Genomic DNA, 72089 nt, shown 5'->3' on the forward strand with positions numbered 1-72089 from the left:
GGTGCTACGTGATTACATGCAGGGCTACTTCCAGAGCTACTGTGGCTAGCAAGCTACATGCTACGTTGCTGGTTACATGCTAGCACTAGCCAGTCACAACAGCAAGCATATCTAGCTTGCTTGCTAACTGTCTCGGCCGGTTAGTTTATTTTAGAGATGTCTTTTTGTACCAGCACATCCTGTCTCTTTACTGACGTTGAACCATGATCACGCTGCAACAGAACAGGGTGGTTCAACACCGCTAACATGAACGCTTTCTATGTGAAAGGTGAAAGGTGAATCCACAGATGTTGCCACTACTGACTCCTGAAATAAATGAGGCTCAATGGAATCAAACTCTTAGTGTAAAACAGGGCAATAATTACAGTAACAGTTGCATGAAAAGTTGTATGAACTTGGATTTGTAGATAAAAATAGTGTCTCGAGGAGCTTTAATAATCCCAGCAAAGCTTCTGGTGGTACGGGCTGCAGACGAGGGATCTGGGAGGCATCTTATGGCCTCGATTCAGAAAGTGACTCAGAAGGAGAAGGGGGCCGTATCTCCACCATCCCAGCATGTGCATGGGACTGCCACCTGTTGCTGTATGACACTGATATGTCTGTGAACCATTTCCCTGGTTTCAGAAGTTGATTCGGCAAGATTGGATTTTAGTTGCAGCTGAGGGGCCGATGTAAATGGGCTTCCCTCATGTCTTCACGGGGAGGGTTTGTATCTGCAGCTGTTGGTGTTAATGACAGTCTATCCCTGCTCTGGACACATGTCCCGATCAAAGGAGGCCGACGGAGCGCCGAGCATGACCTCATATGACAGCACCTCCTTGTCGCCCACCTCGTAAACGCTCTCCGGTGTTGTTTCGGCAGCCACAGCCGACAGTAACAAAAACAGCCCGTTCCCACACTGTCCCCGACCAACACCATTCTGCACCTACATATTTATAAGGTGGCAATCCGCTACATGGTAAAAGGAGTGCAGGGGGGGGAGGGGATGTTTGAGGGTTGCCACTTTTCCCTGAGTATTCATTGACTCCTCCACCACAGGGTGAGCTCATTCTTCACACCTCACCATGTCCTTGTCTCCACAGGGAAAGTGTTTCCCATGTGCAGGAGACACGTGTCCTCTGATGGGCCACTTTGCCGACAGGTTCACTGGGACTGACGGCATTTCAAAGACAAAGTACTTCCTGAACACGGGCAGTTCATCACCCTTTGGCCGTAAGCACCCTGCCCTTCCTTGTCAGCGTGACTTACACACAGGTTGTAAGAACTCGCTGTTCAGATTTTACTGTGAAGAATCACTGTAGCATTTTCATATAATTACCGTAATATTTCCATTTTTTAACCGAAAAACACGTTTTTTGACTGAATATGCTTCCTAACATGCCAATGCTTTCCAGGATTGTGTTTTTGTTGCACATGTCGATGCTTTAGATCTTAATCTTTCTAAAAAGGTGCACTATTAGTCTGTGGGTTGTTGTTAAGGCACCGAACGCTCAAGGACTCCTTTTGATCCACCTTGATCATTCTCATGCTGGATGTTCATAGTTATGATCAAAATATCTTTCAAAAGTAATTTTTTTGCAGATATTATTTTTCCCCCCAAGACTGCTGAAAAAATACATATGAATAAACACAATATTGGAATTAATGTGGTGTTCCTACGACGACTCAAACACAGGTAAAAGGAGTTCTAGACCTCAGTTCTAGGGTCTCAGTTGAAGGATAAATGGTCCAATGGGACACGTCCCTCTCAATATATAGAGCAAGAACATCCGTCCCGTCCAATAAAAGTTAATAAAATTAAACTAGCAGAGGACTTTTATTTACATTTACTTTAATTCCATACACATCGTTCACACCAAGTCATTTGTCTGTTGAAAGATTTCTTTGTTCACCTTTCTGCCATCCCTAAGCCGATCTTCAAGGTTTTCTCTTCAACCACTGTGTGAAGGGAGCAGGCAGACTGCTGAGCCTTCTGCCTGTGCTCCTTAACTTCTCACATCATTTCTTAAATTCACTTAAAGGCACTTGCATATGAAAAATACCAATGTGTTACATCAAAAATTGCAGAACAATCTCAGCTCTCTATATAACGAGGCACCATTGTCCTAAGGCAAAAGTGTTGTTGCGCCTTAGGACACACTGTGACTCAGTGGTTAGCATGCCCGTCTTTCAATAAGAGGAACGGTGGTTCGAGCCCCAGCTCCGCTAGTCCACGTCAATGTGTCCTTGATGCGAGACACTTCATCCCTAATTGCTCGCTGTTGCTGTGTTTAGACCAAAAATGTAAGTCGCTTTGGATAAAAGCGTCAGCTAATTGTAATGTAAAAGAGAAAATATACCCCTAAAATTGAAGCTTGATTTTGGAAATTCTTCATATCTCTTGTGAAAACATAACTTTACTCATGTGGATGAACTGTTTTGGTGCTTGAAATTGGTTTACCAAAGGTCTTAGGTTCACAAAAGCAGTGGAATATATGAATAAGATGGTAGATAATATAAATAATTGTCTCTATATATATATATATATATATATATATATATATATATATATATATATATATATATATGAAACGCGGATCTGCGTTGCAAGCCCTGGAAGTGTTAATACTGGAAGTGTAAACACTGAGGTGAAATAATGTGACTGATGGTACTTCTATTTCTTTCCTCTCTAGGTTACAGCTACAAAGTGAGGGTGACCGTGGAGGGCCCCATGTGGCCTAACCCAGCCTTCATGTATGTGGCACTGGCTGGAAAAACTGAGAGCACCCAGGAGTTCACGCTCAATGTGTAAGAACATCATAACTGTGCTCTGAGCTCCAGTCTTTAGTCCATGTGTCACTGCTGCGTGTCGTCTGGAGGTTGTTGACCAGGCCTGGGAGCTTGAACAGCTGCAGCGTCTCTTATCAGATCCTGGCTCCCGGTTGGCCTCGCTGACCGCTTCGTTCCAGCTCAGCAGCTCACTGTGTCTCTCCTTGGCCTGGCAGCAGCATATCACTTTTTACATTTGATTATTTTACACTTGGTGACACATTTCCTCGATAGTGAGATCACTTCTTCAGAACAGTTTTTCTTCACCAACAAGTTACCTCACACCCAAAAGGCACAACCAGAACTCTTGATGCACGTCTCTTGGACCAGAACACTGACAACATCTAATGTGCATATATATACATATATATATATATATATATATATATATATATATATATATATATATATATATATATATATATATATATATATATATGTCACAGAAAGTGATTAGAAATGCTTTGATTGGCTTTTTTGCAATGAGAAAGTTGCACAAAGGGAAACTAAAGTATTCCAGTAATGCAATACAACACTATACATATTGATCATTGCATAGTTCAGCTATGGATGGAGAAATACAACAGTGCTAGTCACCACACCATACGTCTTCTCTTTTAAACACACCTGCTGTCCGATCCTTCGCTGCATGTCTACTCATCCCTACTTGAGCAGAAGCTGCAGGTCTGAGCGTGTTGTGAAACTGTCCTGGCTAAGTTCAGGCAACAAAACTACTTGATTAGTGTTAAAACACTGACTGTGGCTTAGTGGTAGAGCAGGGTCGTCCCTCAAGCAGAGGATAGACGGTTCCATCCCCGGCTCCACCAGCAGGCTGTGTGTGAATGATGAATGTTAGATAGTCCTGATGGTAGTATGAATGGGTGAAGCAGGATATGTAGTGTTACAGAGCTTTGGGTTGTTGTACAGTCCATTTACTGTTTAAAAGAGTGTTGTCCGACCTGCTCTGTGGCAGCGGCGCCATCATCCCTGGGAAGACCTACGAGAAGCTGCTGGACGCCGAGGTGGACGTGGGCGACGTGGCCGAGGTGCAGTTCCGCTGGAACAACCACATCGTGAACCTCTTGAACCCCAAATACGGGGCCGCCAAGGTGGAGCTGCAGCGGGGGAAGGACAAGGAGATGTAAGTGACCTCTCACACTTTAATGTAGGAAGAGGAAATCCAGAACGTCTCCACGGTGATATCGTGTCAATCATATAATCATTTGAATGAAACCTTTATTGGTTCTATCGAGTACATGTTGAGCTGTGACATCTAAACACAGTGTTGCACTTTAGCTGCTGTGCTACTCTGATGAAGTAATTCCCAGGATGCACTGCAGGTTTTCAAAATAAATGCTCTTATCTTCTGCTTATTTTCAAAGCAGCTCTCCATGTCAGCGGAGGTGTTATGTATATTTATTAATGACACTTTTTAATCAAAATGTAATATTTACATAATACATTGTTTCCTGATTAGCGATTAGCTTTAATATGATACATGGAACATTATTCCATTCAATATTTATCGAAATGATTATATCTGTTTAATGTTTGGGACATTTGTTAGATTTTTTTCTATTAAGAATACAGTCAGCATGATTATGCTAAATGATCTCAAGTGTCACGCATTGAGCGTGACTGTCACGCATTTCGGTCTTAAGTCACGCCCTCCCGCCACACATCGTATTTCTCACGCTGAAAAAAAACTCTAGGCTAGTTAATGTGCCGCAGCGCGCAAACATGACCTGGTCGCGTTGCCCTCACCATGGAGGAATCAAGCACGTCTCCCCCGAATCCCCTGGAGTTCTGCCGCGAGGTGCCACTCATCAGCCAATCAAAAAAAAGAAATGGGCTACACGAATAGCCAATCAGAAAAATGTATCTGTTGTATCTGGGTGAAATGTAATCCAGCAACCAATGAAAATAAAACTAATAATAATATGGGGGGGAGGAGGGCTGGTCTGTGGGAGGCGCAGCCAGGGAGGAGGAGGAGGAGGATGATATGTCACTCTTACCTGTCTTAAAAACTTGAGAGCCCTGTAACCCTGACATTAGCATTAACACTAACCCTGACATTAGCATTAACACTAACCCTGACATTAGCATTAGTATTTACACTAACCCTGACATTAGTATTTACACTAACCCTGACATTAGCATTAACACTAACCCTGACATTAGTATTAACACTAACCCTGACATTAGCATTAGTATTTACACTAACCCTGACATTAGTATTTACACTAACCCTGACATTAGCATTAACACTAACCCTGACATTAGCATTAACACTAACCCTGACATTAGCATTCGTATTTACACTAACCCTGACATAAGCATTAACACTAACCCTGACATTAGCATTAACACTAACCCTGACATTAGCATTAGCATTAACACTAACCCTGACATTAGCATTAGTATTTACACTAACCCTGACATAAGCATTAACACTAACCCTGACATAAGCATTAGCATTAACACTAACCCTGACATTAGCATTAGCATTAACACTAACCCTGACATTAGCATTAACACTAACCCTGACATAAGCATTAACACTAACCCTGACATTAGTATTTACACTAACCCTGACATTAGTATTTACACTAACCCTGACATTAGCATTAACACTAACCCTGACATTAGCATTAACACTAACCCTGACATTAGCATTCGTATTTACACTAACCCTGACATAAGCATTAACACTAACCCTGACATTAGCATTAACACTAACCCTGACATTAGCATTAGCATTAACACTAACCCTGACATTAGCATTAGTATTTACACTAACCCTGACATAAGCATTAACACTAACCCTGACATAAGCATTAGCATTAACACTAACCCTGACATTAGCATTAGCATTAACACTAACCCTGACATTAGCATTAACACTAACCCTGACATAAGCATTAACACTAACCCTGACATTAGCATTAACACTAACCCTGACATTAGCATTAGCATTAACACTAACCCTGACATTAGCATTAACACTAACCCTGACATTAGCATTAGTATTTACACTAACCCTGACATAAGCATTAACACTAACCCTGACATAAGCATTAGCATTAACACTAACCCTGACATTAGCATTAACACTAACCCTTCCATTAGCATTAAAACTAACCCTGACATAAGCATTAACACTAACCCTGACATAAGCATTAGCATTAACACTAACCCTGACATTAGCATTAACACTAACCCTTCCATTAGCATTAACACTAACCCTGACATTAGCATTAACACTAACCCTGACATTAGCATTAGTATTTACACTAACCCTGACATAAGCATTAACACTAACCCTGACATTAGCATTAACACTAACCCTTCCATTAGCATTAACACTAACCCTGACATAAGCATTAACACTAACCCTGACATAAGCATTAGCATTAACACTAACCCTGACATTAGCATTAACACTAACCCTTCCATTAGCATTAACACTAACCCTGACATTAGCATTAACACTAACCCTGACATTAGCATTAGCATTAACACTAACCCTGACATTAGCATTAACACTAACCCTGACATTAGCATTAGCATTAACACTAACCCTGACATTAGCATTAGCATTAACACTAACCCTGTGAATAAGTAAATTATTTCTGCCAACTTTTACGATTCAAGTTTTAAAGGAATTCTCCCAAAAAGTCTCACACAACACAACTGCTGGTAAACAAAAGACTGAAGTGGAAGACAATAGATTACATTATTATTTATGATGATAAAAGCATTTTGATTGTGGATAATTCCTCACTTAACTTTTCAGCCTTTCACAGTGTTTCTGTCTCTGGGATCCCTCAGCCCTCCCCTCTCTATCTGGAACTAAAATAATGATAATCATTTCAAAATGAACCATTTTTCCCCTTAAAATATTTGTTTCTTTACTTCTGACCTCATTAAATATGTGAAACGTATACGTGAGAACGTGTTAACTCTTCCCTTAAACCCAAACCGGATTTTATACAGAAATGATCATACATCATTGTAATTACACCACGACAGGTCATGTTTTAATATATTTGACATGCATGAACAAATAGGATGTCACTTTACTAGGTACACCTGCCTAACACAACAGTTCTGTATGAATCTACTTCACTGTGCCTCTAATGACGCTACTGCCTTTCTGTTGATTCACCTCTACTGCTTTAGCATCGAGGTCATCGTGTTGCTCTGGACTCCATTAGTCCTCTTCACACAGTATAAATAGAACAGAAACATTAGGAACACCTCTACATGTTAAGGAGTCCAGTGCGACCGCTATGATTACAGTAATAAACAAATCAGAATCAGAACCAGAACCATTTATTCATCAGGTATGTTTACACAAACGAGGATTTGTTCTTGGCGGAAGATGCATAACATTAGACATTAGATGAGACAATCAACAACAACAGTGCAATAGATATTAAATGATGTATAAAATAAAGTGCTCAGACAAACCGATAACAGTCATGTAAACAAGTGTTCTGTAAGTGTAATGTTAAAGTGACATGTGTATTTAAATATGATACGTCATTGAAATTGCACATTTCCGACAATGTCAACAATAAGTTTATCCAAGAGTTTATAGCAGAGCTGTTGTACTGGCCCACTTCACACTGTGAGGGCGTTCCTCATGAAGGCCACTGCTTGACAAGTCACTCACCAACAGAGACACTGAGAATGTCTGGGGTCCGTTGGGCCGGAGAGAGGATGAACTCTGGGAACTCAGAGGAGAAATTTAAATAAGAACAAAGCAGTCAGCTCCAATCACACATGAACATCCATTATTATCAGCTTGTTTACAGCTGGAGACCACAGGCAGAAGTCCTTTCTGTTTCTGTCATCAGTCTCAAATCAATATATATATATATATTATATATATATATATATATATATATATATATATATATATATATATATATATATATATATATTGTCAATATATACTTTCTTAATTTATATGTTGTCTAAATTGTCTTTTTTAGCTGTTTTGCACTTTATTGTTACAATTCCCTTTATGTTGGACAGGAGAGAAACATGCTCTGTATGTTTGCACAAATAGAAGATTTGACATTAAAGCTGACTTTGACTTTGAAGAATGTGAATTCTCGATCGATCTCACATGGGTCCGTATGTTCTAGAGGAGAGGAAGAGGGCCGCTGACAGTGTGAGGCAGAACGACTCGTTTTCAAGAGCGCTGTGTTCCTGTTGTCAGACACGTCATGTCAGACTGTGGCCACTAGAGGGCAGCACCAGACTGCCACAGTGGGCATTACCTCTACCAATAGAGATGTTTTTTAAACATTCCAATGGAGTAAAATATTCTGCCCATGCTGATCACCACCAAAACAAATGTAATTCCAGTTTGAATTATTTGTGCTAATATATTTGAGCTTGTCAACCCACACAGATTTCAAACAATCAGAGCAAATGTATTCCTCAGTATTAATGTGAGCGAGGGAGTTAGAAGAGTCTCTGCTGTTTAGATGTCCATTCATATTGATACTAAAACTAACACATGGATTCATATTGTCTCCTCTGTTGTCTCTTTTCTTTCCCAGCTCCTTCTTCTGCGGAACAGAGCAAGTGGTGGAGAACGGGATCCAGCATGTGCTTCCATGCAAAGCTTAAGCCACGCTCACATGTTACTCGCTCAATAAAAATCTTGCATTCAGATCTTTGATTTGATCCTTCGTGCTGTGCAGATGTGATTATGAATGTCAGACTAAAGGACAGAGGAGTGAAGCAGCTCACATGAACGTTCACATGAAAACTCAATAAGAAAGGGAAAGCAGGTGGTGAGGAACGGTAAAACAGCTCCACAGCATCTTTGTGTTGACCTGAGAGATGAACTATGGAAGGAGGGACCATTTGAAGACACAAGATCTGGCCTACATGCAGAAATGATCCTCTATAGGAAGTATAGCAGGTGTTACCCTGCTTCACCTCCATCAACACCAGGTGGGTGGACGAAATAACTGACAAACAGCAATTACATTTGCACCTAACTCATACTGTAACAAAATAAAAGGTCATCTTGATCATTTAAATCTAACACAATTTACTGTAAAGACGCAAACCACCACAAAGAACCACAACACTACCACCAGGTGATGCAAAACTACCACAAAGAGATGAAAAAACACCACAACGTGACACAATACTGAACAACCACAAGATGATGCACTCCTTAATCAACAACCACAACGTGATGCAATACTTAACCACCACCACCTGATGCAATCCGACCTCACAGAGATGAGACAGCACCATGAAGTCCATACAGAGACCCACATCCACCACACAGCACCGGAAGCAGCACATCGACGGGACAACAGAAAGCCTGGCATGTTGTGTCTGCGTGTCTTCCCCTGACCTTTCACATGTCTTGCCCATTGTCTCATGATCCGTTCACACAAACACACAGCAGTCCCTGCAAAGGAGGAACTAGACGTGAACACAATGCTGGTAATGCATAATGTGCGCTACTCATTTACTTAACTTTGCTTATCAATGTGCAGACACAGTTGATTCTCAAAAGGGACTAAATCAGGGAGTGCATCTTTAAACGTGAGCTCACAATTTCCATCATTATTTATCCGTCTTTGGAGCGGACTGAGAATTCACATAAATTCGCATTAAAACCGCCGCTGACAACTTCATTGCTATTTATATGACCCATTACTGCGGTGTTATTACTGTCACTTCAGCCGGCTCCACAAGAGCCGCAGGACGGCGGGTACTTCACGAGTCCGACTCGTCTTCCTCTCTCGCCACAAAGCTAACTGCTCCTCGCTGCCACGGCCTGTCAGGACCAGCAGAGGGTAAATGTTCCCCCCACGGGTGTTGAGAGACATCAGGCTCCATCTGTGCAAACACAAATCAACAGTAAATTACACAGAGAGACGCTGCTTTCTGCTGCTCATTTGGGTACAGAATGGCCCCGCACACAATCTTGTCAAATGTGACACATATATCTGTAATTCCAAAAAGGCCTCTGCATGGTCGTGTGTGTGGGTCTGTGTGTGTGTGTGTGTGTGTGTGTGTGTCTGTGTGTGTGCAAAAGCACTTATTAATCTGTCCATGGCCTTTTGCTGGCTTATGAAGTCCTGATTGTGTTTCATTGTTTTGGCTTCATTTATTCGAACACACACCCCGTAATCACGCTCGCAAATATACGGCTTGAAAAAGGCGAGCTGCCATTTTCATCACGCCGCTAACAAAGTGCATTTGAAATGTCTCTGACTTCCCCATCAGTGCTCACACAATACCAATCAGACGGGGAAAAAACTCTCGGCTCCAAAGCTTCAAGCTTGACTACATTAATAATATTAATAAAACAGCAAATTGAATGTGTGGGCTAAGAGGTGGGGGAGAAAGTGTCTTCAAATCCTCCGAAGACGTCCGTCTTTGTCTCTGACTCTTGTTTCTCTTTTCATTATTGGCTCATTGGAAGTGAAGGCTAATGACAAAATAGCGCGCCAATTCCAGTAATTATGTGTGTTTGTCAAAGGAAATTTGTGAATGACAGCGCTTCTCCTCCTGATCTTTAAGCCAGTAGCTTCGGGGGTGGCATTGTTGCAAACATATGTAGACTGTAGGTGGCAAGAGACAAATAGCTTCCAGAGAAAAAGCCCAACAAACTTTACCTCTGATTTTTTTTTCTGCTTGGTGTTTTTGCCAAAAACAATTCTGCATGAGGAGAGAGATGAAGAATTCACACATGTTCACAGATAAAGTTGAGGGGAAAAAGGAAGTGAATGTCCAATAACAAGGGCGTAACAGGAATGTGATATTATTAATTAAATATGAATTGAGAGAAACAGTAAACTGCCAAAGGGCTTTGAGTGTTTCAGTTCTTCCAGAAGCTGTCACATAAACAAAGGTCACGTCTAGTCATAGTCAAACTATTTGGAATACCACAATATTGTTTGACCTTCATAATCCAGTGATTCAGCAGAAATGTGAGAGTACAAAGGAGTGCATTATGGGAACAGGAGGAGGTTGAATAGCGTCTGACGGTTCAGTACAGTCTTTCTAAAGCGGATCCTGCCTTGTTTTTGCCTGATATTCAACTATTTGAGTGGAAAACTCAAAAGAATTTTACAAAGCAGACCTCCAAATATAAAGGAAGACAACAGAGAAGAAAGGAGCTGCTCTGACTGAAGGGGAAGAGGCGAGCCGGAGGTCTGCTGAGGCCAAACTGGTCACGGCAGCCAGTCGACAAAGGATAGTGTCACTATATCTGAATAAATAACATGAAACAAGAAAAAACACGATGGACAGAAAACAAAAACTAGTTGAATACCACAATATTGTTTGACCTTCATAACACAGTGATTCAGCAGAAATGTGAGAGTGTACAAAGGAATGTATTATGGGAACAGGAGGAGGTTAAATAGAGTCTGACGGTTCATGTTAGTGCACTATCCATCCATCCATCTCTCTCTCTCTCTCTCTCTCTCTCTCTCTCTCTCTCTCTCTCTACATAAGTTTACCCCCCTCCTCCAGTTCCCCCTCATGTAAACACTGGTCGCTCTGTCAACACTTTCGCCGTCTTTTGCCGTCGTTAGCGCTGTTAGCACCGTTAGCTATGAGCCGCAGGCTTGTCGTCGCCATGTTGAGAGCTGTAAAGAGGCCATTTAAATGCTCCCAACCCTGTATCTTGCACCTTTAAAGGACATTTGTCCTCATCTTGATTTTGGAAATGTTTCATATCTGTTGTGAAAACATAACTTTACTCATGTGGTATATCGGTTTTGGTGATGGAAATTGGTTTACCAAAAGTCTTAGGTTCACAAAAGCAGTGGAATATATGAATAAAATGGTAGACACATGTAGATAAATGTCAAAAACCAAATGTATTATCATATGGTGGGGATGATGAGCTGTGGCTGGCTTTGAGGCCTGCTATGGTGATGTGTTGGCAGCTGCATGTTGCATGTTGTCCTCTGGACCCTCGCAGCTCTGAATCCACATTAATACATTAATACAAGTCAGTATGAGTTCACTGAAAGAAAGTTAACGGTGATAGAGACAAAAGCTCCGGCTAGCTCCTTGTTAGCGAATCCTTCAGGCACTGAAGCTGCGCCGTCAGTCCCCTCCAATATAGCTTTGCTCAGGACTCTTTGCTTGGCATCTTCTGACTCACCTGAAGCTTTGCACACGTCGTAAGACACGTCCATGTTTAGATGCTCAGACGCAGAAGTGGAAACCATATCCGCCAGATTTGAAACCATATCTTTGTGACGTATTATTGCGAATATATCATTTTATTAAAAACATCTGCCGCTGCTTCGAAGCGGGCCCCGCCCCCAAAGGGTTAACCAGAGCTGCCAACTTTTCAAAAAACCTTGGAGTGAGATTTTGTTGGGGGTGACCAAAATTTTGCCGCGCACGCAGCCACACACATTGGTGGCTCAAATATCAGGAAATTTGAATTAATTTGGCGTTGTACCCACGTTGTACCCACGTTGTATCCTGCATCCTGGTGGTTTGTGGGGCCCAAAGCCGTTGATAGGGGCGGCCTACTGGAGATGGACAACATTGGTTACATTCTGTGAAGCAAAGACATAGCTGATGGTCCACCCCCAGGACATTTTGGTTTAAGTAGATGTTATTTCATGCATTCTAGTGGATTTTTGGGTGGTATGCTAAAGATGTTGCCTGGTACCAGCCGAACTTAGCCCCGCCCACAACATTTGAGGTCTGGAAGTTTGGTCTGGCACTGCTCCGTTGGGGAGAAATTATCCAAAATCAAAAATTGTTCGGACCAATCAAATTGTCAGGGCGGGCTTTATACGATGATGGACAGATGACAGTAACGTAATCAACCACGTCACAAAGTTCTCCTCTTTGAGAGAAGAATCAAAATCCAGAAGTGATCCTGACTTAAAGTGCTCTGCCATAGTGGATCAGACCGCAGGTCAGATCCGCGGCGGCTAAGCGTGATTCATTTTCAATCTGGAGGCGGAGACTGCAGCGCGAGGCTCCTAGGGAGGCGGGGGTCTCGCTGCAGCATCCACTGCTCGCTGAGGACAGAAACTGCAGAACAATACGCTTTCCAACGTCGCTTTCAAGTCGGCAACACTGCCCGTCGTGAGGCTGCATAAGCGTGCGCGCACACATAAATAAATCGCCTTCAAAGTAAAAGCAGTGCCGTTTGTATTGCATACATGGCGTGCACCTTATTTATGTGTGTTTCATTTTTGATTGACCTCACGCGGGCCAGACTGGGCCATCTATCGTCGGGGAGTCTGAAAAGGAACGAACGCCCAAAATCTTTTTTTTTTTTTTTTGGCGTGCGAAAACCGTGAGAGTTGGTAGCTCTGGGGTTAAGCCAGTATATACAGGTCATGAATTCATGAGAAAGGAGTGTAGGTGGCAAGAGGAGTGTAGGTGGCAAGAGACAAATAGCTTCCATGGAAAAAGGAAATTAAATAATAATTAAATATCACAATGACAGAAACAGTAAACAGTACATCAGCTGGAGGTGGACAGGTTCAAGGCTGAGTCACCTTTCCCTGCACATACAAGAAGTTCCTTGGAGACAAACAACTCTTGGATGGAGCCAGGAAAAATCTGAAGTATTGCAAATAGAGAACTATTTGGTGAGTACACTAGTCTTATGTTTTATTTCCCAAACATACATACACTATGTCAGTGGCATCCACTTGATATGCAGTTTGTTTGCTGTGTATTTAATTGAGCAAATATAGGCTACTAATTTCTTGTAGGACGCTCTTAAGCCAAATTGATTTCTAATGCAGCATTTTGATTATATGTCATCAACGTAGCAGCGAACAGCTACATAATTGTAGCAGCGACCAGCTGTTCGCTACTACATTATTGTACTAGCGAACAGCTACATTATTGTAGTAGTGAACAGCTACATTATTGTAGTAGCGAACAGCTACATTATTGTAGCAGCGAACAGCTATATTATTGTAGCAGCGAACAGCTACATTATTGTAGTAGCGACCAGCTATATTATTGTAGCAGCGAACAGCTACATTATTGTAGTAGCGACCAGCTACATTATTGTAGTAGCGAACAGCTACATTATTGTAGTAGTGAACAGCTACATTATTGTAGCAGCGAACAGCTACATTATTGTAGAACCGAACAGCTACATTATTGTAGTTGTGAACAGCTACATTATTGTAGCAGCGAACAGCTACATTATTGTAGCAGCAAACAGCTACATTATTGTAGAACCGAACAGCTACATTATTGTAGCAGCGACCAGCTACATTATTGTAGTAGCAAACAGCTACATTATTGTAGTAGCAACCAGCTACATTATTGTAGCAGCGAACAGCTACATTATTGTAGAACCGAACAGCTACATTATTGTAGTAGCGACCAGCTACATTATTGTAGTAGCGACCAGCTACATTATTGTAGTAGTGAACAGCTATATTATTGTAGTAGTGAACAGCTATATTATTGTAGAACCGAACAGCTACATTATTGTAGTAGCGACCAGCTACATTATTGTAGTAGCAAACAGCTACATTATTGTAGTAGCAACCAGCTACATTATTGTAGTAGTGAACAGCTACATTATTGTAGCAGCGAACAGCTACATTATTGTAGAACCGAACAGCTACATTATTGTAGCAGCGACCAGCTAGGCGAGTATTAACAATGTAAAGATATAGCGGAGGGATGCCTTCCTGAATCTAGCTATGTTCACTTATTGTTTTGGTGCACCTGGAGGTCCATGTGGGCATCCGGCACCAGCGTCTCTGACATGGTGAACACGGTAAATAGAGCTGCAGTGCGTTCAGCACGCTCACGGTCTGAGAACACACCAACGTTTGTTTGGAGTCTTCTGCTGCCTTCAATCTGCCTCATTCAGTCAACACCAGCCTCAACGTGTGTGTGTGTGGGTGGGCGAGGGTGTGAGTGTGTGTGCATGTTAAGTGTTCAGGCGTACCTTTACACCTGGACACTTAAGAAGGTTACACAAATATTCAATTCAAACAAACAAATTCTAATGAACTTACATTCTGTCTGTTTTCCACCAAGTGAAGCTTCAACAAGCACAAAGTGTGTCAAGCCCCCTGTTATCGTCCCATGATTTCATTGGCTCGTCATGGAGCTCTGAACCCTGCCATTAACTGGAAGAGAGCGTGCATGTGGGAGGGCAGCCGAGCCGGCGACTAAAGGGCCACTTGGAGAGTTTGGGTCCCTCCAGATTGCCGTAGCAACGACTCTACTTCATAGCTATTTGAGGGAAATCGGCCACACCTATTCAACCCCCTCTCTCTCTCTCACACACACACACACACACACACACACACACACACACACACACACACACACACACACACACACACACACACACACACACACACACACCCAAGCTAAAAACAACCTTGCCCTGTTAAAGGGTTGAGTGGCTCTCTACCACCACTTCTGTAAGAATAATACACTCACTGCGTAAATGTATTCTGGTTGCTGAATAAGTGCCTGTGTTTAGTTTCATATTCCACCGGCTGAATCACTGGTGGGGTGTTTGAGGGGAACACAAAGAAGAGGAAAAAACTGTGTTTGATGGAAAAGTTGTTCCTGTATGGGAGTTTTTCCAGAAACAACAAAAGGAGTTAATTTTATTATTATTATTTATTTAATATTATTTCTAGGTTGTGCATGGAGTCAGCTCTGTCTGGCTTCCTCCTTAGTAACTGATCCAATAGAGATCTGGTAATAAAGGAGGAAAACCGAGGACTAGAGTAGCCGTAATCCTTCATGGTCAATGATCTTCTCGTTCCAACACGTCAGATTTAGCTTGAGCGTTAATCTGAACCAGCAGCAGGTTTCAGTTTCATTCAGCCGGTAACATGATGGACTGATTGGTTCCACTAGGCTATCTCTGTAAGGAGTGTATGTGGGAAGTCTTCTTTGCTGAGGAACAAATGATGCTGTATTCAGCGCTGTAGAGATGTTGGACAGATTAGTTCATTCATGCAGCTGTTGTCCAAAAGGGTCCACGAGTTTCCAATATGGCTGCCAATGGGACATCAAAGAAGATCTCCTGAAATGTGGTGACTTGAAATTCATTACAATTTATTCACAGGCATTGTCGACTGTGTTATGGATAAATGTGCAGTATGTAAACATTTAAAATCTGTATCTGTATTCTATTTAAAAAAGGAACAATAACATGACTTCTGATGAATACATAATGGATCAATTATTTTGACACTTTGGTAGATGTAGGTGTGTCCAATTTCTCATAAAAGTCAAAAAAGATGGGTCGGACTATCACTTCCACCCTTAGACTGATATATTACAAAGTCTTGTAATTCATCTCAGAATTTCATTCCTCACTGAGTCCACTAGGTGTCAGTGTTGCCTCATAAGACTTTATTTGGAAGACTTGTTGTGCAATCCAGGATTAAAGGACACATGATGTCAACATATTACCTGCATGGCTTTCTCTTAGATTTCCGACCTGATCGAAGATGGAGAACACACATTGCTCCACTATTTTCTTTCTTTTTTTGTTCCTAATGACCAACCATTTCATTTCTAGACAGAGGAAACGGACGCCATGTCTTTTCTGAGGTTTCAGGTTGTAGGTACTTCTTTGTTCCAACTAAAATGTATACATTATAACTGAGAAATTAACTGAATGAAAGTAAAATAATAAAAATAATTAATACATTTTAAAACGTCATTATTTCTAGTCAAATCTTTCTGTTGAGGGAGGATCTCAGTAAGGTGCATTAGGACGTTTGTAGGTAAAAATCAACAACAACAAATATATTATATAATAATTATAAATAATATGTAATATTTATAGAAAAAGTAACTTTGAATTTCTAAATGTACAAGAAGAAAAAAACAGGATATAATAAATTTAAATGGTACATTTTTGAGAAAAAAACACAAATTTACAGGACAAAATGTAATACTGTCTGAGGATATAAAAAAAAACATAATTATTTTGAAATTAAAGTCCCAAATTTAGCAGCTGTCTGAATTGCGTTGCTCCTGAAGTAGTGTATATGGTCAGGATGGTATGAAATATACATATACACATTTTCTTTCATGTTCTTTCTGTGTTCTTTTATGAAAATAATACTGACATAAATTACATTGTAGTTGTTAAACATGTTCTGTTGTACGTTACATTTTGCCAATGGGCTGTCAGATAAATCCTAAAGTCGTTTTCAATGTCCTCTTCAGGCGGCAACCTCCAGGTCTGAAGAGTGAAGAAAAGCTTCATGTGTTAAAGCTGCATTCTCTCTCCTGACCACCAGGGGGCGACTCCTCTGGTTGTATAGAAGTATATATAAATGACTCTACTTCTCTTGATTTATTCCCTCAGAAAACATTGTAAACATGAGTTTATGTCTCAATCTCTAGTTTCAAGTCTTGGGAGTCAAATAGACCATAATGCAGAGTATGCTTTAGGGCGGGGCTACAGGGTGATTGACAGGTCACTTGACAGGTCCAGTTCTTCCTTGTCTAACTTTGTGAGGCCTTGGGTTGGGGCCCGCTTCGGCATTGCTGCTAAAAACCCAGATTAAATGAGCAGACGCTACACAAAAGAATGTTCTTTGAAATACACGTAGATTTTATTGGTGACAGTGAATACCTGGCATTGATTGAAATACACCCATAACTGTGTGAAGAAAAACGACATTTAAGTAACTCAAGATAAAAAAAAACAAACATCATCAATAGAGAAGTAAAATAACAATGTGTACATTGTGGCGGAGATGGTCCTAACTATAAGCTCAATCATTCTAGCAGTAACATATTCTGAGCGATTGTATATTTTAGATAGTGTTAAGCAGATACTGGTACATGATGCAAGCTGGCTAGACTGCTACCTCCATCACACCCACTGAACCGCTCCCATCTCAGCCCAAATGTCTGAGAATAGACCGAGGGTCAGCTCAACAAGTCTTCATTCGTATTAAGCTGCTACATAACAGTGTCCTGTGCACCACATGACACTCAAGGTTGCATTACATTGTCGTTATCTGACCAAAGAAACAATAGAAACATGGTGTTAATAAACCCTTCCACTCGATATCATCCTGTGAGCACAGGGATGTGGAGAAGAATACAAGCTTAGTAGGTTAGTTATCAGTAAAGTGTGTGAAGTGCTGCTCTGCGATGGAAGTTATGAGCATTAACATCAACATCAGCAAGCAGCAGGGAGTTATACACAGCACCACCACCACCTCCATCATCATCATCATCAGTGGTAAACTTTGATTGTGTGCATTAGTAATAGCAATCAACTAATTGTCTGTTGTTTAGTCATTCCTATGTGACGCATGCAGAGCATGCATTACAGAGAGAGAGCTGACGACAGCATCTCGTGTGACTTTGTACACTGACACTGAAAAGAGAGTCGAGCCTCGATCTACAGTTCAAATAAAGAATCCAAGAAAATATCTTGAACGGCGGCTGTCGGATCGTATCGTTACGACATCACGACCACGGAGACACGTCGCTAGAGCATGAATGTAAACGGGGCCACCAGCAGGCGGCGCTCTGCACCGAATTAATGAAACTCTGCTTGCTGAGGCGCTGCAGCCGCTGGACAACATCTAGAGAGGTCAGGGGTTCACATCTAGACAACATCTGGAGAGGTCAGGGGTTCACTCGACCCCCTGACCTCTCTAGATGTTGTCTAGGGAGGTCAGGGGTTCACATCTAGACAACATCTAGAGAGGTCAGGGGTTCACTCGACCCCCTGACCTCTCTAGATGTTGTCTAGGGAGGTCAGGGGTTCACATCTAGACAACATCTAGAGAGGTCAGGGGTTCACTCGAGTGCAACCTGAACTCTGATGTCTGAGTATGCTTCAAACGAAAGGCCTGGCATGTAGTCAGAATGACATTTTTGAAACATTCCAAAACAGACAATCCTTAACGCCACCTTAATGGAGCAATTAGTTGCGTTGCTACTACTTCAGTTACACCATGAAGGACTTGAGGGAGAGAGTCAGCCGATTGGCTCCTGCATTGAGACGACGAAGGCCGGTTCGAGGACGATGTTCTGGACTTACGTTGAAGCCCTCACACATGAATGCATACGGTTTTGATTGTGTTGATCAACATGGAGGAAGCCATCGCATTAGCTTACCTTCCAACTGTATACGACCTGCTGTGGACCGAGCACCAAGGCCGGGTATCGGGACTGGATGCCTTTAAGATATCGACCGAAATGAGTCAGTACCAAGACTTCATAACCACTGTGATCATCAGTGATTATGTCACCTATAAAAAGCTCTGATAGGGTCCATGGTTCATGACATCACATGTTATTCAAACCAGGCACTCAGACTTTAAAACCTCATAAACATAATCATGTAGCTATGTGGCTTTCAAGTTGTATTGCTGACTATGTCTCTGTCTTTAACAAAGCAACAACGATATCAGAATAAAATGCCTCTGGAGACGTCTCATCTTAATATTTATCCACTGATTATGTAATAAACCATTATGAATCTCCTCCAGTCATGCGGGTGGGATGGAAAAGGGAACTGGACACATTTAGATGCTTTTATCATATCCAAATGTAAATGCTTTTTTAAGGACGGAGGTATTCAAGTTTCTTTTTGTGACTGCGGAAAAAAAAGACGAACAGGTGACACAGAAGCTACGAAGCCTCTCATGCTGCGGCTGGTGAGAAAACAATGTCTGCAGATGTCCATGTGAAAGCACACACACACACACACACACACACACACACACACACACACACATACACTCTCTCTCTCTCTCTCTATTGGTTCTAAAGCTGCAGAAACAATGCTAAAAAATCTGTACAATATTTAAATACTGTATTTACAGAAATAAACATACTTCATTGTTTGTCTCTCGACTGTGGCCAGTGGCTTTTGTCCCACATCTAATAGTCAGAAGCATAAACAAATAAAGGCAACAATAAGCGCATTTTAGCTCGCAGCACGTTTCACATTCCTGGATGCAGCTTTAGCTGTGGAGAACCTCCGAGGAACATCCCGGTGGTTTTGCATGATGTGGCCTATTTATTACAAAATCACAGGTACTTGACATTCTTCATCAGACTGACTCTGACGGCTTCACAGAGTAAAAATGGACTGTCATTTGGAAACGCATCAATTCTGACAGCAAGAAGGTCAAGCAACCAAAGAAAACCGCTGTGTACGTGTTGAGCCTCATGGAGCATGTACTGCATCTGAACCCCAGTCCACCTGGAGGCTGAGACTAACTAACCTCACCCTCTCACCACGGACCCATGTCCAGTTTACCACATGCACCAACATGCAATAACAACACAACGAATAAAGAAGCCGACCTGGAGTTCACTGCAGTGGATCCCTATGCCTGAAGGCCGTCTGGAATGAGGCCAGTCTATGTAAATCACATTTTGGAAAAGGGCTGGCATCAGTGTGACGCATTAACAGTTTACACTTATTCTAAAGGGTTGGATCATGCAAAACCACAGGTACGGCCTTCAGCACTGAATGAGGGGAGCGCATGAAGAGCGGAAAGACCTTCCATCCGACCGGATGACCCGTTAGCACGGCCTCTTTGCGCACACAAGGTTTTGCAGCGCACAGATATGCAGTGATCTGATTTGCAAGGTGAGGCGTGCAAAGACGCATTCTGAATGCGGAGGGATACTTTATGTCTTTTTATGATTTGTTTCTGGCTTTGAGAATGCTCAGAGGGAAGCTCTGAAACGCTGTCCTACGTTATGGCCGTTATGCTTCCACCTCAGCACGGGGCCTATGGGTTTGGGATGAGTGTGAACACGATGGAGCTCCTCAGTAGCTGAACCCAGAACACAACGAACTTATCCAGACTCTTTTCTCTCCCTCGTCCTCACATGGATTCCACATTCAAGCCGTTTCCCTTCAACACTTTATACTGAGAGTGACTGAGCCTTGAGATTCATCACCATTAACCACTTTCCAGTCAATATCCCACCTGTGTGTGTGTGTGTGTGTGTGTGTATGTGTGTGTGTTGCAAGCCTTATGTTTCATTTCCGTTGGTTCCAACAATTACAGCATTGGCTCTCTCGTTCCCTTCTTAGTGGCCTAGGAAGTCAATGCCAGCGTTCACGGTGCGCCCGGTGGACACGTCCACCGCCATGGCCCGGATCTCCGTGTCCCCGAACTGCATGAGCGTCTGGATCTCGCGGCGCGGCGCCGTGCTTTCCGTTCCGCTCACGTCCAGGCGCAGCGTCCCGCACTTCCGGACGCCGGGATCGCTGATGAACCCCGCCTTCTCCTTCTCGGAGCAGTAGACGTGGATGACGATGACCTGCTGCGAGGGCTTGGCCGGGGTGTAGCTGCGCTTCACCAGCTCGCCCAGAGCCACCGACTGGTCGGCGGCGATGAAGGTGTCGAAGACGTCGGTGCACCAGCGCGTGCCGTCCTTCACCAGCAGCTTCTCCGCCGGGTGCTTTCCCTCCACGAAGCGGTTCAGGACGCCCACCCCGTATGTGAGAGGCGAGCGGCGGACTTTAATGATGCTGGGGTCCAGGCCGAACAGCACCGCGCCTTTCAGAATGGTGAGGCCGACGTCGTGCGGGATGATGATGCGGCTGCGGCCCTGCAGCATGTCCTGGACCGCCTGCTGCAGCAGGGGGGACTCGGCAAAACCTCCCACCAAGAACAGGAACTTAATGTCGCTCACCTCCGGCTTCTCAAACAGCTCAGCTGCAGGAGAAAAACAGGAAACAACCGGCTGTTACAGGAAGGAGTACAGGCACTACCAGGGTCTATTAGACGTGTATTTAAGTTGGTGCTTTCATGTGGAACTGTCCCTGTGGGATGCCTGGGTTTGAATTAGCCGCTTCTTGTGATGTATAGATGTCCACACCAGCCTTAAGAAGATAGATATGAGAGTAGGTAGGTAGGTCGGTATGTAGGTATGTAGGTAGGTAGATAGGTAGGTATGTAGGTATGTAGGTAGGTAGATAGGTAGGTTAGGTAGGTTGGTATGTAGGTAGGTAGGTAGGTAGATAGGTAGGTAGGTAGGTAGGTAGATAGGTAGGTAGGTAGGTAGGTAGATAGGTAGGTTGGTATGTAGGTAGGTAGATAGGTAGGTAGTTAGATAGGTAGGTAGGTAGATCGGTATGTAGGTAGGTAGATAGGTAGGTTAGGTAGGTTGGTATGTAGGTAGGTAGATAGGTAGGTTAGGTAGGTTGGTATGTAGGTAGGTAGGTATGTAGGTAGGTAGGTAGGTAGGTAGGTAGTTAGATAGGTAGGTAGGTAGATCGGTATGTAGGTAGGTAGATAGGTAGGTAGATAGGTAGGTTAGGTAGGTTGGTATGTAGGTAGGTAGGTAGGTAGGTAGGTAGGTAGATAGGTAGGTAGGTAGATCGGTATGTAGGTAGGTAGATAGATAGGTTAGGTAGGTAGGTATGTAGGTTAGGTAGGTAGATAGGCAGCTAGGTAGGTAGGTAGGTAGGTAGGTCGGTAGAGAGATAGGTAGGTAGGTAGGTCGGTATGTAGGTAGGTAGGTAGGCAGCTAGGTACGTAGATAGGTAGATGATAGATAGATAGATAGATAAATAGATAGATAGATAGATAGATAGATAGATAGATAGATAGATTTTTGTAGAACATTTGTAGAAGGAGTCCAAACATAGCTGCACTAGCCTCCAGGTCGGTTGACTCTGAATAGGCAACCTCTCAGCGTGTGCGTCAGGTGTAGGAAAGCTACTGTGAAGCTACATGTTCGTAAACAATTTAGAAAATGTCTCCAGATTATTTAAACCATTAATTGGTTGGTGACTGTCTCTTGTTGTTAAAGACAACTAATGCTTGAGACGTTGCTTCATCTGCTTTTTCTCAACATGAAGCAATAATTGGATGTACGGTAGATCCGGACTGCAGGGTGAAGCTGGAAATGAATCTCTCTGAACTATCTGCAGTGCCCTGTGACGTCGTGGAATCAAGTCCATCACATGGTACAGTGGCGTAACATAACACAAAAGACGAGTGCGTAGTTCTACTGCAGCTTACTCAGATGCTGGATGATGTGGTCGATGGTGGGCTTGAAGAGGGAATTCATAGCTTCTGGACTCATCCTCAGCATCCCCTGCGACGACCATTTCACGAAATCCACACTAGGAGAGGATGGGAGAGAGTATATGAATACATGAATATGAGTATGAATGAGCTCATGCCGTTGATCAAAAGCAATACTACACTACTTTATAGAAAACAACAAAGCATATAGAGTTATTCTAAAAACGGATGTCCCTGATGGTTGTGTGTGAGGGTGTGTGTGAGGGTGTGTGTAGAGTGTGTGTGTCGGTGCGGTGCTTTCATGGGCCGTTCCCCTCTGGAGGCCGACGAGCACATCTCTCCATGCCCGATGCAGTCTGACTGTGGAACCATTCATCCTGAAATAATCCATAGGGTCCATCTGCTGTGATCCCATGTGTGTGATTCATGACTACATGAACGCACATGCGTGTAAGTGTGCGGCCGTGTTAACGACTTTCCAGCACACTGAGACAGACTGAGTACTTCCAGTCCGGCGTCAGAGGCTCCAGTTTCAGACATCTAATGTGTAATGTGTGTCACTGGGGGATCATGAAAACACACAGACATGAGACACAGCCATTAGAATCTAGACTCCATGCTGGCACCAGGAGTGATGACACGCTAATGGCTGGAAGGGAAACTTTGATCTTCTCTGTCTAACAAGTTGCATTTATCTCTCCACCAACCCGGCACCAGGAGCCATTTTACCACATCCTGATATTAAACTAAACAGCAGGTGTAGGTACCAAATCCACGGCCTGCCACTGGCGCCTAAGGATAATATTATGAACCCAGACATGAGGGCGTTTGATGTCCCGACGTTTTTGGGATTTTCACAACAAGTATAAAGCATAAATGGCGGTTATTTTCATGGTGGATGGCGGAAATGATGCAACATTTATGAAAGTGTTGGTCAGTTTGTCTGCTTCACAATCACATTTTGCTGCAATAAAAATGATTGAAGTGAGATGAGCAGACTGAAAACTTTATCTTATTAGATCAAGTATGTTGACAAAGTTCTCCTTTGGGGACAATTTGCGGTGGAAAAAAGGTAATAAATTGCAATATATCGCAATACTCAATATATCGCAGTATCGTGATAATATCGCATCGGGACTTAAGTATCCTGATAATATCGTATCATGGGACCTCTGGTGGTTCCCACCCCACCCCAACGGGTTTGTGTGCCCCAGTGCCACTGGGAGCTGTTTTGCCAGGGGCAATAGCTCCTTGTTGGGTCTCCCAAAGCAAAGTGGTCCGAGGGGAGGAGCCAGACTAAGAGTGGTTCAAAGATGGGGATCGGCCAGACACAGCCCAAAAACTCCACAAGGAGCAGGGATTGGTATTTGGGGTCTGGTGCATTGTGAGGCAGGGGCCTACGTGTGTCGAGCTATGACATCACAGACAAAACCACTGCAATGTTGTCAAGAAACATAGAGCAGCAGAAAGATAATTCAGCCTTCATTTTATTTTATACATATATTCCTGTTCAGGGTGACACAGACATCATTCCAATATGCATACCTGCAAACTCATAAGGGGTGAAAAAGGTGCATGGGGGGGTTGATTGTATTAAGTGAAGAGAGAGCATGTGAGCCCTTTTTACTGTAATTGATCTCCTTGGAGCAGAGGCTACATTTATCAATATGTATGAAACACTGGGACAGTGGGAAGCTGTACTGCTCCTCTCAAGTCTGTTTTGACCTCCACCTTCAGGCCCAGCTCCACCTGCATCTCACAGCATGTTTCATCACGTTACGTTTTAACTGTAACGGAACATAACGGAACTTTAACGCCAATACACAACCCAAAAACGTTAGCTAACGTGATAGCAAGCCGACTAGCTTTCCATTAAAAAAAAAGTTTGAGGGAAATAAAGCCGTTGGACACATCTTAACGCTGATTGGCTAAGACTCGACACATCACATCAAAGATGTTTTATTGCAAAGGTCACGACCTCAGCTTTTCTCCGTGTCTCACTCCAATCTCAGAAACGCTGACCAGCCGGTTGACCCCCAAACAAAAACAAAAAGGCATGAATACGTGGTTTCTGGGTTTCTGTAAACACTCACTTGCTCTTGCGCAGCGCGTGTTCCACGCTGTGGCCCCTGAACTTCTTGTAGTAGTCGATAAAGGAGAAGGGCAGGTTAATGTTGAGGGGGTTGGTTCTGTCCGGGGCCGCTGCCCTCTTCCGGGACTCAAACGCGATCATCAGGTCCACCCAGGCCGCCGGCCTCTTGATCTTAAACTGGTCGATGAAATCCTGGCCAAAGATCTTACACAGCAGCTTCTCAAATTCATAGTCAATGCCGAGGGAGCCGTAGGGTCCACCTGGGAAAAACAAGCCATTTTGAATTAAACAAAACAAGATGGAAGCACAGCCGCACTCAGCAGAGACGTCATGGTATGTATGGCCTTTTACCTGAGGCCTTGTAGAGCTCTTTCAGATGTCCCTCTGGAAGACGGATCTGGTGGACAGTCAGGTCCACTGTTCCTCCGCCACAGTCCACCACCACGTAGCGGTCACCTGCACAGAGGACCAGTGAGCATCTACATGCTGGCTATCTAGCAGCATCCTGCCTGACAGGATGTTAGCAGCATGCTCATGGGAGGTGGGACCTGACTCTGTGTGACACTTCAGCCTCACTTGTGTGTCTGTAGTCACAACCCAGTGATGAGGAGGTGAGAGAAGAGAAACTGGGAGTGGCTTTGGCTACGACAAGCTAGTGGACAGCAGCTGACAGTTTGGACATTAGGTCATGCACACACACACTCAGCATTATGGGATTGTTTGACTGACAGCAGAGACAACATGGGGAGACAACGTGAGACAGAACAGTAGCCGTGGCTTTAAGTGCATTTAGTAGACTAACGCTAACGCTGGTGTCCAGGTAAGAATGTAGGATGTTCACTGAGCTACAGCTGGGAATTTACTCCAAAAACCCCAAAATATGAATTCTTCCCTTCTGGGAAACTATTTTTCTTTCCTCTGATTTGCCAAACAGATATGATTGATGTATGTAATTTACTTCCATTTGGACTTAAAGTTTGTTTTCTTAACAACACAACTTAATGGATTAATCTGGGTAAACGTCAAGCGTTTACAAAACCACATCAAAGTCATTGATTCACACTCATAGTCATACTATTTGATTGGTACGAGTTAGAAGTATTATTTAACCACAAATTTGTAAATTCTTGAAGAAAACCTAGTTTTTCTCTCGTGCCTCCATGGTGAACCAGAACATGGAGAAAAGTATTGATGAGCTGAAGCTGCTGTGTGTTCCACGTCTTATTTATGCACTCATGTGCTGACATGAGAGAAACACACCTTTTCTTCATGAACATAACAGGGTGAGTAATGGATATACAGCTGGCCATCATTTATTATAGTTATGACAACATAGTACGTTGCACAACTTCATTGCTGAGATCGCCACAGTGAAGTCCCACAATGCAACAGACAAGCAGTCAGGTGATCAGACAGGTTTTGGTACACACAGGAAGTCTGTAACAGACAGACATCATAACTTTACTATTTATCTTCTTTTATTAAATTTGACCAACCCGGGAGTTTCTTTTCAACCCGTCTGATCATCTGCCAAATATTATTAACAAGCGCAGAGGAAATAAAACCCACGTTGTAGTAAAGTTAAGCAATACGATGCGATGCTAATACGATGCGATGCTAATAGGGCAGCAGAGGAAACAGCAAGAGCATTCATCCTGAAGGAGGAGGGAAGGGGAAAGGGAAAGTAAAAGAGAAAGACTCTACCTTCTTCCAGCTCCGACCAAAGCTCCCCTATGACATTCTCCACCAAAAAGGTGCGGCTCTGCCGGTTGCGCCGAACATTCTCCTTCGCTGGTTGTTAACAGAGAGAGAAGGTTGTGGTGAGGGAGGAAGCCGTGAGCTCGCTGTGAGGAGCCGAGGCTCAATGCAGAGTGAGGGAGGCAAGCAGCAAGCTGAGAGCAACACGAGTCCACTCTGTAACACTATAGTTATAACACAATGTCATGTGTTTACTCTGTAACACTATAGTTATAACACAAGGTCATGTATCTACTCTGTAACACTATAGTTATAACACAAGGTCATGTATCCACTCTGTAACACGATAGTTATAACACAAGGTCATGTGTTTACTCTGTAACACTTTAGTTATAACACAAGGTCATGTATCCACTCTGTAACACTATAGTTATAACACAATGTCATGTGTTTACTCTGTAACACTATAGTTATAACACAAGGTCATGTATCCACTCTGTAACACTATATTTATAACACAAGGTCATGTGTTTACTCTGTAACACTATAGTTATAACACAAGGTCATGTATCCACTCTGTAACACTATAGTTATAACACAAGGTCATGTATCTACTCTGTAACACTATAGTTATAACACAAGGTCATGTATCTACACTGTAACACTATAGTTATAACACAAGGTCATGTATCCACTCTGTAACACTAGAGTTATAACACAAGGTCATGTATCCACTCTGTAACACGATAGTTATAACACAAGGTCATGTGTTTACTCTGTAACACTTTAGTTATAACACAAGGTCATGGATCCACTCTGTAACACTATAGTTATAACACAATGTCATGTGTTTACTCTGTAACACTATAGTTATAACACAAGGTCATGTATCCACTCTGTAACACTATATTTATAACACAAGGTCATGTGTTTACTCTGTAACACTTTAGTTATAACACAAGGTCATGTATCCACTCTGTAACACTATATTTATAACACAAGGTCATGTGTTTACTCTGTAACACTATAGTTATAACACAAGGTCATGTATCCACTCTGTAACACTATAGTTATAACACAATGTCATGTGTTTACTCTGTAACACTTTAGTTATAACACAAGGTCATGTATCCACTCTGTAACACTATAGTTATAACACAAGGTCATGTATCCACTCTGTAACACGATAGTTATAACACAAGGTCATGTGTTTACTCTGTAACACTATAGTTATAACACAAGGTCATGTATCCACTCTGTAACACTATAGTTATAACACAAGGTCATGTGTTTACTCTGTAACACTATAGTTATAACACAAGGTCATGTGTTTACTCTGTAACACTATAGTTATAACACAAGGTCATGTATCCACACTGTAACACTATAGTTATAACACAAGGTCATGTATCTACACTGTAACACTATAGTTATAACACAAGGTCATGTATCCACTCTGTAACACTATAGTTATAACACAAGGTCATGTATCCACACTGTAACACTATAGTTATAACACAAGGTCATGTATCTACACTGTAACACTATAGTTATAACACAAGGTCATGTATCTACACTGTAACACTATAGTTATAACACAAGGTCATGTATCCACACTGTAACACTATAGTTATAACACAAGGTCATGTATCTACACTGTAACACTATAGTTATAACACAAGGTCATGTATCCACTCTGTAACACTATAGTTATAACACAAGGTCATGTATCCACTCTGTAACACGATAGTTATAACACAAGGTCATGTATCCACTCTGTAACACTATAGTTATAACACAAGGTCATGTATCTACTCTGTAACACGATAGTTATAACACAAGGTCATGTATCCACTCTGTAACACTATAGTTATAACACAAGGTCATGTATCCACACTGTAACACTATAGTTATAACACAAGGTCATGTGTTTACTCTGTAACACTATAGTTATAACACAAGGTCATGTGTTTACTCTGTAACACTAGAGTTATAACACAAGGTCATGTGTTTACTCTGTAACACTATAGCTATAACACAAGGTCATGTATCCACTCTGTAACACTATAGTTATAACACAAGGTCATGTATCCACTCTGTAACACTTTAGTTATAACACAAGGTCATGTATCTACTCTGTAACACGATAGTTATAACACAAGGTCATGCATCCACACTGCAACACTATAGTTATAACACAAGGTCATGTATCTACTCTGTAACACTATAGTTATAACACAAGGTCATGTATCTACTCTGTAACACGATAGTTATAACACAAGGTCATGTATCCACACTGTAACACTATAGTTATAACACAAGGTCATGTATCTACACTGTAACACTATAGTTATAACACAAGGTCATGTATCTACACTGTAACACTATAGTTATAACACAAGGTCATGTATCCACACTGTAACACTATAGTTATAACACAAGGTCATGTATCCACACTGTAACACTATAGTTATAACACAAGGTCATGTATCTACACTGTAACACTATAGTTATAACACAAGGTCATGTATCTACACTGTAACACTATAGTTATAACACAAGGTCATGTATCCACACTGTAACACTATAGTTATAACACAAGGTCATGTATCTACACTGTAACACTATAGTTATAACACAAGGTCATGTATCTACACTGTAACACTATAGTTATAACACAAGGTCATGTATCTACACTGTAACACTATAGTTATAACACAAGGTCATGTATCCACACTGTAACACTATAGTTATAACACAAGGTCATGTATCTACACTGTAACACTATAGTTATAACACAAGGTCATGTATCTACACTGTAACACTATAGTTATAACACAAGGTCATGTATCTACACTGTAACACTATAGTTATAACACAAGGTCATGTATCCACTCTGTAACACTATAGTTATAACACAAGGTCATGTATCCACACTGTAACACTATAGTTATAACACAAGGTCATGTATCCACTCTGTAACACGATAGTTATAACACAAGGTCATGTATCCACTCTGTAACACTATAGTTATAACACAAGGTCATGTATCCACACTGTAACACTATAGTTATAACACAAGGTCATGTATCTACACTGTAACACTATAGTTATAACACAAGGTCATGTATCCACTCTGTAACACTATAGTTATAACACAAGGTCATGTATCTACACTGTAACACTATAGTTATAACACAAGGTCATGTATCCACACTGTAACACTATAGTTATAACACAAGGTCATGTATCTACACTGTAACACTATAGTTATAACACAAGGTCATGTATTCTATGATGATGTTCAGGAGCATGAGATATAGATCATGTGTCTGTAATGTGCCACATACATGTGCTGAGTATATACCGGTATAGTGGTGGACTATATGACACACAGGTCATGGAGCTCAGTGTTAACATGCAGTGACAGTGACAGGTGACTCCAGCTGGAACAGAAGAAACCTATGAACCAGTTCAATAAAAGTAAAAGGTTGTGCTCTGCAGGTGATAAATGTACACAGGGAAATGCAGTGAATCAGTTTTTAGTTGAACAAGCCAACGTGTTTCTGCAAAAAGCTTCTCCAAGGACTTTTTTACATATCTAACAACCCCAACAGACGAGCACAGGAAGGTCATGTGACCTGAGTGGGCGGAGCCGGAAGACCTGGCAGGAGTGATGTCAGAGGGACATTTCCTCCTGCACACAGGAAACAATAGAGCCTGGAGGACAAGAGTCCAAGAGTCATCAGCTGTGCAGAGGCCATGAGAGAGGTGTGGAGGTCACTACAACACAGAGCGGACAGCATGAACATGTATTCACTCTGTATTGTAATTTGGTACTTTTTCAACACACTGCACACGTTTCTCTCCATAAGACAGGAATGTGACATAAAGCCACTTGTCTTTCATTCCAGATGCCACACCATGGACCCACCGGCCAATCACGGGCCAGCTGGACCGACACATGACTGCTCATGGACTCATCACCAGCATGGTTCACTATGAAGACCACAGCTGTTTACGTCAACAAAGGAAGCCAATGAGAGATTAGCAGTTGAATTTCTTTTCTTGGGCTCCATAACAGTGTTTATGTACTATATTCTATCAGAATATGCTCTGCTCTCAATTACATTGAGAAATAGAACCTTTGGAAACACTTTGATGTATTGATGTATTTTACAATGTGGACAGAAATAAATATTTCATCAGTGTGCACTAAGTACTGGTCTTGTTTATGTGTTTGGTCGATATATATATATATATATATATATATATATATATATATATATATATATATATATATATACAGACCAATGTGTGTGTGTGTGTGTGTGTCATATGATGATCCAATGGTTTGGTGTTATGCTACTTGTGTGAATTGTGTGTAGTAATATTACAAAATGAGCCCCGTTTTCAAAATAAAAAAAAAAAATACGAAAAATACATCGTCCACACACACACACACACACACACACACACACACACACACACACACACACACACACACACACACACACACACAGCGTGTAACAGACTCACCAAGGGAATCTCTGGGTTTCTATCACAAGGAAAGGAATTAATTTAGTTTTTTGTGTCCCTAAGGAAGAAGTCTTTTTCAGAATGTTACAAAAAGAAACTTTAGGTTTAGGCGACAAAACCACAACACAGGTCTCCTGCTTCACAGTCCTGTTTGTTGCACCCTCCCAATATTCCAATACTATAGTATGTCACTGGAAATCCATCACTATCTACATTCACACTGTCCAGTAGGAGACATTGGCCGTGATGGGAAAGGACTTGAAGAAAGACTCCTTTATTTCCCAGCATGCATCATTTAAGCAGCCTATTGCATGAACATGCAGCTCCAGAGAGAACCACAGCGTTGTGATCTCATGGTGCAGGAGATATTAATGTGTTCTTTCTGCATACAGAATAGATTCAGACTTAGTTCACTTCCCTTCTATACAGAAACACATAGAAGTAAGATACAAGCTCATATGGAACTCATATGTACGGTTTCTCTCACACACAATTTGTCACATTAGCAACAGCAACAACTCTTTCAGTGTTTGGTGTTTTAATTCCTTAAATAACCTCCAAGTCAACCAACTCTGGCCCTGAATCCTACGGTGTTCCTATGAACTTGGAAAAACACAAATCCAGTCGACTGTTTATTCTATTCCAGCGTCGGAGTATCAGAATACAAGCTGCCCTCTGGTGGAGAGATGGGCTCTACGTCAGACATGTTGTCAATTATTATTATTATTATTATTATTATTAAAAAGGGGCTGGAAAGTGGTGTGCTGTGAAAACGGTGACATGTGCACGAATAATGACAGAAAACTGATTTGTGATGAAGACGTTACGACTACAAATGTAACTCACTGTAATCTTGTGTCAAACAATGAATCATATATATATGATTATTACAATAGGTGCATACTGCTATAAAGGAAATGTGTTCTAGGTTAATTGCTAGATAGGCGTGATAGCTGACAGCTGGTCTCCAAACAACGCTGAGCTCGTTGGATTGGATCGAATCCCGTAAGAGAAGCAAAAGCATCGTGATGGTCGGAGAGAAATGAAAAGTCATGCATTTCAGTCTGGATGTGAAAAGAAAGCATGTTTACCATCACCTGGAGAAACTGGGGAAGAAACAACATTCAACAGGAGAAAAGAACCGTGTGTTACCATGTCAGTACCAAGGTACTCCAGAGAAACTGTAAACACACACAGCATGATGATGATGATGATGATGATGGTGATGGTGACGATGACAGCATGGATGCCGGTGTGGATGGACGTACCTTGGGTCATCCCGCTGCCCACGTTGTCAGTGGGGCTGCAGCCGTTCTGGGTGCTGCGGGAGGCCAGGTCCACCATCTGGTGGAGGCGGAGCTTGCGGCAGTAGATGGACGCCGCCTCCGGCTCCAAGGCGATGATCAGCTGATCCGGGGTTTCACGGGACACCAGGCCGGACTGCGCGAGACAAGCACACGGACAACATCAACTCCTGCTGTTTACAACTTCTCTCCCACAGATGATTCACACAGGGTTCACACACATTCTGACCAATGGGCTCCATGACTTTTGAGGTTTGTCTTGTCTTGGGTTTTTGTTTCGTAACTTCCTGTTTTATTTTGAAGCCTAACTCTCCTCTCGTTTCAGGTCACTTGCCCTTCCTCACGTGTCACCGGTCTGATTGTCTCCCCGATCCCTGGTTGTTTCCACCTGTTCCCCATTACCCTCAAGCGCTTATAGTCGCCGTCCTCCCTTTGTCTTGTGCCAAAGTGTTTCGTCCTTGTCCCTTAGCCACCGTCATAGTCGAGTTTGCCAAGAGTTTTTTGCTACGCCACGTGAGTTGTTTTCTGTTTCCTCCTTGGAGAGTGATTTTTCATTTGTTAAAGTTTTCTAGTTTAGCTTTGATTTGTGTTTTTGTAGTCTGTTTTCTTTCCTCCCCTTTGGCGCGGTTTTGTGATTAATTAGTACTAGATGGTTGTAGAGCCTCCTGTTCAGGTGAGCCTTCTCTCTTGTCCCGTTGATCAGTAGTTTTAGTTTTCCTTCTTCGGGAGAGATTCATGTTTTAGGATCTTCCATGTTTCTAGTGTGTTGTTGTCTCCTTTATTGGAGAATTTCCTTAGTAGGAAGGTAATCCTTGCCAGGACTTCGTTAGTAAGTGAGTTTTTCATAGCCCAATTGTTTGGCACTCTTCAAAGAGGATCTGAAATCAATAAAGTGTGCTGGTACGTGATATCCTCTGCATCTGAGTCCTCATTTTAGTCCAGGCCTGACAACTTTTCCATGACTTTAAACCAAATGTCCATGACAAACATTTAGTGAAATCTGGGTGTAAACAGTAAAAAGTGAGTAAATGTAGTATTTTAAAGTAACAATGAGAATACAAAGCATACCGTAAACCATGAATGAGACCATAGTTTGATTAAAAGAATAAACATTTATATAGATGTGTATATATGCCTGCTTATATTTTGAGCGTCTTTCTTGAACATAACACATTTACATGACTTTTACAAAACCTTTGGGATTTTATTTTTTTCAAGGACTTTTCCAGGCCTGGAAATAACCATTTTAAACTTTCATGACTTTTCCATGAGCGTAAGAATCCTGTTAATAATGGTATTTAAATTAATAAATCTGCCTCAGATCTTTGCATATATCTTGTTCACTTCATTGAATTAGTATTAAATGTAGTTTAGGAGCTGATATTCATGTCAACATAACAAGTGAGATTGTATAGCCATGCAGTGGAGGAGAGCTAGTGACCATTAGCCGCTAGTCACTAGTTCCATTGAGTTACATTATGAGACCGGGTTTCTTTAGTTTCCATGTATTCCTTCTGGCTTTTAAAGCCCAATGAAGCTGCACTGCTCGTGCTGTGAGGGGAGAAGCGGCGCTCGTCTCTGGGGAACTAGCGGAGGATGAGATCAGAGGCGGTTAGTGGGCGTCGTCCTCCAGGTGCAGCCAATCAAACGCTCCCCCCTCCTGATGCTGAGTCACTGCAGACGCTCCCTTTCTCTCTACCTCTGTGCTTTACACAGCTAGAGGCCCTCCTCCTCTTCCTCGCTGTTTCTGCCTTCGTCATTCATGTGATTAGAACAAAAGGATGATGTCATTGGGGAAGACAGGAATCTGAATCCACCCAAAAACCAATGCGTATGTTTACACGAGTTTTGATAGTTCAACATTTTGGGAAATGCTCTCGTTCAAGAGTATGAGAGGATATCAATGTCTAATCAGCATTTTGACCTAATCAATGGATCGTATAACAGTGTAATGTCCCTCACACTGATGAGCCCACAGAGAATCCTCCCCACCTCTCCTTTGTGTCGTTCCACCAGCAGTTTGTGTCACCGCCTTCAAGTCTCTCACCCAAACGCGAAAGTCTGGAAGCTACGACAGTTCAGCACACGCTACATTGTCTGCTCGGCCTTCCTTCAGCTCGCTTGTGGCTGACTTCATAAATGATGCACCCACATGTCTGAACCACGCAGTGCAGTGGGGACATGAGGGACACACGAAGTGCACAAAGGCAGAGATAGCTGGAGAAGTGAGGCGCACGTCTGTCATTCCTACGAGTTAAAACCTGTGTGCAAGTATGAAATCACTACAAGGATGCTACAACTTAAAAAAAACTAAAGTCCCCTTTACTATGATGACAGCGCTGGTGTTATATGTGGATTTTCTTTTGTTTTTCTAGCTTATATTTGATAGCACTACTTGAATCTCAGTCACACTCCTGGAGGTCATGAAGGACACGAGGCATTTCAGCAATGAAGATTAGTATACGTTAGCTCCGTTAGCGCTGTTAGCTCTGTCATCTGTTAGCTCCGTTAGCGCTGTTAGCTCTGTCATCTCTGTTAGCTCCGTTAGCTATGTTAGCTGCGTTAGCTCTGTTAGCGCTGTCATCTCTGTCAGCTCCGTTAGCGCTGTTAGCTCTGTCATCTCTGTTAGCTCCGTTAGCTATGTTAGCTGCGTTAGCTCTGTTAGCGCTGTCATCTCTGTCAGCTCCGTTAGCGCTGTTAGCTCTGTCAGCTCTGTTAGGTATGTCAGCTCTGTCAGCTCTGTTAGGTATGTCAGCTCTGTCAGCTCTGTTAGGTATGTCAGCTCTGTCAGCTCTGTTAGGTCAGTTAGCTCTGTCAGCTCTGTTAGGTCAGTTAGCTCCGTTAGCCATGTTAGGTATGTCAGCTCTGTTAGGTCAGTTAGCTCTGTCAGCTCTGTTAGCCATGTTAGGTATGTTAGCTCTGTCAGCTGCGTTAGCTATGTTAGGTATGTTAGCTCTGTCAGCTGCGTTAGCTATGTTAGTTGAAGATGCACTACACTTAGTTGGTACTCTGTTCAGTTTGTCATTTGCTCAGCAACAGTTATACACACACACACACACACACACACACACACACACACACACACACACACACACACACACACACACACACATCCATCACAGCTGTCCTGCCGCTGCTCGGCTCTTTCTTCACTGCAGACAGCCACACCCAGGTGGTCACACACACTGATGTTCTGAAGTCTCTCTCTCTCTCTCTCACTCACACACACACACACACACACACACACACACACGTTTAAGATGCCCTGCCTGTGAGGGTAAATGCAACATGAACTAAGCTAAACGATGGAGAAGCAGAACCCAAAGCCTACTAGCTCCGTTTCCCAGCAGAGGGGACCAGCACCATCAATACTAATAATCCTCTGCCAGCCCACACAGCATATATGTATTGCAGATAGATCATTTAATATCTCTCTATATGAGTCCCCTGAACCCTAAACACACTCTCTGCACTGACCACAGTTCCTGTTTAACCCTCTGCTTCACATGGAGCGCCACAAGGTTCTGTCCTGGGTCCCATCTTTATGAGTGGGAATCATCATCTGTTACCATGGAGAGCAATCAATCTTTTTTCTGAATCTAAGGAGCATAACTAGAGAACAAAGCTCATTTGATGGAGAGATCACATCATTGACCTCTCTCACATTGCTGGACAATGCTAGATGTGCTACCGTGTTGGTACTGAGCTCCACCACAGTATTGGTGGAGGGTTTAACGTTGTTTTCTATGGTTACGATCTCATTCAACATGCGGAATGAGTCATTTGCAGCCGTGTCGTGGATGAAGCTTCCCGGCCCACCTTATACGCGGCTTCCCTCATGAACTGCTTGGCGGGCATCTTCCAGATGGCAGGAACAGTGATCACCCATCTCACATCATTGTTGTCGAACTCACTTCCTGTCTGATCGCTCAGCTCCTGCAGGATGGGGAAGTAAAACACAACCAACAGGTGAGCAGACAGGGTTCGCTGGGTTATGCTCTTCCTTTGCAACTCCTTGCCTTTTAATGCATTTGTGAGTACAAAGTACCAGCTGCACTCGTATGTTTTGATACTAGCATATTGAAAATAAGCAATTGGAGCAAACTGAACATTGGCTTCAGGGTTCATGTTGGGATTGAGCCCACATTCTACAGAATGTAACATAAACAACACATTGTATATGTCCGACAACAAGAAACACACAAGTGCTACCTTTAGTGCCTGCTCCTTGAAGAAGGCCAATGCATATGCAAAAATGTCCAGAGCTTTCACTCGCCTCCCATTGGCTGCGTGGAGGTCTGTGTCGATGGACAGATTCTGATGGACCGGAGCAGAACGTGAGAGATGAGTGAAGGACACAGAATCATCATGTGCTGATCAAACATTACACATTTAATATAACAGGATATATGTTTGGTCCTCGTGGCAGAGCCAGACGAACATAAAATATTCATGGTCACCAGAGGATGATTCCTAATGGTCCTGGTGCCCCAGCTTATGTTCTATTTATGTCTCATCATTAATATGAAACATCAGTACAACCCCAGGCCTCAATCGCTCCGAGAACCTCCCCAATGCTTCAGACATTCGTACACGCAGGAAGCTGAAAAGATCTGCAAAGTTAACGTTAAGATTCTGTGTGTAGAATATGAATATTCATTTGGGTTGTGATGAGTGTAAAACAGTTTTACATGTCTTCAAATTGCTTAGTATTGTGTGTCGATTGAAACATTTGTGATGGACCATAATTATGCACATGCACTCATTTGTAGATCCTATTTTTCTCGGCATCCTTAACACTCCTGTTTCCACAGGGATTAATAAAGTATCTGCACATTTATTAAAACCCCACAGCAGACATAGATACTGCTGATGGGAACAATCATTATTACTCGCAGAGAATTATGGGCAGTAAAGAAATAGAAACAGTCAGCAGTGCTGCAGCATCATCTCAGGCTGAGTCACTGTGTGTGTGTGTGTGTCCTCACTGCAGTAGTGTGGAGCTTCATCTTGAATTTCTCCAGATAGAGCCACTGTTTGGACTCGCTGGGGTCCAGGTCGTGGTAGAAGTCTCGCGCCGCGTAGCCGAAGCTGTGGAACTTCCTGTCTGGAGTCAGCAGGATCGTGGTTGGAGTCTTCTGATTGGACACCCCGGGGTCCCCGCCTTCCCAACGTCTGGAAGGAAGTCAGCTATCAATACATGCATCTGTATTTCTGCCTTTTGTATTCAAATATCGTCTCGTGGAGCCCACATTTAACCTCTCCACTTTTCATACGTTCCATTAATTGCACACTAGACTAAAGGTTCATGGAACATTCACAATTAACCGGTCGCTCTCTTGTAGGCTAATTGAGCTAGCACAGTATTTCTGGACAAATTGGGTTCAGCTATTATTAGTGTTCCCTCTGCTCCTGTGTGATGGGATTAAGAGCACCTGTTGGGAACAGGAACCCGTTTGGGAGATCTGGGAAAAACTGGATGGAACGGCTTTCAGCTGCAAATAAATCCGGGGTTGGTGGGATATCTCTTACATGTAGAAATGCATCCATCTCCATTTTGAACGATTCTTTTGCTCGTTGTCTCGAGCGTTGTGTTCTTTACGAAGCTGTTTGTGAGAGCAGTCAGCCTTCCGTGTCCTGCTGGTGCAGTGTGTGTTCTGCATGCTGCATGCCGCATTGTGTTGTCTTTTATATTCTGTATTCATGATAATAAAGGCACGACACTCAGAGCATATGTATGATTGATGGAAGGTGCTAACGGGGTTAGCGGTGTAGTGCTGACGTGATGTGAGGTTAGTGTGTGGGTGAGCGACAGAGAGAAGGCGATGAAGGGCAGAGACGGTTTGGAGGCTATCTCTGTCACATGCATGCAATAAACAACGTTATTGATGAACAATAATTAACCAAACAAAGACTCATAGGTAGGGCAGCAGAAGTCACATCACACACGTGTGTATTGATCTGCTGCTGAAAGTAGTCCACAACAATACACTGTTATTTCCTTGAATTGTTTAAACAATACAAAAACAAATTTAAATTAGTGAACCCTTCTTGAAGCAACACTATATATCATTTCCCGCGTCGGACAGTAGGATGTGTTGCAGACGGACTAACGCCTCACACCACCCTGACATGCACTGAGCTGTGCTGGACCACAGAGATGCATCCCTCTGCTGTGAGAGGGCCAAACAGGGTTCTAAACATGTTCTAAAGCTATTCCTTACGGATAATATTTGGAAGCTGCATCTTTGTGGGGAACATTTAAAGTGATGAGGTGAGGATCTAGCTTCCATCTCTAAAAAGCTGCATCTCCATGGACTGTTTTTCTGTTTTCTGTGCTAATGTTCCTACGAGCTCACCAGTACGCTCCCCACCCCTCTGACACAGCTTTTCAAGAATGCTTTGCTCCAAACTGAAGCCCAGCTCACTCCCCACACAGGCCGCTCTGTGCAGGCTCTGTTTGGGGAAGCATCCAGCAGAGGAGGGCCTCAGCCAAACCAAACAACCAGGGGTCTGCTGTTTCACTGCTGATAGTAGCACCAAGAGTCATTGCATCTGCTGGCTCCAGTGTGAGAGGAGGTTTGGATCTTTGTCTCCTTAAAGCTGTTCCAGTTTGTATAATATGTCAACAAGATTGTAATTAGAGACGCTGCCCCCTGGGGATTTTAGGGTGTGAAGTCCTGCATGTTCACCTTGACTTTCACTGTGTGTGAAGTTCACAAATAGTCTCCTGATCAGCTGTGAAAATGGTTTTATTTTATTTGGACTTTGAATAATATTATTGAGACTAAAACTGCCGAAAAGTTTAGCTTTGCAAACCGGGAAACATCTAGGTAGCCTCACTGATAGCGAGATCACTTTTAGAGATTGTTTACCATAAGCAGCTATATGATAACATGCCCATATATTTTGACACTAATTTATATCCAGAACATGTTTTACAAGATGAAGAATGGCTTTCTTTTGTTTCTTTGTATTCTGTTTTCCATAAATCAGTTATCTGAGGCTACATCCACACTAACATCTCCGTCTACACGGGCGTTTCAGCAACCTTTGAAAACGCAGATCACATGACCATTCACGTACACTGGGCATGTGCGAGACGGTGTGAACAGGAAGGCGAAGAGAGCGACCAGAGATGTCTGCGCTTGGACCGACGACGAGGTCGGACTGTTGCTCAGGGTCACGTGATCGGGACGTGACGAATCAGGGAAGGACACGTCGTGACTGCTCAGATCCAATCAAGCAGCGGGTTCGACAAACCAACCTCCCCAACTGTCTGACATTTCGGGATCAAATGTTGCTCAATCCTGATCGGTGCCCAGATGTACAAGACAATACATGTTCCCTCCCACTTCAAACCAGCAAGAAGATTACAAAGAAATAATAGAATAGAGAAAAAAAGACTCACAGTAAGAAGCTGATGGAGATAAAACCTTTAAGGGCCGATCAAAACAGATCCATTCATTCAACACAGAGCATCTATCTAAGAAGATGGACCACTGTCAGCATTCATGCTGATGTAGCCCCACCCCCAGTGTCTGCATTGCAGTGCTGGCCTACCTCATGGTGTGAATGCACTCGGGCTCCTTCGTGAAGGCGTAAGCATAACCGCTGGACGTGGTGCCAAAATCAATGGCGACCACCACCACGAAGGACGGGCCGGCCGGCACCTGGTCTGTGTCGTTCTGCTGCACAGAGAGCAGAGACACAGGGATGGGGTTAGGACATGTGTACTCATGGGATGAGATGAACAAGCACTTAGGCTGTAATACACACATTCACAGTCACAACCATCCACAGAAACACTTTGGATCCAGATCAATAACTTCAATCATTTCAAAATAGCAAACTAGCAGCAGGACTGAACATGTGTGAACACACACACAGACACCCAAGCTGACAGGAGAACAACAGCATGGCAGGTTATACACGTCCTGCAGGGCTGTACTGTGTCATGTATGCTTGCCACGGTTCGGGGGTCAAAGTATGGGGGTCAAGGTACGAGGGTCAATGTACGGGGGTCACGGTCTGGGGGTCAAAGTACGGGGGTCAAGGTACGAGGGTCAAGGTACGGGGGTCACGGTACGGACGTCAAAGTACGGGGATCAAAGTACGGGGGTCAAAGTACGGGGGTTAAGGTACGGGGTCAAGGTACGGGGGGTCAAGGTACGGGGGTCAAGGTACGAGGGTCAAGGTACGGGGTCACGGTATGGGGGTCAAAGTATGGAGGTCAAGGTATGGGGGTCAAAGTACGAGGGTCAAAGTACGGGGGTCAAAGTACGAGGGTCAAAGTATGGGGGTCAAGGTACAGGGGTCAAAGTACGGGGGTCAAGGTATGGGGGTCAAGGTACGAGGGTCAAGGTACGGGGGTCAAAGTACGGGGGTCAAAGTACGAGGGTCAAGGTACGGGGTCACGGTATGGGGGTCAAAGTATGGAGGTCAAGGTACGGTGGTCAAGGTACGGGGTCAAAGTACGGGGTTCAAGGTACGGGGGTCAAAGTACGGGGGTCAAGATACAGGGGTCAGAGTACAGGGGGTCATACTCATAATCATAATCAATCAATCTGCATACTGTGTTGACCAACTGCAGCATACACAGTATGCAGATTGATCCACTGCATGCAGAACAAGCTGACTGGTGTCCGGTATGATGAGAGCAAATAAAGCGCTGGAAATGGAAGACTCGCAAGACTTTCTGCTGTTGAATCCCAGCCTCACATTGGGGGAGAATTGTCTGGTTTGAGTGTTTCAGGAGGTGATCTGCTGGGATCGTCCTATCAATTCATTAGCTATTTATTATGTCAATACACTTATTTTCCCACATTGCTCCCCTACATCAAACGTGCTAATGATGTGCTGATCACCGGGACGAGGGGAAAGCCAACCGTGTTCAGTACCTTCAGCTTCATTACCAACATGTCAGCTTCATAGCTTTAGAGTGGTAGAGCCTGCTGGGACCTGCTGCCGTTTAGGAACCTTCTTGCATTACTTTCTGTTCTAAATACATGAAAAGGTCCAGTTATCGTCATTGTACCACACAGGGTACCAAAAGGAAGACTATGTCATGTGTGGAGGATGAGGCTCACGGCTGCTCTGAAGTCTGGTGCTATTACACTGTTGTGTGGTGTAGTTTATGAAATACTAAGACAGCATCACAGGTGCAGAGCATCAATCGTAAGAAGGGAGTTGCTCCACCTGAGTATGTGAAGGAGACAGTGGGGTGATGCCAGGGTCGCCCATGCTCTTGGCTGGAGAGGAGTTAGCCATCGCATCTGTAAGGAAGACAGAAAGATATTCATGTCACACATTTCATGTACATGCTTACTCTACTTATACCAAGATTAGGGTTCATACACATCTTGACCAGTGGGTTTCATGACTTTTCCATGACTTTAAACCAAATGTCATGACAAACATTTAGTGATACTGGGTGTAAACAGTAAAAAGTGAGTAAATGTATTTAAACTAACAATGAGAACACAAAGCATACAGTAAACCTTAAATGACACAAATGAATGAGACAATAGTTTGATTAAAAGAATAAACATTTATATAGATGTCTGTATGTATGCCTGCTTATATTTTGAGTCTTTCTTTTAAAAGCATATTCATTATTTCAAACTCAGCGTAAATGAACGTCATGAACACATGAATATAACACATTTACATGACTTTTACTAAACTTTGGAGATATCATTTTTCAAGGACTTTTCAAGGCCTGGAAATAACCATTTTAAAACTCCATGACTCTTCCAGGTTTTCCATGACCGTAGGAACCCTGAATATAATACATATAACACAATATATTTGTTGTAAAAAGTGTGGGTCATATTATAGTGATGACTCGTCAATAATTTGCCCCGGTTGTTTGTGACCTGATGTCACCAACCAGTCAAGTTACAGTTCACACTCACGTCACTTCATCACTTTTAGACACTTAGTTAGCGTCTGAATTTTGGAGTTATGGCCAAACATTTTATTTCTCAGGTCACAGTGACCTTTGACCGCCAAATTCTCATCAGTTCATGTGAAGACATTCCCTCCCACTCAGCTTTTACAGTGTTGTGTGGATCATACAACACGGCTTTAAGAAGTGAAATGAGTAAATAGCTGGATATAAAAGGCTTTAATAGCGTTTGTTGATGCGCCTGCTGGACTTTAAGACACCATATATCTGTAACCATGGTTACTGACTTTACCCTATTCCTTTTAGGTGCGTTGTGTAAAAACGCTTGTGGAAAGTTCACTTTACCTTTTATCTTTAATGATCTTAGGTCAATGTCCATTTATTAGCTCGTACTAGTGGATGGAGTGTGTGTGTGTGTGTGTGTGTGTGTGTGTGTGTGTGTGTGTGTGTGTGTGTACACTGGTCCTGATGGAAAAAGATGAAACTGTCCTATGAGATATTTAGTGGCATCCTAATTAGGGCTGTGCTCTTCTTGTGCAGGAAACAGTCTCTTCCTGCGCGACTGAGTGGGTGGGCTTTACCCAGCATGCATTTTGGTGATGTCATTTCTTTCAAACCATGAGTCAAGTTCTATCCGTGAGACGTAAGTAGCTCAGACCGCTGTGCACGCAGTTGTAACTGTAAACATTACATGTTGCTGCCTGCTGAAGAATGACAATAGTCGTTATGGCTATTTATGTGCCGCTAGTATGAAGGGATATGAAATAACTACATTCCCCTGGGTCCTAAATCCCTCCGTGTTTAGCTTCCTAACACAACCTATGTACCAACGTACAAACAGCTGCTGGCCAGTTGTTGGCCAGCGAGCATTGAACAACGACGACGGCGGTCCTTTTCGGCGTCAATAAATCAATGTGTTTATTCGGAAAAAAAATACTGTGATATACCGTGAAATCGCCAGAATCTCACAAAATACCGTGATATTAATTTTCGGCCATACCGCCCAGCCTTAATCCTAATTCAAATCAACTCATTACTTTGAGCACAAGACTAAACCCCTTCAGTAGAGATGCTGTGAGCTGATTGGTTCGTTGCCGTTGTTCTCGTTTTGATCTCCGCCGCTAGCAGCAGCGACTTTCTGAGCAGCCTTTAGGAATCGAATGGTCACGGTGCCTGAGGAGCCTCAGGGGCCCGGACAGTGAAAAGATGGCCGAGCTGCAGACTGACAACACAACCATTCAACCCGCACAACATGTGTGTGGCACCTGTCTCTAAAACACAATGACATTTCAATTGAATTGGAGATCGTCTCTCCATTTGCTCCCATCATGTTCATTAGTCTGTCTTAACAGCCTCCACAGAAAGTGTTCTTTGAACACCATAATAACGCTCCCTCGGCACGTCGTAAGTGTCTGGCGGAGTCGCCTCGCGACGGGACGTCGCGTCATCCCTCCTTTTTGTCCGCCTCGCTCTTTTCTCTCTCCCACCCCTACGGAGTGGATGAGTGGTCTGAAGACCCACAATTCACTTTGCCAGGCAATTACGGTGCAGAATTACAGCCCACCTGTGGCTAGCCTCCATCTCGCCCCATGCCACCCACTCTCACTGCCACCTTTGCAACCTTGAGTTTTCATTCCCAACAACTGCCATGAAAATCCAATCATGATTAGAGAAGTAAAGCGATGGCTTGTGTGGTAATTAATATCTCAAGTGCTGTCTTGGCTGAGGCCTTCTTTTTATTGTGCTAGCTCAGTTTGCAATAAGGAATTTCATGAGTGAGTTGCTAAACTGGCAGCTTTGTGTTGTGAAAGGCAACTGTATTTACAATCATGGCTCTTTCAATTCTACTTTCATACAATCAAAAAGTGGAAAACTAGCGATGAAGACACAGCGATCAATAGTGTGTAGCGAATCGTTCAAAGCATGACATCACCCGTTGGTTTCAGGGTTCATACACACTCTGACCAATGGGTTTCATGACTTTTCCATGACTTTAAACCAAATGTCCATTACAAGCATTTAGTGAAATCTGGGTGTAAACAGTAAAAAGTGAGTAAATGTAGTATTTAAACTAACAATGAGAATACAAAGCATACAGTAAACCTTAAATGACACAAATGAAGGAGACAATAGTTTGATTAAAAGAATAAACATTTATATAGATGCCTGTATGTATGCCTGCTTATATTTTGAGTCTTTCTTTTAAAGCATATACATTATTTCAAACTCAGCGTAAATGAACGTCATGAACACATGAATATAACACATTTACATGACTTTTACTAAACTTTTGGGATTTTCATTTTTTCAAGGACTTTTCCAGGCCTGGAAACAACCATTTTAAACTCCATGACTTCCAGGTTTTCCATGAGCGTAAGAACCCTGTGGTTTGCAGACTAAGCAGAGGTCACGTTAACCGAATATTTAACGCCATCGACGGAATTTTGATGGAAAACTCTGAAAGCCGTCCGTCATTTTGACAGGCAGGAGGAGGCAGAGCCTCTGTGAGCAAAAAAACATGAACATGTATTACAAGACAAGACAGAAAATACAAAACTACTTCAATCCATATTTCCTGGCGTCTTTCAAAAACAACATTTTCACTGAGGTCAAAACTTCCTGTATTAACAGAAACTCTCAACTTCATTACTTTGTTGGTTTCCCATGAACACTGGATCATGAACATGATTTTCACTTCATTTGACCAAAAGAAGTTTGATTAGATCACAGACTCTGCCTTTAAATATGACTTTGTGCCTGTGACTTATTATAATTTGAAAAATGAGAAAGTCTAACATGAACACTGGCCTCGACTTTGACATTGTGGTCATTGCCATTTAGTTTTTGGCCCTCGCCATCTTGTTTTGCAACCAGAAGTGACACGAGAGGGTGGAGCGAATGACCTTTGGGCAATATTATCAGAAAACACTCCATGAACTTTCATTATTATGCAGATGATACCCAATTACATCTATCGATCTGAGGAATAAAACTAAGAAAAGAGATCACATTACTCCAGTATTAGCGTCTCTGCACTGGCTCCTCCCAACAAAGCCCGAAATAGTCAGCCATCGTATCTTAAGGAGCGCGTAGTGCCATATCATCCCACCAGAACAATGTGCTTCCAGAATGCAGAACTTGTGGTTAAAGTGACGGTGTGTTAGCAACAACATGGCCGCAGGCTCACTTAAGGCGGACTGCTCCTTAAGGCGGACCAGCTATTCTCATTTCAGTGGCAACCGGAAACTGGTCAGAGATCTCTGGGGGATAAAGATAAGAAGTCTGCAGCCGTGCCAGAGCTAAATGCTAACACCACCACGGTAACATGCTCACAATGGCAGCTCCAAATATAGCAGAGGATGGAAGAAGACGGAGAGAGAAGCTGGAGCGATACGGACACAGGCATATTGCATTAAATGGTCATGTGAACGGCACTCACTCAGTATCCACCGTATTTCTCTTGAGCTCTGATCGTATGAACCCTACAGGCGTTATCTCTCAAAAACATTTTGGGATGTTTCCTGATGGCAGTGAATATAATAGCAGTATTTGAAATGTGCTAATCCTCAGCAGGTCTGAAGAACACCCATGTTCCACACAGCGGAGAGGCAGGACTCAAATCCATCAGGATACGTTGTATTCCTTTGATCGCCTGCTAAACTCGCGTGACATTGCAGCACCGACTGTGCGGCTGATAGAGGATGTGAAGACTCTCATTCCTATCGTCTCGGGAGGAGCGCTGACTTCCTGTTGGCCCCGCATTCCTTCTATTCCCCAAACGGCTGCCGCTCACAGGCCTGAGAATGTCAGTAAAATGATCAGGCACTTGACTAAAGGAATCAATTAGTCTAAGTAGGACTGGAAACAGGTTCCTTGGAGTTTCAAAGGCTCACATCAATAAAGAAGGACAGTCTTCAATGTTCCGATGACACTGTGGTGGACTGAGGTCACCTTCACCGAGGGTCTCTGGAGAAAAGAGCAGCTAATCCAATACGTGCTTTTAGTCTGCACTCAAGGGAGGCGGGGTGTCACCGGCAGCTCCTCAGCTACCATGACCCCCAGACAGCCGTCTGCTGCACAGCCCCCTGCACCTCACACCAGGAAGCCAACGGCACCAACTCCTGTCTGCTCCAGCTGCTGCAGGTTTTAGGATTTACAACAGTTCAGCCAACGGGTGTCACCTAAAACATGTCCGCATCTTGTTGTGTAGACCAATATTCATTCTTCAAGCTTCCCCATCACAGTTAGTTGTGTGGTTTGATCATTTGGAGACAACACCCACATCTCTAAAACCTGCCCTGCGGTTTATGCAGCTGGACGGGCAAAGTGCAGTCAACCAACGACAGGAGGAGCTTCCCTTGATTCAAATCGTGGACATTTGAATCAATAATCACCATTGTTTTTGATCAATCTTGAGATCAACATCATTTTATAATTAAAGATTTTATTTGATTGCACTTTCATATATAAATTAACATAGCTTTCACTTCTACGTGGTGCACAGCTTTTCACGGTGCATCTCCTGCAAGCTAAATTAAATTGTACCAAAACGTTTTACCCAGAATGAAATCAACTGCTTCCACTTCATTCCTCTCAGTAACTGTCTTAAAATGACACTTCAGGTTCTAGACTGCAGCTTAAAAAAACATTTTAATTTCAAACTGACACCATCAATTGGTCATAAATCTCATTGTCGGTTAACAGTTGAACATTTAAAACATTGTCTTTTCCTGAATGTACAACTTATTTGGGCCCAAAGCCTGACAGCTATCAAGTGCAGCTACACAACACAATGTAATCAGCAGGCTGAATTAGTTTACATGTCTAAAACGCTCATAAACTTGTTCATAAGGTTACAGAGAACCGGGTGGAGTCGTGAGAGACAATAGAGCCTTTTTTCCGAGGCCAGTGGTGTCCTCGCCGTGATGAAACACAGCGCATTGTTGCCCACATTTACAGAAGAGCCGCCTCATTAAATTCACTGACGGGCACGAACACAACCAAACAGAATATCAAAGGGCCACATTCATACGGGCCGAGTTTGGGGAGAGAGACTGTGCTGTTTCTTCTTCCCATGTGAGGTCCCATTCATTCACCCTCCTCCTCCTCCTCCTCCTCCTCCCTGCTCCCCGGCTGACTGCATCCACTTGGCCATCAGCCCAGACACACAGTGCAGAGAAACAGCCTGACAACAGCTGCAGCCCTACACACACACACACACACACACACACACAAATAACGTATTTTTAGAACGATGCTGCTAATAGCTTACATCTAATCGTTTTACATGAAATATTCTTTATTGCTGTGGTGGTGGATGCAGCCTTTGACGTACGCGTGGACTCTTAGACTCATCCTGCTAGTCCATACTAAGGACCTGGGTTTAGATTCAGATGCAGGTTTAATCATCTGGATTTCTCAGGCCAGACACCTGTTATGAGTACCTATTTATATTTAATAGCATCGTAGCTTTGAGATGACATGACTTATTCGTGGTTACATTGAACATCTACTCCTACTAGACAACTTCATTACTAATTTCTCCGATCACAAACACCCGTCTGCTCTGAGTCGCTCTCTTTCTCGTACGACCACACACACTCTGCACACACACACACTCCACGCTGAGCCTTTCCCTTTCCTGCTTTTGTCGACCGACATGGCCCAGAAACAGAAACACTACTAAGAGTGACAAATGACATCCTCAGAATGGCCGACAATGGCCAACCTTCTATGCATTGGGGCGGCTGTGGTTCTGGAGTTGGAGCCGTCCACTAATTGGAAGATTGGCGGTCCTCCAGTCTGCATGTCTGCATGAGTCCTTGTCTGTGGCACCTTGTGTGGCAGCATCGAGCACTAGTGTGTGAATGAGTGAATGATGGCTGGTGTTGTAAAGCGCTTTGAGCGATCACTAAGACCGACAGAAGCGTGATACAAATGTGGTCCATTGACCCTTTGTGCGCCTTTGCTCTGAGGAGTTCTGCAGGGTTCAATCCTCGGCCCCATCTTTTTCTCTCTGGTACCTCCGGGCTAGTTAGTCAGTTCAACTGCATCACTTACCATTGCTATGCTAACAACACTGTTGTATACTGTACTGCTGTATTTAAGCCAAACAAGATGGGTAATAATGATATCATGATATCCCCCATGACCCCCCCATGGCGATCAAGGAATGGATGTCACTGGATTGGATCGACGTTCTTCCTCTTGGTCCTGATACGTTTGTCTCTAATGTTAAACCCTGCATCGCCCCTCTAGCCAAACCTGGGTGTCATCCTGACCAAAAGCTGACCTTTGACCCACAGACAAGCCATCTTGTGCAAACCGGCCTCCTCCAACTCTTGAACAGCGCAAAATTAAAATCAATGCTAACAACGAGAAATCTAAATTGACTAATCCATTTCCAATTCTTCAAAAAGGAACTATACAAATACAATCGTACGTACTTACTATTCCTGAAAGGACCCACTTAAACTAGAAGGGTCATCAAGGGTCAGATATCCACATCATGAAGCATGACTCAACAGCCTATCATTGCTGACTACAACTGGCTGGATGATCAATGATGTCACCTGTCAAAGTTCGGTAACTATCTTGAAGCCAAACTAGGACTTGAGCGTATTCTCTAAGTCTTCACTTTGCTTCATGCTGGTCATCGAGCCTTCAGCACATTATCAGCTCGCACACTATGAGCATGACATCGACTTAGCTAGAGAAGCTTTGACATCTTCTCCCTGTCTGGTTCTTATGCACCAGCATGAGGATTATTTCTTACCAACGTTAACGGCTTTATCTCCAAGTGAATGTCGGACATCTCAACAGAGACATGGTGCGCTAACTTTAGAGAAACAAAGTGCAAATGCTATTTCAGCTCATTGGTTCACCGGTAAGTGAGTTATAGAGGCATATCACATTTGACAATTATCTGCTAAGTGACAGGAATGTGCAAACATGTTGAAGTAAATATTTCAGTGCATTGTGGGAAGCAATAACCATCAAAGGGTTTAATTCTATACTCTCAGACTTGCATTCTGTGTTCTATGACTACCATTCTATGTTCTATGAGTACCATTCTATGTTCTATGACTACCATTCTATGTTCTATGACTACCATTCTATGTTCTATGACTACCATTCTATGTTCTATGACTACCATTCTATGTTCTATGACTTGCATTCTATGTTCTATGTTCTATGACTAGCATTCTATGTTCTATGAGTACCATTCTATGTTCTATGACTACCATTCTATGTTCTATGACTAGCATCCTATGTTCTATGACTAGCATTCTATGTTCTATGAGTACCATTCTATGTTCTATGACTACCATTCTATGTTCTATGACTACCATCCTATGTTCTATGACTACCATTCTATGTTCTATGACTACCATTCTATGTTCTATGACTACCATTCTATGTTCTATGAGTACCATTCTATGTTCTATGAGTACCATTCTATGTTCTATGACTACCATTCTATGTTCTATGAGTACCATTCTATGTTCTATGACTACCATTCTATGTTCTATGACTACCATTCTATGTTCTATGACTTGCATTCTATGTTCTATGTTCTATGACTAGCATTCTATGTTCTATGAGTACCATTTTATGTTCTATGAGTACCATTCTATGTTCTATGAGTACCATTCTATGTTCTATGACTACCATTCTATGTTCTATGAGTACCATTCTATGTTCTATGACTACCATTCTATGTTCTATGACTACCATTCTATGTTCTATGACTTGCATTCTATGTTCTATGTTCTATGACTAGCATTCTATGTTCTATGAGTACCATTTTATGTTCTATGAGTACCATTCTATATTCTATGACTTGCATTCCATATTTTAAAGTTGTGTTCCATATTCTCAGACTTCCAATCCATTTTCTAAAACGTTTGTTCTATATTCTGACATTCATTCCAATTTTCTGACATCCACATAAGACTCAGACGTTCATTCTATGACTAATGACGTATCTATTCTATTCATTCTTGTATCTATTCTATTCATTCAACCATTCCTTTAGTTAATAGATAGAACGTGTGTAGAATAAAACAGAGGTTAATAGAATAGCTGGTCCACCTTAAATAAGGACACTTTATTGAGCTGCTACGTCCACAGTTGTAACATTACTGCTAACATCACACACACACACACACACACACACACACACACACACACACACACACACACACACACACACTCTCTCTCTCTCTATCTTTTTCTCTCTCTCTCTCTCTCTCTCTCTTAACCCATTGAAAACTGGCAGATATTGCTATAAAACTGCATAATTCACTTCTTCATTTACTCATAACCAGAAACATATAGATTGATATTTACACATCTAAACACACAACTCACATTATACTCTTTTATCATAACACCAGCATTATTCAAACAGCCCTAGTGGTTGCAGAGATACACCTTTTTTAGTTTGGGTATGACATTTTCGAGCAGAGGCCTAAAAATAGGTGGGTTTTTTAAAGAGTTTGCTGCTTGAGTAAGAATCCCATTGCAATACACTGGCCCTGTGCAATTGCTACAATGGAAAAAGTAGAATTAAGACTTCAAGTTCTATTAAATGCATGAAAAGTAATGAAAGCTGAACTGAAGTGGTGTGTTCTGTCTCCCTCTCCTCCGCTCCATCCACTGAGCTAATAGCCTAAACCAGGGATTCCCAAAGTGTGGTGCGCGAGCTGCCTCTAGAAAAAAAATGTAGTTGTGGTCTAATGGTGCAATAATTAATATTAAACATAATTTAAAAAAAAAAATAAGTAGGATTTTTTAATTATAAAATGTCCCTTTGTAAGATTTAAATTTAAAATTAAAAACATACAATTTAATAAATAGATGCACTTCCGGTCCGCCCGCCAGACTGTCTTTTACGTACACGCTAGCTAGCCTAGCTTGTGCACCTAACGTCATTTCATTCATTCAGCAACATCCATGAAAATATGTTAAACTGGCTGAAATCGGGGAAGCTGTCAGGTGGGACATCTGAAGCTATCAGTAATAAAAGAGGAGAGGGACAGAGAGAGAGGGAGGAACCGGAGGGAGAGAAACGGAGAGGTGCTGGGGAGAGACCGGGAGAAGAAATCGACCGGGAGTCGGAGAAAAAGGAGACGGAGGAGACCGAGAAGGAGGAAGGGACATCACAGACAAACCGGGAGCACAGAGGCCCATCGCAGAGTCAAGGTGAAAAAAGAGGAGACGAGAGTGAGCATCAGACTTGGAAAAAAAAGAGGAAATATGATGACAATTATCTGGGTCTGGGCTTCACTTGGATTGGCGATGCAGATTGCCCGAAGCCACAGTGCGTGTTGTGCAGTGAGGTTCTGGCTAACAGCTGTCTGAAGCCTCTTATTTGCGCCGCCACCTGAACACCAAGCATGCCAGTGCAAGTCAGAAGCCCCTTACCTTTTTTAGATCCAAATTGGAAGAGTTACGAAACAGCCAAAAACAATTGCAGTCTCATTCACGTGAGTCTCTCAAATAGAGACTCACGTCTCTCACTTTCTCCCTCTCTATCTCTCTTGCTGCAGGCTGCGCTGCATGTGAACATCCTCATATGGACGCCTCCTTTTTTATTTATATCTGTTTCTGAGCCTGTGCATGTGCCACTCTTTGTTCTTTACGAGGCTTACTGTGTTTAAGTAAATAAATGTGAAATGCAATCTGCCTCTGAGCCTGTGCGTGTGTCCTCGCCATCCTTATTGCTCTTTAAAAGTGACGCCTTGTGTAACTGACATTTATACAGCGGACTAAATCTTGCAACAAACGCCACGCGCGAGCAAACAGTTCTCGCATTGGTCTGATTTTATGCGGCTATAAATAGGCTCTGTTGCGGTTTTTTTTAAGGTGTGGGGGATTGGGGGTGCGTGAACCCGGTCGGGATGTAGAAGGGGGTGCGTGGCCTAAAACGTTTGGGAACCGCTGGCCTAAACCAACGTCCCGTCCAGCGTGCCGTGAGGTTCACATGTAATAAATGAATCTGCACAACGAACAGAGCTGTGCATGGTTTCGATAAAACCTCAATTTGTTCCAGAGACATCTCGTGGCACCTGAGTGTAAACTACGTCTAAAGGGGGAGCTGCTAATACAATACTCATATGAAGAATAGTGAGTTTTACTATGCAACTTGAAATCAGCCTGAGTCCTATAGCTAGACAAGGCCATGAACTTTACTCCATGAAAGGATAAATAATTCCCTTGCATCTGATTTCTTCATTCATCTTTTTTGTCCAGAACTTCTTTGCCGGCCAACTTGGCTCAGCCTCCAAAGCGCCACCTGTTAAGACAGCCGGGAGTTTGATTCCTGACGGCCGACTACAATTACAAACCCTGCGTTTCCTCATACCAACGACCTCCACATTTCCTCTCTCAAAGTAGCCAGACAGAGTTACTTTTAGAGAAACAGATGGCGTGGTGCTTTGTTAATTACAACAAAAGACCTTCATATAAAACAATGAACTGTCTGGCAGAAAGACAGAGTGGGTTCCTGGAGAGGGCACAGCGATTCGGTCACTCTCCAAGGGAAACGCTTTCAAACTCTGTGCTGAACAATGGCTTTCCTTCCTGCCTGTCTGGAATGGAAAACAGTGATAATAGCTCACAGAGCCCCTGATTACTGAAGACAATACTCTTCGCCCAGACAACACACACATAGATGACCGCGGCGCTGACATCCACATCCTTTGACAACCACACATGTGAACGTCCAGCGATCTCACATTGTGTCACATACCTAGGGGCGGTGGGGGAATTGATTCAGCATAGTATCGCGATATTTTGCATGGCGATATTATATCTATACACGGAGGCCAAGTATCGATCTTTTATTATATCAATTCTAAACTTTTTGGTTCTCGAATAATAAAATGAATTGCTTTTTCAGCCCACTAGATGGTGCTGTGTTGTTTTGTGGTGAGGTCAGCGGAGGTCCCGGGTCAGCGTGATGGTAGGAAGTTGGTCAAAACAAACATGGAGACATCCGAGACAGAAATGAGAAATGCGCCGTCCGCGTTTAAATCAAACGTCTGGACTTCCTGTCACTCGTAGCGCCGCTGCTGCACAGCTGTTGCGCAACACACAGGACAACATGCGGACACGGCGCCGCTCAAAGACGTTAGAAAAAGCATCAAACTGGCTGCTGGTCCTCTAGCGCTGGAAGAGGCTGTCATTCAGACGCACTTCCTCGCGTGAAATCCACCGACCTGTGCGGCTACGGATAATATTATGAACCCAGACACGAGGGTTTTTGGGATTTCCACAACAAGTATGAAGCAGAAAGAGTGTTTTTTTCCATGGTGAATGGCAAAATGAAAACTGCACGAGATAAGCCCCGCCCCCTCCGGCGCGGCCAGCTCGAATGACACGACTATGTAGACTGCAATAATGAAGTGACTATGTAGACTGTAATAATGAAGTGACTATGTAGACTGTAATAATGACACGACTATGTAGACTGTAATAATGAAGTGACTATGTAGACTGTAATAATGAAGTGACTATGTAGACTGTAATAATGAAGTGACTATGTAGACTGTAATAATGACACGACTATGTAGACTGTAATAATGAAGTGACTATGTAGACTGTAATAATGACACGACTATGTAGACTGTAATAATGAAGTGACTATGTAGACTGTTATAATGAAGTGACTATGTAGACTGTAATAATGACGTGACTATGTAGACTGTAATAATGACACGACTATGTAGACTGTAATAATGAAGTGACTATGTAGACTGTAATAATGAAGTGACTATGTAGACTGTAATAATGGCACGACTATGTAGACTGTAATAATGAAGTGACTATGTAGACTGTAATAATGACGTGACTATGTAGACTGTAATAATGACACGACTATGTAGACTGTAATAATGATACAACTATGTCGAATGTAATAATGAAGTGACTATGTAGACTGTAATAATGACACGACTATGTAGACTGTAATAATGAAGTGACTATGTAGACTGTAATAATGAAGTGACTATGTAGACTGTAATAATGGCACGACTATGTAGACTGTAATAATGAAGTGACTATGTAGACTGTAATAATGAAGTGACTATGTAGACTGTAATAATGAAGTGACTATGTAGACTGTAATAATGAAGTGACTATGTAGACTGTAATAATGAAGTTACTATGTAGACTGTAATAATGACACGACTATGTAGACTGTAATAATGGCACGACTATGTAGACTGTAATAATGAAGTGACTATGTAGACTGTAGTAATGACACGACTATGTAGACTGTAATAATGAAGTGACTATGTAGACTGTAATAATGAAGTGACTATGTAGACTGTAATAATGAAGTGACTATGTAGACTGCAATAATGGCACGACTATGTAGACTGTAATAATGAAGTTCTATGTAGACTGTAATAATGAAGTGACTATGTAGACTGTAATAATGAAGTGACTATGTAGACTGTAATAATGAAGTGACTATGTAGACTGTAATAATGATACAACTATGTAGACTGTAATAATGAAGTGACTATGTAGACTGTTATAATGAAGTGACTATGTAGACTGTAATAATGACACGACTATGTAGACTGTAATAATGACACGACTATGTAGACTGTAATAATGAAGTGACTATGTAGACTGTAATAATGAAGTGACTATGTAGACTGTAATAATGAAGTGACTATGTAGACTGTAATAATGAAGTGACTATGTAGACTGTAATAATGAAGTGACTATGTAGACTGTAATAATGACACGACTATGTAGACTGTAATAATGACACGACTATGTAGACTGTAATAATGACACGACTATGTAGACTGTAATAATGAAGTGACTATGTAGACTGTAATAATGACACGACTATGTAGACTGTAATAATGACACGACTATGTAGACTGTAATAATAAAGTGACTATGTAGACTGTAATAATGAAGTGACTATGTAGACTGTAATAATGACACGACTATGTAGACTGTAATAATGACACGACTATGTAGACTGTTATAATGACACGACTATGTAGACTGTAATAATGACACAACTATGTAGACTGTATTAATGACACAACTATGTAGACTGTAATAATGACACGACTATGTAGACTGTAATAATGACACGACTATGTAGACTGTAATAATGACACGACTATGTAGACTGTAATAATGACACGACTATGTAGACTGTAATAATGACACAACTATGTAGACTGTATTAATGACACAACTATGTAGACTGTAATAATGACACAACTATGTAGACTGTAATAATGACACGACTATGTAGACTGTAATAATGACACGACTATGTAGACTGTAATAATGACACAACTATGTAGACTGTAATAATGAAGTGACTATGTAGACTGTAATAATGAAGTGACTATGTAGACTGTAATAATGAAGTGACTATGTACACTGTAATAATGACACGACTATGTACACTGTAATAATGAAGTGACTATGTAGACTGTAATAATGAAGTGACTATGTAGACTGTAATAATGACACAACTATGTAGACTGTAATAATGACACAACTATGTAGACTGTAATAATGAAGTGACTATGTAGACTGTAATAATGACACAACTATGTAGACTGTAACAATGACACGACTATATAGACTGTAATAATGACACAACTATGTAGACTGTAATAATGACACGACTATGTAGACTGTAATAATGACACGACTATGTACACTGTAATAATGACACGACTATGTAGACTGTAATAATGACACAACTATGTAGACTGTAATAATGACACAACTATGTAGACTGTAATAATGAAGTGACTATGTAGACTGTAATAATGACACGACTATGTAGACTGTAATAATGACACGACTATGTAGACTGTAATAATGACACGACTATGTAGACTGTAATAATGACATGACTATGTAGACTGTAGTAATGACACGACTATGTAGACTGTAATAATGAAGTGACTATGTAGACTGTAATAATGAAGTGACTATGTAGACTGTAATAATGAAGTGACTATGTAGACTGTAATAATGAAGTGACTATGTAGACTGTAATAATGACACGACTATGTAGACTGTAATAATGACACGACTATGTAGACTGTAATAATGACACGACTATGTAGACTGTAATAATGACACGACTATGTAGACTGTAATAATGACATGACTATGTAGACTGTAATAATGAAGTGACTATGTAGACTGTAATAATGAAGTGACTATGTAGACTGTAATAATGAAGTGACTATGTAGACTGTAATAATGGACCTCTGGTGATTCCCACCCCTAATACCTACATGTTTCAGATCTGATTCTGCAGCCATGTTTTTCTTGGTGTGTGTGCATATTTAAACAGCCTCTGAATTATTCAGCAGCGAGTTCTCAGCTTAGCTTCACATTTTACGTATCTGTCCAAGCTGACTAACTAAAAAAAAGCATTTCATTCTGCTTCATACTGACTAGATTAGATGAGATATTCCTTTATTAGTCCCGCAGTGGGGACATTTACAGGACTACAGCAGCAAACAGGGTAAAGTGCACACAAGAGACATAGTAAAAAATTAAAAACAAGTAATATCAATTATAAACAGTAAAAACTGTAATAAAAACAGTTAAATAATCTAACTGAATAATATATATATATATATATATATATATATATATATATATATATATATATATATATATATATATATATATATATTATATATATATATATATATATATATATACAGAGAGAATAAATATAACTATGTTGTGCTAATAGCTCACCAGGAGGCTGCTGTTGCCCTTTCTGTGCTGGACACCGCCCACAGGTTCTAGAGGTATTGTACCGCCACAGGCAGGGAGAACATGTGTCACATGTCGGCTTCACACCAATACATTCATCAGAGATGCATTTAGCATTTTTTTCAGATTCAGAACAGAATGTGCAAGATGCCGACAAGCTGAAGTGTTTTCTGTGTGCATGGATGTCATCCCACGATACAAAGACACAGTTGTTGCCCAAACAATATCTATGTTTACGAGACAAAAAAAATTCTGTTGGCCCCAAATAGGGCTGGGTGGTATGGCCAAAAATTCACATCACAGTATTTTGTAAGATTCACGGTATTACACAGTATTTTTTTCCAAGTAAACACATTCATCCATTGATTCAGCCGCTTTTGTTCACCGCTCACTGGCCAACTCACTCGCAAGTGGCCAGCGAGTGGTGAGCAGGTGTTTGTACGTTGGTACATAGAGGGTGTTAGGAAGCTAAACATGGAGGGACTTAGGACCCAGGGGAATGTACAGTAGGTGGAGAAAAAAAACGGAAGAGTCTGTCATGATAGTGGGCGAGCTGTACCCAGCATGCAGTTTGGCAGTGTAATATTATAAATGTACAATTATTAGTGTTACAAATTGTTTATGTGTCAAACTGTTGTGTCGTGATGTTTTACCTGTTAATTGTTGTTATAAAGTTTTAATCATGACTAAAGTTATAATCATGACTAAAGTTATAACATGACTAAAGTTATAACATGACTAAAGTTATAACCATGACTAAAGTTATAACCATGACCGTATGGAAATTTGAAACCGGTATCCCGCCCAGCCCCTAACGTATAACATTAACGAAACCTTTTACAGATTCTCATGAATGCTCGTTGGTGACTGAACATTAGTCGACAATAATTCAGTTTTTCCCGTTTTGGGCAGACAGACATCTGCGAGATCACAAAAGATGAAAGATGAACTCCAAGGAGCTTACTCTGTGTCACAGTGATGTCATGATGAAGACCCGGCAAGGTCGAAATGTTGCCTTTGTCTGTGGAACAACCTCTTTTGGGAGCATTAATCCCGTGTGTGACGTAAACAATGAGCCTTTGGGAACAGAAGACGGTCCACATTGAACACAGCTATGTTCAGAAAGTACAAACATACAGTAAATATCAAAGGTATGTGAACAAGCTTGAAAGGGAATACACCACTTCACTACAAAGCAAGCACATTTACATACTTGACATATGAACATATTAACATATGAATCCATTCAGCATCTCACTGAAGACACGGCGTGGTGCTTTCACATTCTTTAGGATCAACGGAGCTCGCAGCAGTTCACAATATCTGCAGAGAACATCTAGACATGTGTTTCCATGTTGTTTTGTGCTGTGTCCTCCCTCTTCCTGATGGCCTGTGGGTGGCCCCGCCCCCTTCCTGTCCCTCCCTCTCCTCCACATGGCTTGCAATGCTCCAACGGCCTCCCGCTCCCATTTTCCCTCAACATTCTGCAGCACATCCTCATCCCGTTGCCGTGTTTTGGTCATCTGGGGTCAGTGATGAGGTCATGATGCCATATTGTCTTTTGTGTGACAGCATAGGTAGTGTCATGGTGATGACATGTTTATTTATGTAAATGTGTATTTGTAAGCTGAAGGTTTCCAAAAGCAGAGTTCATTACAGCTGACACGATGCATTGTGGGTGAGCGAACTGTGGATTGGCATTGAAGAGACCATTTCTACTACAATGGGTCATCACACACCATTGTCTAAGCCCCGCCCCCATCAACCTGTCAGAGCTACATAACCATGGAGCCCACACTGTCGACACTGCACACCTGTAGAAATATTAACTAGTTTTTGGAAAATTGAAACAGATTTCATAAAGAAGCAGACAGACGGGTCTACAATATGCGTCACATATCAGGACGTGAAGCAGTGAAGCGTAACGTCAGAGACCCACATCAGTGCTGGTTCTGGCCCCGACAGACTCAGACTGGTATTGCACAATGGAAAAGACCCTACTGAGATGTTTTACAATCATTTTCATTTAACCAGAAGCAGCAGATCTATAATCTCTACATAGACACTAGACTCCACTGACAAAAACAGTCATTTTACTGTGAAAACAATCACCAACTCTGGTTTGGTAAAAATATTCATTTTGTTTCCATCAAGTTTGAATTAATTGTTTTAATCAATAAAAATACAATATGGTTTCCCCCTAATCGTTTGAATTGTGTTTTTATAAAGAAAGCACTACAACAAAGTGAAAGAATAACATTTACAATTGTATTGTTTTTTGGGACAATAAGACAACAAAGGGTTCTGTAGCTGCCAATATGGATCATCAATGATCTGCAATTAGTATCGGCGGGATAGGGTGTTAAACCACCCAACCCCCTCAACACCCACCACCAACCAACACCACCACCAACCAACCAACCCGTCTCACACCCCCGCACAGCTCACAGAGACATGTCAACAACATGCAGAAGCCACTTCATTTACTCAACAGTTGTGTAAATGAACCTCTTGGTTTTCTACCCAACTCATTCAGACTGAGCTTCAACTCTTGAACATTTTCAGCAGAGACTAATCTAGAGATCTGCAGCTGAGAAAGTAAGAGTAGAGCTAATGCATGGAAGTCATGAAACATATTGCTCAGTTAAAGAAACATATCATGGTAATTGTGAGCATTAAAACCCAAGGCCTCTGTGTTCTCGTGGACTTGTGCTCTAGTGGACTTGTGTTCTAGTTGACTTGTGTTCTAGTTGACTTGTGTTCTAGTGGACTTGTGTTCTAGTGGACTTGTGCTCTAGTGGACTTGTGCTCTAGTTGACTTGTGTTCTAGTGGACTTGTGCTCTAGTGGACTTGTGTTCTAGTGGACTTGTGTTCTCGTGGACTTGTGTTCTAGTGGACTTGTGCTCTAGTGGACTTGTGTTCTAGTGGACTTGTGCTCTAGTGGACTTGTGTTCTAGTGGACTTGTGTTCTCGTGGACTTGTGTTCTAGTGGACTTGTGCTCTAGTGGACTTGTGTTCTAGTGGACTTGTGCTCTAGTGGACTTGTGCTCTAGTTGACTTGTGTTCTAGTGGACTTGTGCTCTAGTTGACTTGTGTTCTAGTGGACTTGTGCTCTAGTGGACTTGTGTTCTAGTGGACTTGTGTTCTCGTGGACTTGTGTTCTAGTGGACTTGTGCTCTAGTGGACTTGTGCTCTAGTGGACTTGTGCTCTAGTGGACTTGTGTTCTAGTGGACTTGTGTTCTCGTGGACTTGTGTTCTAGTGGACTTGTGCTCTAGTGGACTTGTGTTCTAGTGGACTTGTGTTCTAGTGGACTTGTGCTCTAGTGGACTTGTGTTCTAGTGGACTTGTGCTCTAGTGGACTTGTGTTCTAGTGGACTTGTGCTCTAGTGGACTTGTGTTCTAGTGGACTTGTGTTCTCGTGGACTTGTGTTCTAGTGGACTTGTGTTCTAGTGGACTTGTGTTCTAGTTGACTTGTGTTCTAGTGGACTTGTGTTCTAGTGGACTTGTGCTCTAGTGGACTTGTGCTCTAGTTGACTTGTGTTCTAGTGGACTTGTGCTCTAGTGGACTTGTGTTCTAGTGGACTTGTGTTCTCGTGGACTTGTGTTCTAGTGGACTTGTGCTCTAGTGGACTTGTGTTCTAGTGGACTTGTGCTCTAGTGGACTTGTGTTCTAGTGGACTTGTGTTCTCGTGGACTTGTGTTCTAGTGGACTTGTGCTCTAGTGGACTTGTGTTCTAGTGGACTTGTGCTCTAGTGGACTTGTGCTCTAGTTGACTTGTGTTCTAGTGGACTTGTGCTCTAGTTGACTTGTGTTCTAGTGGACTTGTGCTCTAGTGGACTTGTGTTCTAGTGGACTTGTGTTCTCGTGGACTTGTGTTCTAGTGGACTTGTGCTCTAGTGGACTTGTGTTCTAGTGGACTTGTGCTCTAGTGGACTTGTGTTCTAGTGGACTTGTGTTCTCGTGGACTTGTGTTCTAGTGGACTTGTGCTCTAGTGGACTTGTGTTCTAGTGGACTTGTGTTCTAGTGGACTTGTGCTCTAGTGGACTTGTGTTCTAGTGGACTTGTGCTCTAGTGGACTTGTGTTCTAGTGGACTTGTGCTCTAGTGGACTTGTGTTCTAGTGGACTTGTGTTCTCGTGGACTTGTGTTCTAGTGGACTTGTGTTCTAGTGGACTTGTGTTCTAGTGGACTTGTGTTCTCGTGGACGTGTGAAATGTCAGAAGTACTGTTCCAATTAGGGCTGTGCGGTATGGACAAAAATTCATATCACGGTATTTTGTAAGATTCTGGCAGTTTCACGATATATATTTTTTTAAACAATTAACACATTAACTCCATTAACAGCATCAGTCAGCAAGCCATCAATAGCTACAACAACAGCAGGCAGCAACATTTACTTTTTACAGTTTAATACTGGGAGCGCAGTGGAGCTACTTACCTGTCAGGGTAACTGGGCTCAGTCATGGTTCACACTTGTTATAAAATTACGGTGCCGAATTGCATGCTGGGTAGAGTTCGCGCACAAAAAAAACAGGAAGAGACAGACCGGAAGATACGCCACACAAACAGCTGTTCGCCGCCCAACTTCCCAGCATTCAATTTGGCCGTTTAATTTTGAACCATAAGTGAACCAAGTTACCCTGACAGCTAAGTAGCTCCACTGCGCTCCCGTATTAAACTGTAAAAAATAAATGTTGCCACCTGCTGTTCTTGTGGAAATGCACGACTTGTTGACAGCGCTGGTCGCTGACGGCACCACGCCTAGAGCAACAGCAGTTGTTACGTGTAATCACCGGTATGACGGTATATGAAAAATTCATACTGTATGGAAATCTGAAACTGGTATACTGCGCAGCCCTAGTTCCAATTCTAAAATCTGCATCTAGCCAAACACGGTCCAAATGTGACTTGCTCCCCCCATTTTACAGAGGATGCATCAGAGGTGACTTGTCTTTACTTGGGACAGCCAATATCCGAGAATGCATTTCGCACCAGCAACAGGGAACAATGACAACTGAAAGTAAAAAAAAATTTAAATACTACTGTTGTCGAGTCACGGAATGTCATTTTCTTTTTAGGCAAGAAGTTAGGTGTTGAAGCATCAAATCTGTGGTCGGTTTGTCGAGATTCAGCCTCCTTAAAAACATGCTGACGATTTCGGAGACTTGAGCTGGTGAGGCTCTTTAGCGGTCAGCGCTCTGGTGCCTGCCGAGAACAGCCTGATACTTTACAGTGAAGAACCGTAAACTCAATAGCAAGACCATCATCAAGTAAGCTGCTGTTCCCAATCAGCATCAGAAATACACAAGGGCAAAGGGCAAAACTGCCCCTAAGAAATATAATTTTGCCCCTGACCTCTGGTGATTCCCACCCCTAGTAGGTACAACGTGATTAAGGTAACAAAAAATATATATAAAAAAAAAGAAAAGTTATAATTGTTAATAGTTGTTTAAAAAATATAGTAACAATAAATTACCACAAAAAAATAAGAATAAAATTGAATATGATTGTCTGATTTATGTTTTCTGTTTGTTCTTTTGTTAAAAAAATCTTTGAATCTGTAGACTATTGCCTAATAGTCGTATTGTTGCCATTTGCTGACAATTGTAAGCCTATATAAGTATATTTATTATTTTGAACAAAGGTTCAATGTTATTTTGCAAGTTTCAAAAAGTGCCCCCAATTTTTAAATGCCCCTCGATTTCAGTCGGTGGGGGCAAAAATTGCCCCCTAAAAAATATGTAAATTTCCTACCCTGTTCCCAATGCAGAATGACCGGACTGCGTCCCCCAGACCTGGGAGTCTGGCCTCCCAAGTGCAAACTCCAAAGTTCACAAGTCCGTACTTGGCGTACTCGGTATTAATAAAAAGGGCCACTGTGACTGTGCTTCAAGAACACCGACAGCAGGTGTGGAACTGGTCCAGGTATGCAGACACCCGACTATGTACAGAATCGAGTCCACGCCCACTACCTGAAAGTCAGACAGGAAGTCTCCTTCTCAGACCCCTCTGCTCTATCTCCAACTCATCTATCTAACTCATGACACGAGCTACAAACAAAGATTCTACTGCAACATAGACATGTAAAAAAACACTGGGTCATTGGCCAATAAAATACTACTTTGTAATCTGAACGGCATATGCTGTTTACCTCTCGACCATTAACACAAAGAATTAAGGATTACCATAAGTATCGTCTTTTTTTGGGGCGCCGAGATGAGACTCGCTTCAGACCAATCTGACTTCAAAATGACAGAAAACACTTCTGAGTCATTGAGAATCTTCCTGTTTCCACAACTTCACTCCAAAGTAAGAGCAGAGCACCTCGGAGTGACATCAGGACACTGGCGTGGACTTTCAAAATAAAACGCCTGAAGGGACCTACGTCTGGACAGATGCTCATGACGCTCAGCGCTAAGACTAGCACACGCCAAAAAACACTAAAAATGACCTGATGATGAAAATGTTCCTCATGGTGCTCTGTGCTGGACTCTTTTCGCCCCTGGATTCTATCACCCAGTGAGGACCTGCTGGACAGAGAGGAGTACTGCAGGTAGTAAAAGACGAGATTGAGAGTCCCGTCTAGCACAAACGACACTCACGGGTGATCGTAAAATGAACATGTATAGTCACATCAGTGATGACATCGTCTCTTACGTTTCTGTCGGCTCCAGTTAGGAACATGATAGGAAGGTGTGGAAGTTGTATTGCCATGGCAACAAGCACTGAGCAGCTGTCCTTGGCGTTACAGACAAAACACTTGAATTCTACATGACACAATAATTTATCCCAATAACCTTTTCTCTTGCACACCTGCAGCTGAGCCGACTCAGGACTGTGGGCAGCATTCAAAATGACTTGACCTTCATCTCCATCACTCTGTCCATATGTATGTCATTCAAAACAGCAAAACCAATGTCATAAAACTACTTTAATATTTGACAAAAGAATGGACTCAAGGCCCACACTACGTGTATAGAGTGATACAGGGGTGATGCATTGTTGTATTCCAACAGGAAGTTGGCCTCGCCCTGGTGTCCTCCACAAAGAGCCGATGGGATTCTTCCATGAGGTGGTGGCAAAATGCTGACTCATTTCCTGGCTTTAGGACACTGTGAATGTGCCGTTTGGGGGCGGGGACATCAGGGATGGAGGGACAGAAAACAGACTCTGGATCCAGCGCTCAGAGCTTCGGACCAACTCTTGGAACCTCGCCGTGGCGGGAAACCACGTTAAGATATGTCCCAAAATGTCAAACAAGTCCTTTGAAGCAGTCCCCAACCTTTTTACGCCACGGACCGGTTTCGTGTAAGACGATATTTTCACGGACCGGCGATAAATATGACGTAATAAAGTGATACGACCGGCATAAGGACAATTTAGAGTGCATACAAACTCGCTTTGTATGCACATATCTTGGGACATATCTTAACGTGGTTTCCCGCCACGGCGAGGTTCCAAGAGTTGGTCCGAAGCTCTGAGCGCTGGATCCAGAGTCTGTTTTCTGTCCCTCCATCCCTGATGTCCCCGCCCCCAACCGGCTCATTCACAGTGTCCTAAAGCCAGGAAATGAGTCAGCATTTTGCCACCATCTCATGGAAAGTGCATACAAACTCGCTTTGTATGCACCTGACGCTTGTTTATGTTCAGTCTACTCCCTAATTTAAACCTTTAGTCCAGTTTACTCCTTAACTTAAACCTTTAGTCCAGTTTACTCCTTAACTTAAACCTTTAGTCCAGTCTACTCCTTAAGTTAAACCTTTAGTCCAGTTTACTCCTTAACTTAAACCTTTAGTCCAGTCTACTCTGTAACTTAAACCTTTAGTCCAGTCTACTCTGTAACTTAAACCTTTAGTCCAGTCTACTCCTTAACTTAAACCTTTAGTCCAGTCTACTCCTTAACTTAAACCTTTAGTCCAGTCTACTCCTTAACTTAAACCTTTAGTCCAGTCTACTCCTTAACTTAAACCTTTAGTCCAGTCTACTCCTTAACTTAAACCTTTAGTCCAGTCTACTCTGTAACTTAAACCTTTAGTCCAGTCTACTCTGTAACTTAAACCTTTAGTCCAGTCTACTGCTTAACTTAAACCTTTAGTCCAGTTTACTCTGTAACTTAAACCTTTAGTCCAGTCTACTCCTTAACTTAAACCTTTAGTCCAGTCTACTCCTTAACTTAAACCTTTAGTCCAGTCGATCACTTTCACACTCCAGCTTGTTTAGTGAGAAAGTGGACCAAAAACACTTATTTGTGTTCCAGCGTTTGCATGTTTGGCATCTAAAAACACACATGCTCCATCTGAAACATCTCAACGTGAACACATGAACACAGGGCCTCTGTTATCCTCCCAGTGCTGCTGTGAAAATACAAGACAAACACAAATTATGTTGCTGACCTCGCCGGCGAATAAAATTAGCCACGGAAATTCTGCCATGTTGGCTTTAGAGGTGCTGAGCCTGATGCGATCAGTCAAGCTCAGAGTCACACCCCGTAGCATGTGACGCGTGGCTGTGGTCATTTATCACCATTCTGCAACTTCCTGCTGCAAGCGGAGGCCGTTTGGTTTCACTGCAGGGGAGACGGCGAGGAGGGATGCTGCATTCACGCCGCATGGGAATAATCCCCGTCGCCCAAAGGAATTGCATCCAGGGTTTGAACTCACAACCTTTTGAAAACACACCTATCTCTAGGCCTCTGCTCGGAAATGTCATCCCCAAACTAACAAAGGTGTGTCTCTGCAACCACTAGGGCTGTTTGAATAATGCTGGTGTTATAATAAAAGAGTATAATGAGAGTTGTGTGTTAAATATCAGTATATATGTTACTGCTTATGAGTAAATGAAGAAGTGAATTATGCAGTTTTCATAGCAATATCTGCCATAGAGCCATATGGGCTCAAGCGTCAAGAAGGGTTAAAGTCACTGACCAACATAAACATCTCCAGACTATATGCTGTGTATTACACCACACACACACACACACACACACACACACACACACACACACACACACACACACACACACACACACACACACACACACACAGTGAGATTGACTCTTATCTCAACATCCAGGTAGCAAAACGTCCTTGAAGATGTCAACAGAACACAGAGAAATCCATCTTCACGATATTAACCCATGAGTCATACGTTCATCTTTCAACAACACCAGCAGCTTTTTGGTTTTACTTAAAGCAGTTCCAGTTGCACACAGTCTGGTATGCAGCTCTCCTCCCTGCAGGACCTCATCAGGGTGCAGCCTCTGTGTCGTTACGTAACACTGGAGCGCTGCCAGGGTAGTCTGGATATCTCTTCAGAGGATAGACCTCCCAACCAGACCAGGCTCCACTCATCTGCTGCCTGATGCATGACTCCAGACCTGTTCTCTGGAGCTGGAGCACAGGCATGGAGTCATGCATGGAGCCATGCATGGAGTCACACATGGACTCATGCATGACTAGAGCAGTGCGTCCTGAGTGCAATGGGCTCCTGCAGTGGGTGAGGTGGATCCCTGGTGAAACACTGACACACGCGCAATGGCCGCCGAACTGTCCGGTATGAGGACATTACATAATGACCAGGAAGCATTACACGTGAGAGCTCTCTGACACGAGAGCAGCCCAAAAGGAGAGTTATCCCAATGGAGTCCGTCTTCCGCGCCTCCACCGAGCAGAGCTGCGCCGCTCCTCGGAGCCCTAACCCGGGCAGCAGTGATGGACGCTGCGCTACCTGAGGACATGCTGCAGAGCTGCTTTTTTTTTTTTTTTTTTTTTTTTTTTGCTGCATTGAGTCACACAACCCCGGTCGGACGGGTCACGTGACCGAACTCTGCTTGAGTCGTTATGAACCGAACCGAGCGTGAAAACCCCTCCGCCGCGCAGTCGGGGAAACACACGCCGGAGTAATAAAGTTGTAATATCGCCATGTTTTTTTTTGGGGTGGTGGGGGTCTTTCCTCCTGGAGCGCGGTCCCGGTGCAGGCCGGGAGGCGAGGCCCAGCACTGCGGCTGTTCCTTGCGGCTCCTGGAGCTCCTGCAGCCGCAAGGAACAGCCGCAGCGGCCGGGAAGACGCGTTCACGAACACCGTCCCGTGCACGTGAACACGTCCCGCAAGACCACCGCACCGAAAATCACAAACTGCATACGTGCACGCGCAATGATTGCCGCAAAAACAACTAAAAACCCCTCCGTAGAAACCCCCAGAAGCACGCGCTGCTTTACCTGCTGGTGTCGTCTCTGTCGCCGCGTCCTTCTCGCTCATCCCGTCCCGCAGCGTCGCCTCCTCCCCGACACAGCTGCACCAGGCAATGGTCCCGCTTCACTGGGACTCCGGGGCCGGATGAGGATGTGAGGATGAGGAGGAACTTCTTCACGAGCAAAGCCTCCGTCCGCGTGAGGGGTCGATGCGTGCGCTTTGATGTCACTGCGCCTGGCCGCTTGCTGCGCTGTGGACGGGGCGTGGGGAGCACGTGGAGGGGCTGGGGGTCTGGAGGTGGTTTTGGAGGAGAGGGGTTGGGGGGGGGGTCGCCCCGCCCTCCACAGCACGCTGTCCCGGAGAGGAAGCTGCTGCAGCTGCAGACGCCATGAGGAGGCTGAGCTCCGCAGACGCAGACTGGCTCCATCTCAGAGCTCTGCTGTAAAGATAAAGGAAGAGATGAGGATGTAATGATGAGACACATGGCCTGCAGGCCCTCTGCGTTTCTGATGAGTACGGTCAGATGTATACACTACACATACACTACTACACTACACACACACTACTACACTACACATACTTTGCATTTTTGCACTTTCTCTATTGTTTAAATGTAATTTTCTAAATTAATACTCTCTGCGCTGTACATATCTTTATATGTACACATATATATATATATATATATATATATATATATATATATATATATATATATATATATATATATATATATATATATACATATTCATCTATCTATCTATCTATCTATCTATCTATCTATCTATCTATCTATCTATGTGAGAGTAAGTCCATGAGAGATAATGAACTGGTACGTGTATATAAAGGCCTGTGTATGACAGGATGCTGAAACACTGACATCAACAGTAAAACAAAAGAAAAGTAAGTTACAGTTACAGTTTTTGGAATGAGTAAAGATAAATATGGATTATTTCTCTTTGGAAGTAAGCAACACAACACATTTCAAAGTCAAACTTTATTACAGCGTTGACAGACGTCGATATGCATAAAATATTCTCTCCGGCTTTTTATTTGAAAGAGTAACAAAGAGAACCTGCAGCGTTGACACACGGGTCACAGCAGCACAACACCTGACTGAAGGGTTCCTCCTGGAACATGGACCGGTCCTCTCAGCTGCTGCTGGACTCTGTTTTATTCAGTCAGTCATTGCAATACAATAAGTAAAGCCACGATGTAATGTACAAAACAGAAAGACGGAAAAGGTAAAGGTAGAAACATAAAGCTGATATATTCCTATCCTAAATTGTTATCAATTAAATCAGATAATTAATTTGATATAAAGGAACAAAAGACATATATATATATATATATATATATATATATATATATATATATATATATACATTTCATTTCACACTTGTAACCCTCAAAAATTGCTTTATAAACAATCCTTGTGAAACCCATGAATGAGTTGACCATTCTTACATTCATGTTAGCGCTGTTCCATAATTGAACTCCTACAATATAAATACATCTTTTAATCCCTTTATTAGCTTTTTGTACAGTAAACTATGAGACATGAGAGTAACTCTTCATCATGTGGACATGTTAGAGGATGAAGTCTATTCCGTTAAGGCATGTAGGAACACCAAGCTAACTTTAATGACAGAGAGATAGCATCAGCAGTATTTAGCTGAGGTAACCTAAAGGAAAGCTGTAATCTTGGTTGCTGATGATCATGTTTCCCTGATTTCAGATCAGACCCCTGCTGTAACGTGTTGCTTGTGAAGTCTTTGCTTTAGAAGAGCTCAGAGAGCAACTAAAGGCTTTCAGTGGTTAATTAGCTGCAATGAAGCTGGACCGCTGGACCAATCAGAGCAGACTTCTTGAGAGGCGGCCTTAAAGAGACAGGCGCCAATACTGGAAGGATGAAATCAGGTGTTGCAGCAACATGAGTACCAGAGAGATAATGTGCATTTGAACATTAAAGCATGTAAACATGTTGTAGTAGAAACCCAAAATAAAAGTTTGAACCTGAAAGTGAGAACAATGTGTCTCCTAGTGACTATTAGTCATTGGAGAACCAGATGTCACATCGAATTCAAGGTTCATTTATTGTCATTTATTGCAACACATGGTTGCAGAATGAAATGCATTTAGTCGTGCATTTAGTTTGAGTCAGCAGCTCCTGAACAAGTATTGAAACACATGAATAGAGCAGGCACACCTCCTGCCCTTCCTCAGACATGCAGACCACACCGTGCTTCAGCTGCAGCAGCAATTCCTTCCCGACCCACAGTTTGTGTGGGGAAATACAGAAGAACCAGTCAGTTACCTGTAAGGAATAATTAGAGTACTTCCTCTGTACCAAAATCATCAAACATCCCCAAAATATATAATACAATTAAAAATAAATATTCACAAATATAACACAATTCTGTGAACGTTGGAGCTATACAACCCCGAGTTTAATCTCTAATACCATACAACCAAACCAACATTGACCGCTAACACAGTCTACTTGCTGGGCCTATAAGCAAACATGTAATTAAGAAAACAGGAAGCTCACAGTCAGACAAACTGATTTGTGAACCAGACCAGCTGGAGACCAGGATGGTTGGGCTGTGGAGGGCCAGTGTACTACACTGTGGTCAACTTGTTACACAGTGGGGTCAATCATGTAAATTCCTGGATATTAGATGGGATTTCCTGTAGTGCATCATTTGTTGTGAAAGTGTTTGAAGGAGCATATGTCTCACCAAGGCCTCACTATAATTGAGGACTTTTCATACACACGCAGTACTCAAATTAACTTTTTGAAGAACAAAGGCGTGAACCTATTAGGGTCAATCTGGGAAAATATAATAATTTACCCAGTAAAAATCCAAAGGACTAAATAAGAAATGGAACACCACCTAGAATTAGGAGTCGAGGGCTCCAGGGGTTTTAAAGTTCTCAAACATTGGAGGGAAAGCAGCATGAAGGGAACAATAAGGAGGGAAAGCAGCATGAAGGGAACAATACGGAGGGAAAGCAGCATGAAGGGAACAATAAGGAGGGAAAGCAGCATGAAGGGAACAATAAGGAGGGAAAGCAGCATGAAGGGAACAATAAGGAGGAAAAGCAGCATGAAGGGAACAATAAGGAGGGAAAGCAGCATGAAGGGAACAATTAGGAGGGAAGGGATATAATTCAACTGTCCAATGAAGGTCCAACCACTGGCTGTCCTCCCACATGTTGTGTCCTCGGTCTCCCCGCCAGTCCTCTCTGGCTACCGGGATACTTATGAACAGAGCCGACTTAGGGGCAGTAACACGGTACTCCTCGGCTACCAGGATCTCACCTCGCAAACCACGGACACACAACTCCCAAAGTGAACTCACACGGCGAGGCAAAGTATGAAGTCAACTGGAGGCGGCTTCGGAGGCGGCGTACCCATCAGTCCTTTGAAAGTTGATTTGTGGCACATGAAGCAAAACACGTTTGCCTCGAGTATGCGTAAGTATAAAATCCAGATGAAATTATCCGGATCTTCTGGCGATCCTCCACATCCATGGCCCATAAGGCCACTAGTGTTCACTGTAGCCCTTTAAGCCCTTCAGCTAAGTTGTAATTTTACAACTTTTAGGACCTAATGATTTACATAAGGGATATTCAAGTATGCATATGTAAAGTCCAATTGGCTGGGTCCTTAAGTGGCCCTCAGTCTGCCGGCTGCCTCTGTGTTGAACTTCCTGTCTGCTGTCTTGTTGCTCTCTCGCTCCCTCAATTCCTCTCGTTCCCTTGCTTCCTCCCCTGCTTCTTTCCATGCTTCCTCCAATACCGCTTCCTCTGCATCCACAAGGCTATTGAATAATAATAATAATAATAATAATGCATTTAATTTATATAGCGCTTTTCTTGGTACTCAAAGTCAATTTACACAACATTACAATGTCCTAAAAATTATGTAATAAAACAAGTATAATAATAAAACAGATACAAAATAAATAAATAAAAACAATAAGAGCACACAGTCAGACATTAAAAGCAGTTCTGAAGAGGTGGGTTTTGATTTGTGTTTTGAATGTGGAGAGGACAGTGCAGTCTCGGATGGGTTTGGGGAGAGAGTTCCAGAGGGAGGGGGCAGCTATAGAGAAGGCTCTGTCACCCCATGTCCGGTGCTTGGTCCTATGGGGGATGGATAGGAGGTTGGCATCAGAGGAGCGGAGCTGACAGGATGGAGTGTGGTGGTGGAGCAGGTCGGTGAGGTAGGAGGGGGCCTGATTGTGGAGGGCTTTGTGAATGAGAAGAAGGATGTTATATTGGATCCGTTGTGGGACGGGGAGCCAGTGGAGATTCTGGAGAACGGGTGATGTGATCACGGGAGCGGGTGTGGGTGAGCAGGCGAGCAGCAGAGTTCTGAATGTACTGGAGTTTATTGAGGATTTTGGATGTTGTGCCATAAAGAATGCTATTGCAGTAATCAATTCTGGAGGTGATGAAGGCGTCGATCAGGGTTTCGGCAGCAGATGAGGAGAGTGATGGGCGGAGACGGGCAATGTTTTTTAAGTGAAAGAATGCAGTTCTGGTGATATGTTTGACGTGGTGTTCGAAGGAGAGGTTGCTGTCGAACACGACTCCGAGGTTGCGGATGTGTGGGGAGGGAGACAGAGTGGAGTTGTCGATGGTGAGGGAGAAGTTGTGACTGGTTTTGGTTAGCGATTTGGGACCTATGATGATCAGATCAGATTTATCACAGTTGAGTTTTAGAAA

At 42.7% G+C, this 72089-nt stretch overlaps 2 protein-coding genes across 2 annotated transcripts in view; one reads left to right on the forward strand and one right to left on the reverse strand.

Moving 5' to 3' along the window:
- The window catches only part of LOC306746836 (inactive pancreatic lipase-related protein 1-like), a gene marked incomplete at its 5' end in the record, with an annotated part of 14292 nt that extends 5815 nt beyond the window's left edge, over window positions 1-8477 (forward strand). Inside the window, 4 exons of the mRNA XM_079229815.1 lie at window positions 1083-1212; window positions 2673-2787; window positions 3782-3949; window positions 8385-8477. Of these exons, the coding sequence (XP_079085941.1) occupies window positions 1083-1212; window positions 2673-2787; window positions 3782-3949; window positions 8385-8454 (483 nt within the window). The 3' untranslated portion in view covers window positions 8455-8477. The remainder of the gene's footprint in view (window positions 1-1082; window positions 1213-2672; window positions 2788-3781; window positions 3950-8384) is intronic.
- Window positions 8478-20874: 12397 nt separating this feature from the next.
- Window positions 20875-41729, reverse strand: hspa12a (heat shock protein 12A; the record flags this gene model as incomplete). Its single annotated transcript, XM_079229757.1, has 11 exons — window positions 41655-41729; window positions 40020-40144; window positions 37445-37631; window positions 36669-36773; window positions 36276-36392; window positions 32421-32592; window positions 26620-26706; window positions 25267-25371; window positions 24917-25175; window positions 22818-22921; window positions 20875-21506 (listed from the first exon to the last, which is right to left on the reverse strand). Exons 1-11 carry the CDS (start codon window positions 41724-41726, stop codon window positions 20875-20877), a joined length of 1965 nt encoding a protein of 654 aa, XP_079085883.1. The 5' UTR covers window positions 41727-41729.
- Between the last annotated feature and the right edge of the window lie 30360 nt (window positions 41730-72089).

The sequence above is a fragment of the Taurulus bubalis genome (genome assembly GCF_910589615.1).
Source record: "Taurulus bubalis genome assembly, chromosome: 14".
NCBI lineage: Eukaryota > Metazoa > Chordata > Actinopteri > Perciformes > Cottidae > Taurulus > Taurulus bubalis.